The 71,865-nt window shown below is 44.1% G+C and overlaps 2 protein-coding genes and 2 long non-coding RNA genes across 47 annotated transcripts; 2 read left to right on the plus strand and 2 right to left on the minus strand.

Moving 5' to 3' along the window:
* Positions 1-8,580: 8,580 nt before the first annotated feature.
* Positions 8,581-9,444, plus strand: LOC120975329 (uncharacterized). The gene is made up of 2 exons (XR_005771113.2): positions 8,581-8,722; positions 9,121-9,444. It is a non-coding gene; the product is annotated as an uncharacterized lncRNA (long non-coding RNA).
* Positions 9,445-21,034: 11,590 nt separating this feature from the next.
* LOC109769420 (uncharacterized) lies at positions 21,035-25,600 on the plus strand. 25 transcript variants are annotated; one of them, XR_012204164.1, is made up of 10 exons: positions 21,035-21,570; positions 21,668-21,813; positions 22,083-22,319; positions 22,941-23,009; positions 23,314-23,549; positions 23,839-23,926; positions 24,070-24,154; positions 24,571-24,643; positions 24,747-24,875; positions 25,457-25,600. XR_012204164.1 is itself a non-coding variant. In XM_073509972.1 (10 exons), the coding sequence occupies exons 3-7, from the start codon at positions 22,178-22,180 to the stop codon at positions 24,076-24,078; spliced, it is 372 nt and encodes a 123-aa protein (XP_073366073.1). In that variant the 5' UTR covers positions 21,322-21,570; positions 21,668-21,813; positions 22,083-22,177; the 3' UTR covers positions 24,079-24,154; positions 24,543-24,643; positions 24,739-24,875; positions 25,457-25,600. The 25 variants fall into 25 exon arrangements, 7 of the variants coding, with proteins under 7 accessions (XP_073366073.1, XP_073366075.1, XP_073366070.1 ...); XR_002234309.4 differs by having other exon boundaries at positions 21,071-21,570; positions 22,867-23,009; positions 24,739-24,875; XR_012204165.1 differs by having other exon boundaries at positions 21,071-21,570; positions 22,867-23,009; positions 23,486-23,549.
* A 2,011-nt stretch (positions 25,601-27,611) lies between these two features.
* On the minus strand, positions 27,612-32,739 carry LOC109769421 (uncharacterized). Of its 20 annotated transcripts, none has more exons than XR_012204172.1 (11): positions 32,549-32,739; positions 31,570-31,701; positions 31,231-31,384; positions 30,496-30,685; positions 29,967-30,173; positions 29,712-29,786; positions 29,232-29,299; positions 29,052-29,144; positions 28,437-28,517; positions 28,132-28,226; positions 27,612-28,014 (listed from the first exon to the last, which is right to left on the minus strand). It is a non-coding gene; the product is annotated as an uncharacterized lncRNA (long non-coding RNA). The 20 variants fall into 20 exon arrangements; XR_012204166.1 differs by having other exon boundaries at positions 28,132-28,235; XR_012204169.1 differs by having other exon boundaries at positions 28,132-28,235; positions 29,608-29,786.
* A 2,949-nt stretch (positions 32,740-35,688) lies between these two features.
* LOC109769424 (receptor like protein kinase S.2-like) lies at positions 35,689-48,543 on the minus strand. The gene is made up of 21 exons (XM_045234627.2): positions 48,404-48,543; positions 47,952-48,081; positions 45,427-45,688; positions 45,085-45,313; positions 44,028-44,178; positions 43,719-43,925; positions 40,581-40,662; positions 40,329-40,444; positions 39,957-40,212; positions 39,616-39,841; positions 39,354-39,504; positions 38,547-39,260; positions 38,295-38,315; positions 38,128-38,189; positions 37,999-38,053; positions 37,828-37,867; positions 37,372-37,703; positions 37,132-37,266; positions 36,853-37,001; positions 36,648-36,716; positions 35,689-36,079 (listed from the first exon to the last, which is right to left on the minus strand). Exons 2-21 carry the CDS (start codon positions 48,078-48,080, stop codon positions 36,025-36,027), a joined length of 3,441 nt encoding a protein of 1,146 aa, XP_045090562.1. The 5' UTR covers position 48,081; positions 48,404-48,543; the 3' UTR covers positions 35,689-36,024.
* Positions 48,544-71,865: the final 23,322 nt, after the last annotated feature.

Raw genomic sequence — 71,865 nt, forward strand, 5'->3', positions numbered from 1 at the left:
CATCACAACATGCCCTGCAAAAACAAGTTAGACGTCCTCTACTTTATTGTTGCAAGTTTTACGTGGCTGCTACGGGCTGAGCAAGAACCGTTCTTACCTATGCATCAAAACCACAACGATATTTCGTCAAGTATGTGCTGTTTTAACCTTCACAAGGACCGGGCGTAGCCACACTCGATTCAACTAAAGTTGAAGAAACTGATACCCGCCAGCCACCTGTGTGCGAAGCACGTCGGTAGAACCAGTCTCGCGTAAGCGTACACGTAATGTCGGTCCGGGCCGCTTCATCCAACAATACCGCCGAATCAAAGTATGACATGTTGGTAAGCAGTATGACTTGTATCGCCCACAACTCACTTGTGTTCTACTCGTTCATATAACATCTATGCATAAACCTGGCTCTAATACCACTGTTGGGGAACGTAGTAATTTCAAAAAAAATCCTAAGCACACGCAAGATCATGGTGATCCATAGCAACGAGAGGGGAGAGTGTGTCCACGTACCCTCGTAGACCGAAAGCGGAAGCGTTAGCACAACGCGGTTGATGTAGTCATACGTCTTCACGATCCGACCGATCAAGTACCGAACGCACGACACCTCCGAGTTCAGCACACGTTCAACTCGATGACGTCCCTCGAACTTCGATCCAGCCGAGCTTTGAGGGAGAGTTCTGTCAGCACGACGGCGTGGTGACGATGATGATGTTGCTACCGACGCAGGGCTTCGCCTAAGCACCGCTACGATATTATCGAGGTGGATTATGGTGGAGGAGGGCACCGCACACGGCTAAGAGATCCAAGAGATCAATTGTTGTGTCTATCTGGTGCCCCCTCCTCCGTATATAAAGGGGGGAGGAGGAGAGGGCCGGCCTAGGGGAGAGGCGCGCCCAAGGGGGGCAATCCTACTCCAAGTAGGTTTGTCCCCCCCTTTCCTATTCCAAGTAGGAGAAGGGGGAAGGAGGAGGTGGAGGGGGTATAATCTTTTTAGCTAGGTTTGAGGGTGAATTGGTCACTGCAATAGAGTGGTTTCATTTAGATATATGAATTACATCATACAATATATTCTTTTGTTTCTTCGAGGATGTTACAGTAAGTTTGTGTCTAGAAATAAGTTTGTGTCTAGAAAGAATTTGATTATGCAAAATTCGCACACCATAGCATATATGCCATTGAGTAAGATAACCCTCTATTTAGTGTCATGATGTCACTAGTTTACAAAGTGTGCCTCCAGCCCTGCCATCCATTCTGAACCTATATGCTTATGTTTGGATTCTTCATAATATGCTACTGCAATTTCCTATGTTGTTGTCGACTCGTTTGGGGGAGCCACCTGTCAGCACCATGTCAAGTAGCAGCTGTTCGGTTTAGTCTGAAAAATCTTAATTAGACATGGCTAAGATCTTGAGGGGCAGGTTAATTCAAAGAGGTGAGGGTCTTCTGAACGATGTTTCCTTGTCGCTAAAGACAGGTGTATGACTGAGGAATGTGGGTAGGCTGGCCAAGTCGCCGAGCTTGAGAGGGAGAGCCTATCAACTTTTCTGATTAATGTTGTTTCTATTTAGAGCCGGTCCTACAACCATATACGCCTAAAAGGAAAGCATCCTAATCTAATGTTATCTCACCTAAAAGAAAAGCATCCTAATCTAATGTTATCTCTCATTTCTTCTGTGAATGTTATTGTTCATAGTTCCCAAGTTTGTGTAAGGTCTTTGTTTTATTGGTGTCCATCGGGGGTATTCTTATGGTATGATTGCTTCTTCGGACTGCAAATGAAATTGGTGCACTCTGGGAGGCAAAGAATAAACTTGAGAGGAAGTTGGATGATCTTACTTTAAGACTTACTCTGGAAAGGAGAATGCAGGTATGTTTTTCTCTGCTTTAATTGCTTTTGTGTGTAATGTGATCCCTTTATTTTTGCATGTTCTACCCTGCATGTCATAGATTTGAGACAGTTATGCTTCTTCCTGCCAGTATAATGACAAATATTTTTCGCACTTGCAAATTCGTTGTTTTTCTGAACATTTCTGCTATATATATGGTTGTTATCCTGCATTTGATGCTCTATGAATGTAAATGAATCAGTAGGTGTGACAACGTTTGGTTATAGTCTCCCTTTATTTTGGTTTTGATTATAGTGTATTTTTGCTCCTTGGCGCATGGATTTTCAGATGCAGGTTGCCGGTGAGGGAACAAAGTTGGTGGAGATATCAAAGCGGGACAAAATAATAGAAAAATTAAGCATGGAGTGTGCTGCAGCTAAATTATCTGCCCAAAGTGAACATGACAAAAATCTGATTCTCCAAAGGCAATTGGATGATTCTTTGAGAGAGATATCTATGTTGTGCAGTAACAAGATTCTGAAACCATCAGAAGAAAAAGAGAACTCCAATCTAAAGGTTTGAGGTCTCCTCTATTTTTAATATTTTATCATAAATATGTTTTTTTGCCTACATTTTCAGTTTGCTTCTTAGGTGCTCTTTTCTTTCTTTAGTCTTTTAGATGGAGCGTATATTTTTCTGATGTCAGATTTGTTTACTAACTAGGTACTTCACGCATTCTTGTGGTAAATTCCAGGTTTCTTATACTTTAGTCGGTGTGCATGATCTTAACTCATAATTTTTCCCATATATATCATGGTTCATTGTAAGGCTTATTCATGGAATTACTATTGTTTTATGCATGATGTTTAGTTTTTTTTGTTAAATGTTCTATATGCTATTCCATTTCGTCTTTTAAATATGAATTATAATGATTTTTTGGAACTGGTTGACCGATGCTATCATTGACGCTTCTGCTGATTCTTACTTTGTTACTTTCGCTGAAGCGGATTTCTCGTATTTACACATGACATAGTTGAATCATTATCAAAGAAAAATTCGTTATTGGAAAATGAACTTAGATTAGCTTGTAAAAATAGTGACGATACGATGGAGAAACTGAAAGATGTGGAGGGAAAATGGTCTGCCTCTCTTGTTTTGACTTATGCATTGTTTATTATTCCATTATTGATCATTGTATACTGATCATCTTATATTGGATGGGCAAGTAGGAGGTTTTTCTCATCTTAGCCCTGTAACTTCGTTTGTCTGCTCTCTTGTCATTTACACACTTCCTTTTATGCCACATTGGGGAATATTCAAGTTTTTCATAGAGCTGACATTGAACTTTAGTGTACTACAGGAGATTGCTTTTGTGAATGAAAGGCGTTGTGTTACCATGTTCCCAAGAATTCTTTCGTTAACGTGGCCCAAGAAAAGGTGACTGAAATTACACACTTTGACACCTTTTGTCTAATAGTTGAACCTTTGCTTTATTCATTTAACTATCTTTTGTAGGGAAAAAAGTAGGTTAAAAACCCACTGCAAATTTATTAGAAGCAAAATAGTCACAAGGATTACATGTATGCAATTTACATGGGGCTATCTAACGTTAGAGATCCAGGCCTCTAATTATTTGTATTTGTTTGTTCTAGCTCTATGGATACCAAGAGCATTAGTTCTTTTAAAGTTCTGGATTTGTATAGGCTGCCATGGGCCTCTTGAAGGCTGCCGTGTTCCTGCTCTTCTATACTACCACGGGAGCTCCTGCAGAGGAGCGACCAAAGCATGTCACACATGTTCCCATGTGCTTGCACCAGCAACATCTACACCAGCAACACATCAAGAAGAGCGAGAGCTATGGGAAACCAATCAACATGAGAGGTAGATTCTCTTCAGTGCTAGGCCACCGTTACACTGCGAGAGGTGGAGAAACACTCATGTCACTATTGTTGTTAATTAAAGTATCATTTTTGTTGATATTTGTACCAACTAACGAGTGCATATCCATTTTTTATCCTACAGTCCCAGGGATCAAAAAGCATACAATTAGAAAGGAGATGACAAGCCTGAAAATGTAAGAATTGAAGCATTATATCTCCTTTCTTGTATCTATTTGACTCTTTTGAATTATCCCAATGGTTTTGCAATGTAGTTTTTTGTAAATCTAATATTGTAATACTCCTTAGACTTTAGTAATGCATAGGTGTAGTATGCTGATACAGCAATTTTAAAGGATTTGTCTTTCTTGTATATCTTCCATCTTTTTGTGTAGTATTTTTGTCAGTTACAAATTTTACACCAAGAAGTGTGGTCTCTCAGGAAAGTATCCTTGTTTTTATGCTTTTTATTCTTTGGGATTTCTCTAAGAATCAATAGTTGGCTTGTAGAATGGAGTATTTGGGTGATGTTTTGCTACTGCACCACTACTATAGCAATGAGTTGTGTTCCTTGTGTACATTAGTAATGGTCAAAGTACTATCGGCTAAATCTGTTTTCACTAAATTATTAGATTTGTGTGTATCACTTTGCACAGCAGAATATTTAGAGTAATATGCATGCCGCTACAAGTAATATTTAGAGTACTCCCTCCGTTCCCAAATATAAGTCTTTCTAGAGGTTTCAACAGGTGACTACATACGGACCAAAATGAATGAATCTACCCTCTAAAATATGTCTACATACATCCGTATGTTGTAGTTTATTTGAAATGTCTAAAAAGACTTATATTTAGGAACGGAGGGAGTAATATGCATGCCACAACAGACATATACTTAGTCAATCAAGTACTATGCACTAGAAGCTGTGAATACAATTTGTCAGCAAACTTAAGTAGTAACCTTATATTTGTATGCATATTACAAAAAATATTACAATTTTTATCTCGAAGCTGTAAATAATTTTAGCTACATCCAGTTTCATTATAATCACACATTGATAGCACCAAAAATTCTTCGTTATTGGTTATTGCAGGTTTGACTTGACTCTCCACTTCTGTAGGCATGAGTTAAATACATGGTCAAACTACCGCCTTGAGATTTGCGGCATGGGTGGTCAAATCATCGCCTCAGATTTGCAATGGCCTGATTTTTGTATTGCGATTTCCTGTGGTGCCTACGGCACTAGATAACTCTCATAATGTGTGATATGTATGTAACGAGTAGTATAACGTTTGTAAGTTTCCATAAGTGTGAGCTCTGTTCTACTTATGGTATTTTCATTTTTGTATCGAGGCAAGTATAAACTCTTTGATTCCTGATACTAATTACCCTATTGGATTTAATGTGTGATAATCAATATATGTTTGTTACAATATCTTTGTTCCACTATCCTTTTTTTGTGTGCTTCATGCATATTCAAATGCCATGTTGCTAGCATTCTATGACAAGTTTCGTTGTTGCATCATATTATTATAGGACATATTTGATACTTTAGAATTTACCAATAGTTGGAGCAGATTTTTCAAGTATATAAGACCACACCTATAAAAGAATCCTTAAGTTGAAGCACTATAAATGAATCCTCTGAGTTGACGGAGATTCTAGAGTTGGAGAAGACAACATAGTAGCATCAGAGCTATGCTGAATGAAGCACGACAACTGTGCACCAAACATTTATGTAGAGAGTTGAGTGTAGAGGAGAAAAACATCTTTGACACTTAACATTCGTAGCTTTGTTTCCCGTGACCACGATTCTAGAACTGCCATCTCAAGATCATCACAAAACTCTTGGCCAACTGGCTGCAAAAACTAATCCTGGAGATTGTTCATCGAATACATCCACCAGTGCTAAGCTTTCGGGGAAATGTCCTTCATCCTAAATCTAGATTTCTCCAAGGCATTTGACACCATTGAGCACACTGTGATGATCGAGATTATGAGTGCTATGGGCTTCGCTGAAAGATGGCTGAACTGGATAAATAATCATTTGTCCTGCCGAACACTGTGATGGGTAGTCAATTTCACCATCGATGAGGAGTTCGACACGGAAACCCCCTATCACCACTCATTTTTGTTCTCGTCGCGGATTTACTCCAAGCTTCAATCAACAATGCTATGAAAATATTGTAACATGTAGCCCTGACATTCTGATCATTTTAATACATGCAAGACTGTAGGAAACTCTGCTACAATCATTCACAGTTAAAAAAATTGTATCTAAAAATATCAACTAATTATAAATGCCATTTACGATCACCTTTTAAACGATCTTACCAATTTCGTGGCATTCAAAGAGAAAATATCCTCGAAGTTGAGCATATCTGGAGGGGCCTCAATCCTTTTGAGCCAAGAAAAGTAGATGGGGTATGTCCCAGATGTTTTGCATTATATTTATATATGAAATCATTTCATTTTTTGAAGAGCCTGTAGCAACGCACGGGCATTCTACTAGTGTGCATAGGAGGTGAGCTAGAGCAACACACACCTCTCCCACAGCCAGCCAAAAAAACAGAGCAGTGGCTCTGTTCACGGGCAGGGGCACGGGTATATATAGGGAACTCTTTAGTCCCGGTTGGTGGCTAAAATAGGGACTAAAGAACAACCTTGGTCCCGGTTCCAGCCACCAACCGGGACTAAAGGTGCTGGGCCAGGAGCGAGGCCCATTGGTCCTGGTTCGTGTCCGAAACCAGGACCAAAAGTCTCAGGCGAACCGGGACCAATGGCCCCCGAGGCCCGGCCAGCGCCCTGGCCTTAGAACCGGGACTGATGCCCCCTTTGGTCCCGGTTCGGGAGTGAACCGGGATTAATGCCCTTACCAGGCCTCAACCAAAGCCCTGTTTTCTACTAGTGGTGCTTGATTAAATGGTGTTAATGTACGACCTGATATACTATCTTTTGCCGATTGAAGGATGACCAATATTGACAATAAAACTTGTACTACTATATTCTTATGGAATATACTTTCATATGTTTAATTATTTTAATTTGATGGGAAAACATTTTTAGTACAAATCGCAAGTATAGAACTGGAGGACGGAATTGGATGAACACAAGATCGTAGTTCTAGTGGCCTTTTCTTATCTATTATATGTAGAACAATAGAAGATATGGTTTTCCTAAATGAATTGTCCATCGTCCAGCTGTTTTTCCCGAATGGTTCAACATGCAGTGGGAACAAAAGCAATTGGAAAGTTTTCGATCATCAACAAATAGAAGGCAATACCGTTAGCATGGTCAATCAGTACATCCAACATGTAATATAAATGGCCAGTACTAGGCGCCGGTCGACCGGCCCAAATTTGGGCCAGTCGCCGCGCAGCCGCCCGATGCACGTGTCTTGGACCACAGAATTGCCTCGCGCAAGTTCCTTCTCTTCTCGCGAGTGACGCCAGTCGCGCATGTCCCCTGCTTGCTAGTTGTTCCCCCCGCGGCCTCCCGCCCCTGGCTCCATGGCGCCGGTCGTCGGCTCGCAGTCACCGCTCGTCGGCGCAGCTCGCCGGACCCCCTCGCCGGCTCTATGGTCGCATCGCTCATGCCCCGCGTGTGTCTGCCCCCATGTAGCAAAACACGCAGTCGGTTCCAGCAAAAAAGGCTGCAGGTTGAAACATCCTCGCTAGTTCGTTGCTCCAACCGTAGCCGTCGCCATGGCCAATCCCAGCAAAATTGGGTGCCGATTCCAGCAAAATTGTGTGCCGGTTCTAGCTTTGCCAATTTCGTTGCTCCCCTGGCACATCTTACGTGAGGGAAGGAAAGCGGCCGCCATGGCCGTGCTATTGAAGAAGCCAGTTCCAGCAGAATAATTTGCTGCTCCCAGCAAAATACTTCGTTGGTTCCAGCAAAAAGATGAATCCAACAGAAAAACAAAAAGAAAGGCCGGTAACAAAAATCAAATACGGTAGCAGCAAAAACAAAGGGCGGTGGTAGCAAAAATTTGAAACTCGTTTTAGCAAAATCAAAGACGGGCAGTAGCAAAATCATATATGGTAGCAGCAAAAAAGCCAAAAACACCCCCAATTACAAATCCTTGCAAAAAAATTCACTAATTCCAGCAAAACAAAATCCTAGTTGTAGCAAAAATTGACGCTGATAGTAGCTCTCGCCGAATCCGGTTGAAGCACCGCTCTTCGCCGGTGGTAGCACTCCGCCTCGCCGGTTCCAGCATGCCCCCGCACCTCGGCACGCCGGTCCTAGCTCTAGGCACAGCGTGGTTGTGGCACTCCGGCACCTCCGTTGTCGCCCCGCATCACACCTCGCCCTCGTGTCTCCCTTGGCTCCGGCCAGCTTTCGTCGGGACCCCCGGCAGCCGCAGCACCAGATTCGACAGCAAAACCACCGCCCAAAAAACACAGCACCTCCCTCCCCCCGGAGTCCTCGCAGCAGCACCTGCCTCCTCTCGATTTACAGCAGCGATTGGTGGCCATTGTGCGCAGCGATGGCTGTGATTTGTGAGGAAAAGTTGCGGCATCTTGGTCAAATCGATAAGAGAAAGGGGAACGGCGACACGTGATGAGGTATGTGGCGAGAGAAGAGCACCCGTGGGCCCAGTACATGTGCGCGAGCGACCGGCGGAACAGGTAGCCGGTCGACCGGCTGCAAACGTTTTCCAATATAAATCTGTAATTTAAGTAGTTTTTTACTTTCCTGAATTGCATTAATCTGTATTAAACTTACATGCAAGACACAGATACCTGAGGGAGTATTAATGGCAGGCAATAAAATAAATTAATCCATTCAGTAAATGCATATCTTTTTTGGCGTAAACAACAACTGGCTGCCATCTTGCGCCATATCATGTATGTGTATATATTCCCATTCTCTATACCTTAGCCATTCACAACACAAAACACACAAACCCCAAAGTGAATTCTTCTTCTTTCTTATAAGATATACTGATGGCAAAATCTTCGCAGATGTTTGTCACCCTCATGTGCCTTCTGCTTCTGTGCACCAGCGATCAAGTCCATGGTATGTTTATCCTATTCATACCAATCTTATCATTCCATATAAATCTTGTGGATAAACTGATTTGTTTGCATAAATAATCAAATTGGGTGCTGTCGTATTGATCAATCAGTTTAGGTGTTTTTGACTTAATAGTACATATTTCTTAGTTTGTTCCTTAGGGCCTTGTGGTGTGTTTGGGTCGACGGAATTCTTGCCCTCACCCTTGTACATATTTCTTTCTTATTGAAATGATACGCAGCTCTCCTGCGTGTTTGAGAAAAAAAAGAATTTTAATTTCTCCTACTATACGTACAAAGAGATGTCAGCGAGATGATGTAGTGTGTGTGCACACTTAGTTTATCAGGTTAATTTTCACCCAGAAGAAATATAATTATGAATGTATGCTACATGATGAACAGGAGAGGACGCTAACATCACAAGCAGCATCCCAGTACAGCCAGCCAGAAGGTTTCTACCAGCAACATATTTTCCTCAGACAACCGTATCAAGACAGTGCGACCTATGTCACTGCAGCCATGATCACGAGAAAACTTATTATACAACAATATGCTGCCAGGAGATAACTTGCAATGATCCAGCGCAGCCGAAAGGCAGTTGTACACTTCGTAGAGTCTCATGCGGCTGTGACGTGAATACATGCAAGTAGTACATGCAACTGAAAGTTTTCGTTGTGTGTTTTTCTTTAATAAAGGGGCCATTGGTGCCAAAACATGCTTGACTCATCTATGGCCTTGCTCATTGTGTCTGTGTGCAATCTGAATCTTCTGTTTTGTTTTTGGGTGAAATTTGCCGGAACTGAAAACGATTACCAGCTGACCAAGTCATCGGTTTCAGAAACTACAGAAGTGACTTTGGTTGTGATTCCTGTAATTGTCAAGGAATTGTCAAGCTGATTTATATGTTGGGTGAACGACTCCATCCAATATACCCCTGCTTTTCTATGTGCTTGCTTTAACGGTGTTAATATGCAACCTGGTATACTATCTTTTTCCGCTTGAAGGATGAGAAATTTTGACAATATTAAAATTGTACAACTATATTCTTATGGAATATATTTTCATATGTATAATTGTTTTAATTTGAAAAGGAATTTTTAATACAAATCATGAAGTATAGAACAGGAAGACTGAATTGGATGAACACAATATCGGAGGTCTAGTGGGGAAATACATTGGAGCACCAAGAAATATCTGAAAATTTCAAAAAAAACTGAATTTTTGGGATATGAAACATGGGTGCCCGTTGTACACCCATGTTCATTTTCGCGTGGAATGGGTGCATGTGGTATCCGTGGTCCTGGAATTTTTTTTTTAGAAAAGGAGGATGACCCCCGACCTCTGCATCTGGGAGATGCATACGGCCATTTTATTGATTATTCTCAAGGACCTTACAAAGTCAACATATGCCCGAATCCGCCATCTTGGCAACATCTGCCGCTACTCCAATCCATATGATGAAGGGGTGCAAGCTGGGCCAAATACCCAGACCTCTCACCTATGCCTAACATCTAAAGCCGGAGGCCCCGACCGAGCCACATATCGGGTCCGGGGCACAAACCGGTCTGACGCACTCACATGTGTCGTCGCCGCCATCTTCCACTAGTCCATCTTCAGAGCAGATTGAGGTGCCAACCTTGGTAGGTGCCTCCGCCATCGACGCCACCTTGACGCCAAACGATGACCTCCACCTACGTGAGTCCATCTCCAAGCAACGGACGCAGATCCATGCTAGGATAGGGCCGCACCACCGCCGTCGTCCACCACCCACAAGCGCCACCCAGCCCCAAGGTTCCCAAAGCGGCGCCTTCAAGAAGGGAACGGCGTCGTGAGCGCCGTCGCCGCCCAACAAAGTTAGGGCTTTCGCCTGGGAGACCTAGGGGAAGGGGAAGTGAGGGGATCAGTGTTGGAAATATGCCCTAGAGGCAATAATAAATAGGTTATTATTATATTTCCTTGTTCATGATAATCGTTTATTATCCATGCTAGAATTGTATTGATAGGAAACTCAGATACATGTGTGGATACATAGACAACACCATGTCCCTAGTAAGCCTCTAGTTGACTGGCTCGTTGATCAATAGATGGTTACGGTTTCCTGACCATGGACATTGGATGTCGTTGATAACGGGATCACATCATTAGGAGAATGATGTGATGGACAAGACCCAATCCTAAGCCTAGCACAAGATCGTGTAGTTCGTTTGCTCAGAGCTTTTCTAATGTCAAGTATCAGTTCCTTAGACCATGAGATTGTGCAACTCCCGGATACCGTAGGAATGCTTTGGGTGTACCAAACGTCACAACGTAACTGGGTGGCTATAAAGGTGCACTACAGGTATCTCCGAAAGTGTCTGTTGGGTTGGCACGAATCGAGACTGGGATTTGTCACTCCGTGTAAACGGAGAGGTATCTCTGGGCCCACTCGGTAGGACATCATCATAATGTGCACAATGTGACCAAGGAGTTGATCATGGGATGATGTGAGTTACGGAACGAGTAAAGAGACTTGCCGGTAACGAGATTGAACAAGGTATTGGGATACCGACGATCGAATCTCGGGCAAGTAACATACCGATAGACAAAGGGAATTGTATACGGGATTGATTGAATCCCCGACATCGTGGTTCATCCGATGAGATCATCGTGGAACATGTGGGAGCCAACATGGGTATCCAGATCCCGCTGTTGGTTATTGACCGGAGAACGTCTCGGTCATGTCTGCATGGTTCCCGAACCCGTAGGGTCTACACACTTAAGGTTCGATGACGCTAGGGTTATAGGGAAAGTTTGTATGTGGTTACCGAATGTTGTTCGGAGTCCCGGATGAGATCCCGGATGTCACGAGGAGTTCCGGAATGGTCCGGAGGTAAAGATTTATATATGGGAAGTCCTGTTTTGGTCACCGGAAAAGTTTCGGGTGATATCGGTAATGTACCGGGACCACCGGGAGGGTCCCGGGGGTCCACCAAGTGGGGCCACCAGCCTTAGAAGGCTGCGTGGGCCAAGTGTGGGAGGGGACCAGCCCCAAGTGGGCTGGTGCGCCCCCCCACCAAGGCCCAAGGCGCATGGGAGAGTGGGAGGGAGCAAACCCTAGGTCCAGATGGGCCTTAGGGCCCATCTAGTGGGGCGCCCCCCCTCTTCTCCCCTTGGCCGCCCCCCTTGATGGGATCTAGGGCTGGCCGCCTCCTCTTGGGGTGGGAACCCTAGAGGGGGGCGCAGCCCCCCCCCCCCTATATATAGTTGAGGTTTGGGCTGCCCAAGACACACGAGAACGTCTCTCTTTCGGTGCAGCCCTACTCCTCTCCCTCCTCCTCCTCTCCCGCGGTGCTTGGCGAAGCCCTGCGGGATTGCCACGCTCCTCCATCACCATCACGCCGTCGTGCTGCTGCTGGATGGAATCTTCCCCAACCTCTCCCTCTCTCCTTGCTGGATCAAGGCGTGGGAGACGTCACCGGGCTGCACGTGTGTTGAACGCGGAGGCACCGTTCTTCGGTGCTTAGATCGGAATCAACCGCGATCTGAATCGCTACGAGTACGACTCCCTCATCCGCGTTCTTGCAACGCTTCCGCATCGCGATCTACAAGGGTATGTAGATGCACTCCCCTTCCCCTCGTTGCTAGATTACTCCATAGATTGATCTTGGTGATGGGTAGAAAATTTTGAATTTCTGCTACGTTCCCCTACAGTGGCATCATGAGCTAGGTCTATGCGTAGTTTCTATGCACGAGTAGAACACAAAGTAGTTGTGGGTGTCGATTTTGTCAATTCTTCTTGCCGCTACTAGTCTTATCTTGTTTCGGCGGCATTGTGGGATGAAGCGGCCCGGACCGACCTTACACGTATGCTTACGTGAGACAGGTTCCACCGACTGACATGCACTAGTTGCATAAGGTGGCTAGCGGGTGTCTGTCTCTCCCACTTTAGTCGGAACGGATTCGATGAAAAGGGTCCTTATGAAGGGTAAATAGAAATTGGCATATCACGTTGTGGTTTTACGTAGGTAAGAAACGTTCTTGCTAGAAACCTATACAAGCCACGTAAAAACTTGCAACAACAATTAGAGGACGTCTAACTTATTTTTGCAGCATGTGCTATGTGATGTGATATGGCCAGAAGATATGATGAATGATATATGTGATGTATGAGATTGATCATATTCTTGTAATAGGAATCACGACTTGCATGTCGATGAGTATGACAACCGGCAGGAGCCATAGGAGTTGTCTTTATTTTGTATGACCTGCGTGTCATTGAATAACACCATGTAAATTACTTTACTTTATTGCTAAGCGCGTTAGCCATAGAAGTAGAAGTAATCGTTGGCGTGACAAATTCATGAAGACACAATGATGGAGATCATGGTGTCATGCCGGTGACAAAGATGATCATGGTGCCCCGAAGATGGAGATCAAAGGAGCAAAATGATATTGGCCATATCATGTCACTATTTGATTGCATGTGATGTTTATCATGTTATGCATCTTATTTGCTTAGAACGACGGTAGTAAGTAAGATGATCCCTCACTAAAATTTCAAGAGACGTGTTCCCCCTAACTGTGCACCGTTGCGAAGGTTCGTTGTTTCGAAGCACCACGTGATGATCGGGTGTGATAGATTCTAACGTTCGAATACAACGGGTGTTGACGAGCCTAGCATGTACAGACATGGCCTCGGAACACATGCAAAACACTTAGGTTGACTTGACGAGCCTAGCATGTACAGACATGGCCTCGGAACACAAGAGACCGAAAGGTCGAGCATGAGTCGTATAGAAGATACGATCAACATGGAGATGTTCACCGATGATGACTAGTCCGTCTCACGTGATGATCGGACACGGCCTAGTTTGACTCGGATCATGTATCACTTAGATGACTAGAGGGATGTCTATCTGAGTGGGAGTTCAATAATCAGATGAACTTCATTATCATGAACATAGTCAAAAGGTCTTTGCAAATTATGTCATAGCTTGCGCTTTAGTTCTACTGTTTAAGATATGTTCCTAGAGAAAATTTAGTTGAAATTTAATAGTAGCAATTATGCGGACTGGGTCCGTAAACTGAGGATTGTCCTCATTGCTGCACAGAAGGCTTATGTCCTTAATGCACCGCTCGGTGTGCTGAACCTCAGCGTCGTCTGTAGATGTTGCGAAACATCTGACATACACGTTTTGATGACTACGTGATAGTTCAGTGAGTAATGCTAACGGTTTAGAATTGTGGCACCAAAGACGTTTTGAAACGTCGCAGAACATATGAGATGTTCCGAAGACTGAAATTGGGATTTCAGACTAGTGCCCACGTTAAGAGGTATGAGACCTCTCACAAGTTTCTTAAGCCTGCAAACTAAGGGAGAAAAGCTCAATCGTTGAGCATGTGCTCAGATTGTCTGAGTACCACAATCGCTTGAATCAAGTGGGAGTTAATCTCCCAGATGAGATAGTGATAGTTCTCCATAGTCACTGCCACCAAGCTAGTAGAGCTTCGTGATGAACTATAACATACCAGGGATAGTTATGATGATCCTTTAGCTATTCGCGATGTTTGACACCGCGAGAGTAGAAATCAAGAAGGAGCATCAATTGTTGATGGTTAGTAAAACCACTAGTTTAAGAAGGGCAAGGGCAAAAGGGATACTTCATGAAACAGCAAGTCGTTTGCTGCTCTAGTGAAGAATCCCAAGGTTGAACCCAAACCCGAGACTAAGTGCTTCTGTAATGAGAGGAACGGTCACTGAAGCAGTACTACCCTAGATACTTGGTAGATGAGAAGGCAGGCAAGATCGACAGAAGTATATTGGATATACATTATATGAATGTGTACTTTACTAGTACTCCTAGCAGCACCAGGGTATTAGATACCGGTTCGGTTGCTAAGTGTTAGTAACTCGAAATAAAAGCTGCGGAATAAATGGAGACTAGCTAAAGGTGAGATGACGATGTATGTTGGAAGTGTTTCCAAGGTTGATGTGATCAAGCATCGCATGCTCCCTCTACCATCGAGATTGGTGTTAAACCTAAATAATTGTTATTTGGTGTTGAGCATAAACATGATTGGATTATGTTTGTCGCAATACGGTTATTCATTTAAGGAGAATAATGGTTACTCTGTTTATTTGAATAATACCTTCAATGGTCTTGCACCTAAAATGAATCTCGATCGTAGTGATACACATGTTCATGCCAAAAGATATAAGATAGTAATGATAGTACCACATACTTGTGGCACTGCCACTTGAGTCATATTGGTATAGAACGCATGAAGAAGCTCCATGTAGATGGATCTTTGGACTCAGTCGTTTTTGAAAAGATTGAGGCATGCGAACCATGTCTATTGGTATATATGCATGAAGAAACTCCATGCAGATGGATCGTTTGGACTCACTTGATTTTGAATCACTTGAGACATGCAAATCATACCACATGGGCAAGATGACTGAAAGGCCTCGTTTTCAGTAAGATGGAACAAGAGAGCAACTTATTGGAAGTAATACATTTTGATGTATGCAGTCCAATGAGTGCTGAGGCATGAAGTGGATATCGTTATGTTCTTACTTCACAGATGGTTTGAGTAGATGCTGAGTGTATTTACTTGATGAAACACAAGTCTGAATTATTGAGAGGTTCAAGTAATTTCAGAGTGAAGTTGAAGATCGTCGTGACAAGAGGATAAAATGTCTGTGATATGATCATAGAGATGAGTATCTGAGTTACGAGTTTGGCACAAAATTAAGACATTGTGGAAAGTGTTTCACAATTAATACCGCCTGGAACACCATAGTGTGATGGTGTGTCCGAACATCATAACTGCACCCTGTTGGATATGGTGCATACCATGATGTTTCTTATCGAATTACCACTATCGTTTATGGGTTAGGCATTAGAGACAACCGCGTTCACTTTAAAAGGGGCACCACGCAATTCCGTTGAGACGACACCGTTTAGAGAAACCTAAGTTGTCGTTTCTTAAAAGTTTTGGGCTGCGATGCTTATGTGAAAAAGTTTCAGGCTGATAAGCTCGAACCCAAAGCGGATAAATGCATCTTCATAGACAGTTGGGTGTACCTCCTATTTCAGATCTGGAAGCAAAAGTAATTGCTTCTAGAAACGAGTCCTTTCTCGAGGAAAAGTTTCTCTCGAAAGAATTGAGTGGGAGGATGGTGGAGACTTGATAAGGTTATTGAACCGTCACTTCAACTAGTGTGTAGCAGGGCACAGGAAGTTGTTCCTGTGGCACCTATACCAATTGAAGTGGAAGCTTATGATAGTGATCATGAAACTTCGGATCAAGTCACCACCAAACCTCGTAGGACGACGAGGATGCGTGCTACTTCAGAGTGGTACGTGATCCTGTCTGAGATATCATGTTGTTGGACAATACTGAACCTACGAGCTATGGAGAAGCGATGGTGGGCCCATATTCCGACAAATGGTTAGAAGCCATGAAATCCGAGATAAATGGATCTTTGAGAAGAAGACGGACGTGGACGGTAATGTTACCGTCTATGAAGCTCGACTTGTGGCAAAGAGTATTTCCACAAGTTCAAGGAGTTGACTACGATGAGATTTTCTCATCCGTAGCGATGCTAAAGTCCGTCGGAATCATGTTAGCATTAGCTGCATTTATGAAATCTGGCAGATGGATGTCAAAACAAGTTTCCTTACTAGTTTTCGTAAGGAAAGGTTGTATGTGATACAATCAGAAATGTTTTGTCGATCCTAAGGATGCTAAAAGGTATGCTAGCTCCAGATCCTTCCATGGACTAGAGCAAGCATCTCGGAGTCAGAATATACGCTTTGATGGAGTGATCAAAGTTTTTGGGTTTATACAAAGTTTGTTAGAAACTTGTATTTACAATAAAGTGAGTGGGAGCGCTACAACATTTCTGATAAGTATATGTGAATGACATATTGTTGATCTGAAATGATGTAAAATTTCTGGAAAGCGTAAAGGGTTGTTTGAAAGGAGTTTTTCAAAGGAAGACCTGGATAAAGCTGCTTACATATTGGGCATCAAGATCTATAGAGATAGATCAAGACGCCCGATGATACTTTCAAAGAATGCACACCTTGACATGATTTTGAAAGAGTTCAAAATAGGTCAGCAAAGAAGGAGTTCTTGGTTGTGTTACAAGGTGTGAATATTGAGTAAGACTCAAGACCTGACCACAGCAGAAGAGAGAGAAAGGACGAAAGTCGTCCCCTATGCTTTAGACGTAGGCTCTACAGTATGCTATGTTGTGTACCACACATGAAGTGTGCCTTGCCATGAGTTGGTCAAGGGGTACAATAGTGATCCGGTGATGGATCACATGACAGCAGTCGAACTTATCCTTAGTATCTAGTGGACTAAGGAATTTTCTCGATTATGGAGGTGAAAAGGAGTTCGTCGTAAAGAGTTACGTCGATGCGAACTTTGACACTAATCCGGATGACTCTGACTAGTAAACCGGATTCGTATAGTTGAGCAGTTATTTGAAATGGCTCCAAATAGCGCGTGGTAGCATCCACAAGATGACATAGATATTCGTAAAGCACACACGGATCTGAAAGGTTCAGACCCGTTGACTAATAACCTCTCTCACAAGCATAACATGATCAAACCAGAACTCATTGAGTGTTAATCACATAGTGATGTGAACTAGATTGTTGACTCTAGTGAACTCGTTGGATGTTGGTCACATGGTGATGTGACCTATGAGTGTTAATCACATGGTGATGTGGACTAGATTATTGACTCTAGTGCAAGTGGGAGACTGTTGGAAATATGCCCTAGAGGCAATAATAAATAGGTTATTATTATATTTCCTTGTTCATGACAATCGTTTATTATCCATGCTAGAATTGTATTGATAGGAAACTCAGATACATGTGTGGATACATAGACAACACCATGTCCCTAGTAAGCCTCTAGTTGACTGGCTCGTTGATCAATAGATGGTTACGGTTTCCTGACCATGGACATTGGATGTCGTTGATAACGGGATCACATCATTATGAGAATGATGTGATGGACAAGACCCAATCCTAAGCCTAGCACAAGATCGTGTAGTTCGTTTGCTCAGAGCTTTTCTAATGTCAAGTATCAGTTCCTTAGACCATGAGATTGTGCAACTCCCGGATACCGTAGGAATGCTTTGGGTGTACCAAACGTCACAACGTAACTGGGTGGCTATAAAGGTGCACTACAGGTATCTCCGAAAGTGTCTGTTGGGTTGGCACGAATCGAGACTGGGATTTGTCACTCCGTGTAAACGGAGAGGTATCTCTGGGCCCACTCGGTGGGACATCATCATAATGTGCACAATGTGACCAAGGAGTTGATCACGGGATGATGTGAGTTACGGAACGAGTAAAGAGACTTGCCGGTAACGAGATTGAACAAGGTATCGGGATACCGACGATCGAATCTCGGGCAAGTAACATACCGATAGACAAAGGGAATTGTATACGGGATTGATTGAATCCCCGACATCGTGGTTCATCCGATGAGATCATCGTGGAACATGTGGGAGCCAACATGGGTATCCAGATCCCGCTGTTGGTTATTGACCGGAGAACGTCTCGGTCATGTCTGCATGGTTCCCGAACCCGTAGGGTCTACACACTTAAGGTTCGATGACGCTAGGGTTATAGGGAAAGTTTGTACGTGGTTACCGAATGTTGTTCGGAGTCCCGGATGAGATCCCGGACGTCACGAGGAGTTCCGGAATGGTCCGGAGGTAAAGATTTATATATGGGAAGTCCTGTTTTGGTCACCGGAAAAGTTTCGGGTGATATCGATAATGTACCGGGACCACCGGGCGGGTCCCGGGGGGTCCACCAAGTGGGGCCACCAGCCCCAGAAGGCTGCGTGGGCCAAGTGTGGGAGGGGACCAGCCCCAAGTGGGCTGGTGCGCCCCCCCCACCAAGGCCCAAGGCGCATGGGAGAGTGGGAGGGGGCAAACCCTAGGTCCATCCAGCAGCAGCACGACGGCGTGATGGTGATGGAGGAGCCCCCCCTCTCCTCCCCTTGGCCGCCCCCTTGATGGGATCTAGGGCTGGCCGCCTCCTCTTGGGGTGGGAACCCTAGAGGGGGGCGCAGCCCCCTCCCCCCTATATATAGTTGAGGTTTGGGCTGCCCAAGACACACGAGAACGTCTCTCTTTCGGTGCAGCCCTACTCCTCTCCCTCCTCCTCCTCTCCCGCGGTGCTTGGCGAAGCCCTGCGGGATTGCCACGCTCCTCCATCACCATCACGCCGTCGTGCTGCTACTGGATGGAATCTTCCCCAACCTCTCTCTCTCTCCTTGCTGGATCAAGGCGTGGGAGACGTCACCGGGCTGCACGTGTGTTGAACGCGGAGGCACCGTTCTTCGGTGCTTAGATCGGAATCAACCGCGATCTGAATCGCTACGAGTACGACTCCCTCATCCGCGTTCTTGCAACGCTTCCGCATCGTGATCTACAAGGGTATGTAGATGCACTCCCCTTCCCCTCGTTGCTAGATTACTCCATAGATTGATCTTGGTGATGCGTAGAAAATTTTGAATTTCTGCTACGTTCCCCTACAATCAGTCCATACTGACGCCTCCAAGGAGGGGAACGACGCCCTCAGGCGTCGCCGTCGACGCGGCCGGCGATGGCCGACCAGGGGTTTCTCCCGAACTAGATCCCCGCCACCAGCAGCGCCTCCTGTACAGAACCGGCGACCCAAGGAAGCGTGGCCCTGGAATTATGGTGCGACATAAGATACATCTATTTTTTCCCATACATACAATGTTTTTCTTTTTTACAGACATTACCACGGGCAGCCCTTCCCCACCCATTGAACATATAAATCAAGCTATGCAACCCGCCGATCTAACGCCTTCGAGCGCGCACTATGTATTTTAACCGCACGATCGAGTTACTGGTGTAGCGACAGTGTTATTTTTGGCCGCTGGCGTCTGGCCAGCCGTTGGTTTTTTTTCACATCCATGGCCGCTTCAGCAGAGATGGCGAGTGGGGTCATGAGACCGTGGGGGCCAGCGACCAGAGGCTGGGTTTCTCTCGACGCTACGTGATGGTTCACCGCACGAGGAAAAAGAGTCAGGATTGGGCAGCCCTCTCTCTCGCGTGAAAATATCTCGGGAAACATTTCACGCCGGGGCGCCGGCCGAACGACGCGCCGGTCGAGTCGCCACGCAAGCGTTCGCGAAACGTCACGAGTTAGCCACGTACGCGCTTGCAGCCTATCTTATCCATATCCCTTTCGTCTCCAGAGAGCCCGAACCACATGTTTTCTTCTTCCTCTCCCTTAGATCGAAATCTCCACACAGGCCCGCACAATCACCGTAACCAAGCTACGCGGCCGCATGCTGTAGGGGGGTGCGGCCACTAACGCTGCAAGGTGCGAAGCCAAGGGGCGCTCCTCGCATGGCCGCGCGTCCACCTTCCTTTTCTCACCTCCCACAGCGCCGTGACGACCATGGCCATGGGCGGGTCTGGGAGCTTGGTGGAGCAGCAACATCAGTTGTGGAATATTGGTTGTAGCAAATTCAATCACCGATGGTAGCAAAAATCTACTACGGTTGCAGCAAAACGGCGTCATCGCCATCGCGGGTCGCAGCTGAGATAAGAAGCTTGAAGCTTTTTTCAATGCGGTTGTAACTTTTATAACTGTCGGTTGCAACTTTTCGTTTTTCGTCCATGGCTTCGTTTCCACGATCGAAACTTTTTTTATAGTCGGATGAAGCTTTTTTCGTCGCTAGATGAAGCTTTTTTTGTCACCGGTTTGTAACTTTTCTTAGTCATCCATACCTCCAGTCGTATACTGGTTGAAGCTTTTTTCATAGCCGGTTGAAGCTTTTCCTATCGCTAGTTGTAGCTTTTTGCGTTGTTGGTTGTAGCACTGGGCATCTCCCCCGGTGCTCGATTTTTTGTTGCAAGCTGCACACCGGGGATGAGCAGCGGCGAGCATGCCGGCGAGCTTCAGTCGTCGCAACCGGAGCTACAATGGTCTTAACAAGAGCTTCAACCGCGGGGTGCGGCTGTTGCACGGGGTAAAGCAACAAGGACGGACGGCGGTGGTTGGGGCTGGTGACTGGGATGGTGGCCGGCGGGGACGAGGGCGGACGGCTGCGACGAGGACGGTGGCCGGCGGGACGAGGGCGGACAGCTGCGACGAGGACGGCAGCCTCGTGGACGAGGGCGGCCGGCGAGCTAGCTGGCATATGGGAGATCACGGGGCAGTGGGGATGAACAGACGGCATGACTTTTTTTACCAGCGCAGCAATTGGAAAAGATGTAATCGTGCGGCTATTATGAAACGTATCGTATGTCTACGGCACGACCGGCCGAATTATTCGGCCGGCGCACCGGCGCAGATCAGTGCCCAAATATCTCTCCCTTTCCCCTCGCTCACTTCCTCCTCCCTCACCCGCAAAACCCTAGCCACCTTCTCCCGCAGCACCTCAGCCGCCCCCTCCCTGACGGCCTCCGCCTTCTCCCTCTCGTCCAGAGCAGGGCGCCCCCCCCCCCCCCCCCCCCCCCGACGCTGGTGCCGTCCGCCCGAGCACCTCCCCGTCCGCCCGCGCCTCGAGCCACCGCCGGTGCTCCTCCTGTCGCCCAGAGCAGGGCGACCGGCGCGCCCCCCCTCTTCTCCCCACCCAACGCTGGTGCCGGTTGGTTGCTCCTTCATCGTCGAGGGACGTTCGGGGAAGGACCGGAGGTGAGGCGCCGGCGGCAGGGAGCTAGGTGAGGCGGATGGTCCCGTCTCCGGCGACGAAGCCATGGATGTTCAACCAGAACATCATGTTCGCGTTGACCTCTGTGGGCTGCTGCTTCTCCAACATCGTCTGCAAGAAGTGGTACATCGACATCAACAATAGGTGAGAAAATCCTTCTCCGTTCTCATCAGATCTCGTCGTAGTGGGTGGGTTGGGTGTGGTGCTGATCCGTGCTCTTGTGTTCCATGGGGGAGTGCAGGGCTGGAGAGTTCAAGGAGCCGGACTGGTTCTTGAACAGAAAGAAGGGCGGCATGTTCCTGACCAGGAAGGACTACAACTTTATTTGGTTCCCAAATTTTTCATAAGAATCTGCAACCGTATGAGTAGCAAGTAAATTTGGCATAGGTAAACTGAAATACTTCATGTTCTGTAAACATGTGTGCTGCTATAGTGAACCATATCGGATGTTTGAAGCAGGATTTAGTTAATTAGTTTGTGCAAAGACGCAGTATGTGGTGCAGTAAATACATCTGCTCTACTAGAATTTATTCACCTCATATTTTGAAGTCGGTTTCATATAAATGCTTTGAGATTTACAGTTCTGGTTGTCGAATGGACAAGCCATCACACTGAATTCCACTCTAAGCATCTCCAATTGGATTTTGCTTTTGCAGCTATTCAATTCAGCGCATCTTGCAGTACAGTACTGCGGTGCACGGAGGAGCGGCGCAACCTGTGGCGCGAGCTGCTGTACAGGAGCGGCGGAGGGATGGACCTTTTTGTTGTTCCCCGCTCACGAGCTGTTCTGGGTACGCGCAGTTCTTGGTGCAGTTTAGCTCATGGGGAAAATAAGCAGATGTTTCTTCAAGTAATTTGGGTAGGCGTTCGCGGAGCTTTGGATGTAAATCTGGGTAGGCGTTCGTTGAGCTTTGGATTTAGATTGATGTTTCCCCATCCAAGTTCATGTGTTCTGTTCTTGTTCGCAGTTTTCCTTTTTATGGGAGTGACGGGGATAGATTCAGAACAAAAGATTTACTCCCTTTCGTTTTTTGATTTCTTTTTCTTGGAAATCTAAGTGAACGAAGCCATCCATTTCTTGAAATCAACTAACTATTACTGAGTGGTTAATTAGTATTTTAAGATTCAATTTAATTGAGCCATGGGAGTTGGTGTGTGTGGATTTCCTTTTTTTATTAGTAGTTCTCAGGTTGTCTCAAGCTATTACTTTCTCAAAAAATTACCAGGGTTAGGAGATGATTTCCTGTTTTGATTAGGAATGTTCTAGGGTTTGGAAATAGGATAGTTGGTTCCCAAATACAGTGATATTACTTATAGATGCTGGTTCTTTCCAGTAATGCCGCAATTTGGGTGTAGTATGGTATTTGAAATGATGCGATGAGCTATTGTTTGGCACATTTTTTCTATTCTCTGACTTCATACACATCCTCTCTTACACAGGATTTGGTCTTTAAGCTACGATTCCACACCAAGATTATGTTCTCTGGAGCTAACCGTGCTGCTGTGCTGGACAGGCAGACGAGGGCCGGCCTGCTGCCGATACAAGCCGTCGAGGTGGACGGCCAGCGCTAAATCATTTGCAGGTGCACGATGATGGCCACATCTGTTTTGTTAGCACGCTCCTATTAGTTTTTAATCAGCAGGCTAGGAATGGTTTCCCCATCCAACTAAGCTATCATTATAGTAGTGGTGAAACTATTACTTGATAATGCGCAGAGTAAAAAAACAATGATACACATTTTGTTGTTCCCCATCTCAAATGCCGATTTTGTTTAATGATGCTGAGATTATTCAACTTTGGAGATTTTGACACAGTTTCTATACTCAATGAATTTTCTGAATGGATAGTACATATTTTGTTGACCGGTGATATTTCTTGCTGTGCAGGTATCTAGAGTTACATTCCGGTGGCTGAGATGCATATAGTTGTTGGCTGTAGTTCCTTCCATTTGTCCGCTCGACGCGGAGATTGACCCTCTATGTAGCATGCAACACTCAGCTGGGAAATGCACTTATAGGAACTAATCACGTACTTTGCTGAACTCAGTCTGTTGTCCAGTTTCTGCAGACATTTGTCAGCTGGCAAGAAGGTTGAAGGCACATCGACTTGCTTCGATTAATTGGTACTTAATCTGTCAGTTAATCTTGCTTGCATTTTAGTGTCTGCATACGTTTGATTATCTTCCTTGTATCAAGCATGAAGATTTCGATGCTGGATTTCTGCCTATGTTCCTTTATGTCCCATTTTGTGGGTGCTTTTTTTTTTGTTGAATTTGTACCTCGGTATTTAGACTCTTAGTTATGTGTTCTGACTATTGAATGTTGATAACCATAAGTAGCCTGATTGAGTTGGGAAGAAACACCTGTAAATATTTAGAAGGAGTTGTGTTTTCTAAATATTTCTAATTTCAGGTGGAGCGGGCTGGACGACGCTGAAGTAGTCATCTTCGTCGGCCCCGTCACTGCGTACGCATACTCCTTCAATTTTTCCCTCCTACTGGTACATATTCTTCCCAAGTTCCACTCCATTGCTAATTCTGAAATTTTGTTTGCTTAATTCGAATCTGAATTTATTTTTCCTTGATTGGATATCTAACATTGCATTCTAATTATTTCATGTTGCTGCTTGCATCACTTTTTCAGGTGTTGTGATCTGGAGAAGCTCAAGTAGTCATCTTCGTCCATCACGTCACTGCATACGCATACGCCTCTGATTTTTTGACTCCTGGTACATACTCTTCCCAAGTTCCCCTTGGTGGCTAATTCTGTATTTTTTTTGCTTAATTCAAATCTGAATTAATAATTCAGATTTTTTGTTTCCTTGATTGAAATCTGAATTAAATTTTGCTTCATTGCTATGTAACACTGCCTTCTAATCCGAAAAATCTGACAGATATCACAACACTCATATGCTTATAAAGCACATGTTTCATAATAACTAGATGAACTACATACATGCTCTCCTTTTTATTGATTAGTTGGTTTAGCCCCTAAACTATCTTATATTATCTAAAAGAAGGCAGGCATAATTAGTTTTCCTGCAATTTTTGTTAGTTCTCTGTATTGTTTTTGTTGATTTTTTATCTATTCTTCTATATCCACTCATACAGTAGCAGTACGTATGTACAATATTTTGGAATGCAGCTCAAAGGAATAGGAACGTTTCCCGCAAAAAAAAGGAATAGGACTGTGCTCCTCCCAAAAGACAAAAGCAAGAGTAAGTATTGCTTCTCACATCCTATAGAAAAAATAATCTCACAAATCACTTTTTCCCTTGAAATATTTACGGTAGCAAATATTCATCTAATGCAGCAATGCAGACAATAAAAATCCAGCACCAACAATGAATAGCCGGAGTAAACAAAACAAGCAGACCAAATCGTGTCGGCCCTCTAGGAAGGGTTGCAGTGTCGAGGAGCAGCAGGCATGTAAATCTGACTGCAATTCATGTATGTCTCTTCCTATTTATCTGTTGTTCAACTGTGTTATTTGTGTACTACGACAGATTTGAGTAATTGTCGGTCATGTAGCTAATGTAGGCGCAGCTTCATGAACGTCTGCCAAGGTTCTTAGTGAGGGCTTCCTCTAAGATGCTTTCAGATTTTTGATTATCTAGCATATATATGCAGTGAAGATGTCTCTGAATAGGATACATGGTGTTCATGTTCTGTTAGATAATTTTATTCTTGTGTAGTTTGATTTAAAAGATGATAGGTCAGAATGGCAGAATGTGATTAGTTTTGCTTTTGCTGCTGCTACACATGATTTTACTTTTATTGTTGATTGTTTCTTCTTCAGTTTCTTAAGGCTAGAACACTACAGTGATTGATTATGCACCTGAAGGATTAATGAAGCTGCTTGGACTGAATTTCTCTTTAAAATACATGGTGCTTGTTTGGGATGATTGGGCAAAAATAGTTGGGAATTGGTTTTTTATTATATGCAAAGCTTCAAGCCTTGGGGTCTTGCTGACATTAGTTGTTTCAAGTTCAGACCTTTTTCACCGCTGACTATACTCTCTCAAGTTCAGGTCACGGTGGATGGTTTGAGAGGAGGGAGGCAGAGCAGAGACAAACGGCGCATTCCGTCATGCATGTGTGTGGATTTGTATCATCCTACTACTGTGTTGCTTTGTTTTACAGTAATAAATAAAGAGATGGATCAGATTTTCTTTGGTTCGTTAGCAAAATTTTACACATCAAGTATTTGATCTCAGATCTTCTATTTCGGTTTGGTATATGAGCCTTTTGCCCATAGACTAACATGTCCCTTAACCTGTCTGCTTGGTGATACTTTTCTGTATCAGCAAGTAGTTACTGATTGAACAACCAGTTACTGATTATGCCTTATCTCAATGGATACTAACTTTCTATGAGTACCTGGTTTGCTGCAGCCCTTTGCGCCATTGGCGCAACTGGTCATCTAGTGAAACTAAACACGGCAGGGATTCCTTGACAATTCTAGGAATACTCGCCTCTGCACACGCACGTATTTCCTCCTTTTCCTTTTGGACCCGCAGCCACATGAGGGCGAGAAGACCGATGTATGGTGTAGTGTGGATCATCAGTTTCGTCGAGGGCCTGATTGATGGGTTCTTGTGTTGCTGCCTTAGCTTGCTTTGTATTCACAAGTGTTGCCGGCTCTTAGCTTGTGTGACTGAAGAAGGACAGACGTGGTGAAGCCCGAGGCCATCACGACTTCACGAGCGTTGGAGCCGTTCTTGTCGAGATTAGTTAGTTTGTCTTATTTTCTCAGAGTTGTGAATAACAAATGGATGATAGCTTGTTTGTTGTGTTGATTTTTGTAGTGGAACATGTTGCTTACAACACGCTTTGGTAGGATGCATTGTGAGTAGTAGCTCTTAGAAATTATCCTGGTATGTTGTTGCTGGTGTAGGAGGAGGCAAAACACACAAGTTTGCAATTCACTTGTTGTATTTCTGCTCTCATATGTGATATCTCATTTATACCATTGGTATTCTTCTCAAATTTCTCGCCTCATGGATCAAGGAAATGCTTTTTTTGTTTGCCTGATGAGATGGATCATACATGTATCAATGACCAACAGCCGTGTATGTATGTAAAAGAGATGGCATAGTGGCTGGCTTTTAGAAAGAAAAGAAAGAAAATCTTCCAGTTGTATATTTGGTATTGATGGGGAAAACAAGTCAAAGTCGGTTAGATACAAAGGTACTCCCTCTGTTTGGAAATACTTGATGTGGTTTTGAACTAAAATCATGTCAAATATATTTCCGAATGGAGGGAGTATTATATTTCTGCTCTCACTTATTTAGATTTGTGTATGACGGATTGTTCATCATACTCATTATTTGTCCCTTGCGAAATAATATAACTATTTTATTACCGTTAATGTATGGATGAAACAATTTACTGCTTCATCACTCAATGTTGTAGTCTAGCAAAAACAGTCATCATCAGTTCATCCAGAATAGATAGAAACAAACAAACTGGCTGTTATCTACCGGCAGCGACGATGACCCTGTCTAGGGTCTTGGTTGTATTTTCTTCTTTGTGCAAGGTCTTCTCGCTTTCTGTGGGACAGCTGTACTTGTTCTTGACGGCTGCTGGTTGTTCTAATAAAATTCATAAGTTATTTGCAAAAAAAAAAGAACATAAGTTAAATGCTGACCATAAAGAATAGAGTAATTAGGAAATACTCCCTCCGTCCCATAATGTAAGACGTTTTTTCACACTAGTGTAGTGTCAAAAAACGTCTTACATTATGGGACGAAGGGAGTAAATTATAATTGGGGTGAAAATTCCATCCCACGTATTCCCTCCTTCTATATATATAAGGCCTAATACATTTTTCGAGATTGTCTTTGACTGTTGATAAGATTAATAATATATGAGATGTATAATGTGAAAATTATATCATTACAAGCTCCTTCCACATACGAATTCGATGATGTGCTTTGTGTAACTTGCATGTCATATATTATTGCTCTAACATGTGGTTAAAGTTAGTTTCGAAAAACGCATTAGGGCGTATATACATGAAAGGAGGGAGTACTCCCAGTACCCCGAATAGATGGATCCTTCAACTAGTAGTTGGGGCGCGCCCGTGGCGCGCCTCTTGAGGGGCATCTGGGCGGTGCCAGGTAGATGAACGCCCTTTTTACTTCCCTTTTTGGATCAGGATAGCAACACATGTACATGCAGTTCTTGATGGAACTTATTATATTGGAATATCACCTGAGGAAGAAACTGAAATGCCACGCCCACAACGATATAGCATTGACAGGAGCATGTTGTTGTTTGGCAACATAAGATACATTAATAGAAATTACACGCACGTCGGCCCCGGCAGCGGTGGCAGGCCCTTGATGCCTCCCTCTAACCATGCGGCTGACAAAGCTGCGGCAGTAGCTCGTCGTCGCGGACGGCGACGACCCTCCAGGACACGGTGTTGATGGAGGCACTCAACAGTTTTCTGTTGAGGTCTATCCCGTAGAGGTAGTCAAATTGGGATGTTGAGCTTGGTTTAGAGGTCCCTGATGGCAGCCCTAGTCCTCTCGATGGCAAACTGCTCCGCACCGTTGGGGTCTTGGTTCCTCAACTTCCTTGCCTGCAAATGAGTTCCACTTCATATCTTTGGCATGACTGGTTCTGAGCTTCTAATGATTATATGAATTCTGAGAGAAGCGAGTGTGCTCGTTCAAACATACACTGACTTCCGGCTCACCTTGTGGCTCTGAAAGAGCTGGAATGGCTCCGGTGAAGGTTTACAGATGCCGACTTGCTCGTGAAGATAGATAACCTGCTTCCAGTTCTTCTTTTCTGCAAGGACTTTTCCTCAGCAAACATTTGTAACACTGGTTATATTTATTTCAGTTCTTAAAAAAGCATGGTACAAATAGGAGAAAATAGAGGAATATCAAGGTAAGATCCTAGGAAAGGATGCCTCAAATTAATTGAATGCCCACTGAAATGAGTCAGACATATCATGTAATATGAAATAACATTTGTCAAATTGTGCAAAGGAACTACCTTTGTTGTCCCATTGGCTCGATAGACATCAAAGTAGTGTGAACTGATTCAGTCTCCGTCTATCTACAACGTTATTATATCCTGCCAAGAAAAAGCAAAACTAATTATACCACCATAAGTTTTATACAAACCACATCAGACAGATATTAGATCAAAACGGACAAGAAAGCATCAACGAAGTTTAAAGATTCCACCCTCTAGATTAACATTGGACTGTACACTTGACAGCGAAATCAGTTATTTGCAGCTTCTTTCCACAAAGTTTGCAAAAGTTACACAAAATACCCATTTTTTTAACATTGCCACTTTTTTAGCAGAACACAAATAACCTTGTTGTTCAAATATGAGAAAAGTTATAGCTTAATGATTAACCAAAGTTCGTTTTCTTGAAAAGTGTATCAAACTTTTACGAGAAGGCCTGTGCGCATTTATCTTGTCTCGGCACATTCGGCTGCCATGTTTCGTCATTAGTCTAACTCATGTACATCAATATGGGCATATGCTATAACATTATGATCTAATAGTAGACCATCGATCAAACATACGATACTATATTATTAGAGTTCAGAACCATCATAGGCATTGGTACATCTAACGAGGATATGTACGACTCACCCTGGAGCATGGATGGGTACAATGCATTGTAGTTAATCCAAAAGCGAATACAAGCTAACATGAAGTGCTTTCAGTTTGGCTGAAAAAAGGGGCCTAATGAGGCCATGACTTGGCTTTGTCAGAAGCCTGTTGTACGCAATCGCAAGAAACGGCCAGCAGTAGTGCAATCCGGATACTCACGCCTGCAATGATTTTGTAGCATTGCCACTAGACCTCTTACGCTTATATTCACATAAATCCGAGTGAAGCTGCATCAAGAAATATATTTTAGACATGAGAAGCAACAACAGTAGCTTAAGAAAAAAAACATGTTACATATAGTAATATTTCCTTACAGCCTAATGGTACGAACAAATCAAAGTTGCTGGATTTGGTAGCGTAGCTAAAAGACAGAAAATGCAAGTTGACTATGATGTCACTGCTAAAGAAGCATAAATAGCATCTATGTCTAGTGAAAAAACAGAACAAAAGGAATTATCTTCATGTTAATCCATCTATATCTAGCATAATAAGTCATGTCGACATAGTATAAGAAATCAATAAAAAAGGATCATACATCATGTACACCAAACCGGGTTGATCTCCCTTCTTAGACATGACAATCACTTCCAAATTAAAGACCAATGCTTGCCTATAATTCTAGTTGGAAAGTAACCTCACTTCTAAGAAATCTGAAGGTTCTAATTTCCAAATAAGCCACTCCTTGAATGTTCTCTCATGATTCTTGAAAGAAACCTTTGAGTTGGACAAGAACAGTAGCAAAAGTAAGTAAACATGAAAGAACAGATCAACTCAAGGTGTAGATGGGTAAAGCAAGATCATTCGGTAAAACTGAAATATTTATCAATCAAATGCTAATAGCCATATGACACAACCAGCAAGGCAAGAAATCAATCGGGGCATGGAGGAACTCACCCAGAGTTTAGGCCCGTCAATCTGGCCGTATGGACCCTAGATGTAGAGAGAAAGCATGCATGCTCTTCTTGCTCCCACAACACCACAGCAGAGTAGGGGTTGGAGATCAACTAATAAACATGGAGAGATCCATATATGCCAATCAACTAATAAAACACCACCGGAGCAGCACATGCATACGTGGAATATGAACATAAATAAAAGCACCTGCTAATGACAAAAAGAAATGACTTAATATTCAAACATTACGCCATCGATAGGTAGAATACAGAAAGTGTATCTGTAACAGTAGATGTTCCCATTGACAAAATGAATCGTGTTCCCATCTTCAATTTTCCTGCAATTTCACCTATTTTTCATGCCTCATTAATCATCTAGGGAATGAGACTATGATGAACAGCCGAGCACTAAAGTTTAATGCTAACAGCCTTCCACAAAGCAGATAACACCAGTAGCCAGCTTTTCAAGATCAATTAGCATAGCTTGTCTGTCAGAAATAAATTGCATCACGAAAGCATTCCAAGACTACCTGGCTGTCAGAAATAAATTGCAGCAAATAACACCAGTAGCCAGCTTTTTAAGATCAATTAGCATAATTTGAAGAAAGCTTAGCATGAATATTGTATTCATCACTCTGCTAGAGCAAATTTTGGTTGGTTGCGGCAACAGCAGGTTGATGAATTTCATGTACTATCAGTACTGTGCAGGTGCATCCAAATCTGTATGATACCATAAGAATAATATAAGCAAGAAAACAGAGTACTTCCATGCAAAGAACCATAAAGAAAGGTATAAAATAGGAGTTTAAAGAGAATCTTTGATGAAAAACCTCACAAAAAGTGACCAGAAACTAAATCTTAGAACAGAGATAGATCTTGTGTCAGCATAATAAAAATGAAACGGCTATTTGACTAATTGAACGACCAATTAGATAGAGCATAGGCATTTCAAAACCTAATGTGGATAATAGCTAGTCATCTGAACGGATTAGAAGGCATGAGGGAAATTACATATGAAGCGAAGCAGTACACCTAATTATCAAGATTTTAATCCCCAAATAAACATTCGAAAAGAACATGAGAATATCTCGTGGTCGCCTTCAATTGACAATCTGAGAACAAGATTTGCAAGAACATTTAGTATGCAATTTCCTTGGGAGTTGGGTAAAGTAACTCTTGTTATATATAAGTGAACATAATTACGTATAGTCCAATCAGTAACTAACAAGGTATGCAAGTGAAGTGTCCAGGCTGTGCAAACTTACAGCCTGAGATGGTTTCTCACGTAGAAAATGCAACAAAAGCGACCCTTGCAAACACCAAATCATTTTGGCACCGCTGATTATTGCGTGCGTCGGGAGGGTTGAGGTGTGTCTGTTGCAACGACGTGCGCACGCCAATGCTTGCCATCGTCCAGGCCTGCGTGTGCCGTAGCAAACAGAAGAATCTTGCGCATCAGGACCCGCAATCCAGGAAATGGGAACAGAAAACTGAGATGCAGTTGAGTTTACCGACGAAGATAAAAGATTAGAAATATCATCAATAGAAGCTAAGCAAATAAGAGTTCAGAAGGAAAGTAAACAAATAAAGTCAGTGTGGGTTACCTTTCAGTATCTGAATTAACAAACGCCAGCCTTTCACCCAAGACAAGATCAATGATTAGCTGCATAGGTACTCAGCTAGTGTTGAGGTCCACAGTACATAGCTAACAGATGACCAATCTTGATCCCCTTAGTCTGAACTATAACAATCTAATTAGAGTTGCGGTGGCAAAATAGAACCTTTCAGATGGTAACTGGGCAGTGGAATGAACAGGTAGAATTTTAATTCAGCAGCGCACTTGTCGTTTTACACAAATTCATGGACCATGATTCAGCTACCGAGTCAACTTCAAAACCCTAGCTGTTTAGTTCTATCTTGTTTCTACTACATGGTTGACGTAATAAAGAGAATCATCCTCTCTCTCTCTCTCCTCTCTCCTCTCTCCTCTCTCTCTCTCTCTCTCTCTCTCTCTCTCTGTGTGTGTGTGTGTGTGTGTGTGTGTGTGTTAGATGTTGATGCCCAATTCATTCCATCCCCGAAACAAGCAAAATCATGAGTGCTGCAACCCACTTCTCAAACCAAACCCCCAAACAATGTACGAAGGAGAGAAGGCACATCTAATCATCAGTTTAATTCGCTGGAAGTGTGAGAAATTGTGTGAGTACTGTATAAACTACTTGGTTGGTCTTCCCATAATCAGTTCGTCCATTCACCCCAAAGGGAAATACCGCTATTTGCCTTGATTCCTGAACTAATGTGTAGCAACAGTGTTGTGAGTTTTGGGTGCCCAATCACCTAAAACCAAATAGATTTGAAGCAATGGAAACCTATGAGTGCCACTGCCTACCGACCATCTCAGCACCAGCTTCTACTATTCTAGAACTGGGTTTAATTTCGAGCTCAAAAAACTTCCCCAACCCAATTTCCACTTCCTCAGAGTTCAGAGTGGTGAGAAGGGCAGAAGGCACACCCTATGGATGGCGTGGGATGGTAATCACGATGAAATGATAAAAACTGGGGCGATGGATAGGCGTGTTGGACCTGAGCAAGGTGGCGACGTCAGAGGAGGAGGACGAAGCCGGAGTCGTCGACCTCGAGCTCCTTCGTGCCCAGCTCCAGGATCTGGTCCATCTGCCTCCAGATCCAGGCCGGCACCGCCAGGCCGCGGGCTGTTTGATCCCAGTGTACGGGAAGGAAGGAGATGGCGCCCGAACCTGCGACCACCTCGATCCCTGTTTTTGTCCCAGTGATCTGTTTTGTCTTCCACGCTGTGATGACGTGGCTATCGCGAGGAGGCACCCGGCATTTTAACCAAGACCGAATTACCGAACGGAGAAAACCGGGACCGAAGCCGAATGAACGGAAACCGGAAAAAATGATACTAAATTCGGTCAGCAACTCTGTAAAACCGAAATTACATCGGTCGCTTCGGTTTTAACCATCGAGTACCCGAAGTACCGAAGTAACCGAGAAAAATTAGTAACAGGCCAACTCCATGCATTAGGCCCATAGCCCACTCTCGTACATGTGTCCATTTAAGCCTTCACGAGGGTGCCTTCAGCTTCAGCGTGCCCTCACCACTAAAAACGGGCTGCCCTCACCGCACCTTATCCACATCTAAGACGCCGCAAGATCTGAGCCGCCAACCAGCCGATGCTCCACCGCTCCTGTTGATCTCGCTGGCTGGCGCCGGGCTGCCGGCGCCGCAACATCTCTTCCCTCCTCCTCGTATTTCTCTCCAACAGCGACCACACCTCCCAAGTCCCAACTCAAATTCCACAAGCGCTCCTACAGGCTAACTGAACATGTCTGCCGAGCTGCTCCTACAGGCTACAGCTGCATCTCCTCTCCCGTTTCTTGTCATAATGTATTTTTTGATTATTTTTTTGGTTCATTCCATTGGCGACCACTGCTTGAGTTCTTCCCTATGGTGTTTGACTTTTTCTTTGGTCTCTTCGGTCTGAAACCGACGACCGAACCGAAGTATCGGTCCACCAAATTCTCGGTTAGTAGAATTTTATAAGACCGATCGGTCATCAATTTCGCAAAACCGAAATTCTTATTAAACCAAAGAAATCGGTTCGGGTTAACCGAATGCCCAGGCCTACCCTTGATGCGCAGCTGAATGGTTTTAATTAATTCTCCCTACACACTATAATTGAGTACCTACCAACTGCGTTGTTTGAAGGAGCACTACCAGTAATTCCTATGTACATGTGTCTATATGACAATGAGTTAATGAAGAGAGAGGTAGTTTTAGTAACTTAGCTAGTTACTGTAACATCACACATACCAAAGCAAGATGAGTCTATAGCATAATAAATGAAGTATTGCATGTTACCACACATATGTTACTTCCCACTATAGAGGTAGTAACATGCCCATGTTACTACTCTATGTTACTACCCATTGTGGCTAGTCTGAATGATCTCCCAAACCAACGCAACGCTGCCTCTGAGCATGGTTAATAATGTAGCCGGCTACCGGCTACAAAGAGATGCCATGTCATCTATAGTCTTTACAAAAGCTCACTCATATAATAAGTTGGCTATACTAATTACTGTAACATTTAATGTCTGCATATGAAAGGAGACATGTGATTGGGAGGGAGGTGCTAGCGCAGGCTGCATGCAAACTTTTTCCTCGTTTGTGCTGCTGCAGCCAGGCTGCACATGTAGGGCTCGCTGCCCTCTCTCTCCTCCTTTCTCTTTCCTCCACCTAGGATTTTAATGACATGGCATCTGCTATAGCCTGCTGAATAGACCTTACTATACTTGCTCTCCCTCTCGTTTCCATCCATCACGCGGATCGACCCCCCCCTCCCATCGGATGCCTCCCCGCATTGCTTGCCCGCTCCTCTCCTCTCCATGATATGGTGGCTGGCACCCCGTGCCCCCGCCCCCCATTGCTAGCTCCTCTTTTCTCCTTAGTCCAACACTTCACATGCTCATGTACAACATCGTCGACCTGCCCCTACCATGATGCATCTCCGGTCGGCTTGCCTGTTTGTTTCGCCCTCTCTATTCGATGTAAGACTGCGCGTTGCTTTCTCCATCTAATCTCCTTCTTGAAGGAAATCAGTCAATCTTGGCACTCAGCGAGCGCTGCCGGGCCTTGCCCGTGTGGTGCTAGCGGCTGCGGGCCTGCCCTTCCCCGCGCGCGCCCCTCCTGCTCGGGCGGTGGTGGTTGGCGGCGGTGCCCTTCAGCCGGCGTCGGTTTGGCCTGGCGGCGGTGGTGCCATGACGGTGGCTCTCGACGCGACGGTGCGGTTGGCTGTGGGGCGGCGCTAGTGGCTACGGCGCCCGCCCAGCCCAGATGTGGGCCCATTTGGGCCCCATCTAGGTTGGGCGGGCTGGTGGTTCGGCGTTTGGTGGCGTCGCTCCCTGGTGGTGGTGAGGTGACGGCGGTCTGCTGGCGGTGAGGACTTCGTCGGTCGATGAGTTGCAGCGTGGTGACAGCGGTCGGCTCCGCTGCGGCGGTGGAGGCTGTCCCCTCCCTCCGATCGAGTTGTGGTCGCTCCCGTGGTCGATGTCTCCTTTCCCTCTCCAGGTTTCGTGTTGGCAGCTCCAGAGAGGTGGCGAGGGTGGTCTGGTACCCGTGGTTGCACATGCTGATGGGGTGGTGCATTTCGTAGTACCTGGGGTGGTGGTGGTTGCGGATCGGGAGAAATCCCTATCGGCTTGTCCGGTACCGACGTGGTAAGTCCTGCGGGCGCCGTCGGACCTTCCTGAGGGGCGTCGGGTATATCCCTTCCCCGCTATCCCCCGCGCACCAGGGGAAACCCTAGAACTTGTTCGGGCAACAGCGACGGCGTCGTCGCATCCCTTCTTGAAGGTGTTGCTTGGTGCGCGGCGCTTCGGGATGCTGGGAGCGTGGTGGTACTTCTTCGGAGGGTGCAGCGGTCGCCGGTCTTCTTTCTTTGTTGATTTGCCGGTGTCGGCATTTATTTCTCTTGCTTTTTCTTGTTTTTCCTTTTGGGCTTGTCTGTGCTGCGGCCCCAGTGAGCTGGATGTATTGGATGTTTGCTTTATAATATAAAGCGGGGGAAACCCTTTATTGGAAACAACAGACAATCTCTTCGTTCACTGTAAGTTTGCTGGCCATATTTATGCCCTGACATCAGTTTGGGAAGTAACACCATAGATAATATCCAAACTCTAAAGCAAGCAACCGACAAGCCATTTTCCATGAAAATCATCACTCTTGCCTCATGGATCACCATAATTTATCATATCTTCAAAGAAATTACAGATGTAGGAAAGCTTTCAAAGATGAACCGAAGCTAATCTTCCACAGAGCAAAAAGAGAATCTTACTCTGAATTCCATATCTGAATTGGTAGCTTCATGTACCCCGCGGGGGTAAAAGCTTGTATACATTTTCTTTAATATGTTTGCAGTGTTAACTCACTTATTGTTTTCACTTAGAAAGAGAAAAAATATAATTCAGATTATTTAACAAAGATCCAACACTCTTTAAATGTGTGTGTTCCACTTCTAATATTTACCAACATAATCTTCAAGGTGAAGAAAGTTCCATCGTTGCTATTCCTTGGTGACACCCAGCCACAATCCTACACAAATCAATCAGTATGTCCTTCAGTTACACTCAATTAATTTAAATATCTTGGCATATACTTAAGAAAATATGATATATTGAGTATGGCACAAACTCGTGAAGAAGTATCTGACAGTTTATTACAAGATGAGCAAAGTTGTTAAGATCATCAAACATGATTAATATGAAACACGTACCACATGGGAAGGTAGTTGTATCAACACATACTCCCTCCGTTCGGAATTACTTGTCTCGGAAATGGATGTATCTAGAATTAAAATACGTCTAGATACATCCATTTCTGCGACAAGTAATTCCGAACGGAGGGAGTAGGTGTTAAGTTCAGATGCGTCAGGATATATGGAAAACAGAAATCTGTAGCAGACATATATTGCAAAATAGAAAAGGGAGTAATGATGCATGCCTAGCTACTTGTTAAGTTTTGTAGATTGAACTTAAAAAAGTTACCCAGTTTAGTCTGTTTCTCTTTTCACTGACACCTTTCAGAAAACATACATACCACATCACCCATCAATTCCTAATTAGTAACATAGATAAAGGACAAGAACTTCACTGCCTCTTACCTTCTTGAGCCCTTTATACATCCAACAGCATAAACTGCACCGAGATTGAAACCAATTATGTTCTCAAGCCTGTAATGTTAAGGAGGCCATGCACTACTAATTAGTAAGAAACTCAAAAATACTAGCAAGAGATCGTCTTACACGTGGAAAATAGAGCTATATACATCTATGCAACTAAAGGGAGAAGAATTGAAGTAGTACGTACTTGTAGGTAGTGGAGTTCCATATGCGTACGGTCCCATCAAGTGAACCTGTAATTAACATTGGAAGCTCAGGGTGCAAATTGGCGGCACTGACATGGTCCACATGCCCTTCTAGCTTATCAACACATTGACCCATTCCCAGTTTCCAGATCTGATTCAACAACAGGGGAAAAGAGAGAGGAAAGGCATTGAACAATCGTACATGGTTTATGGCAGTTAGGATTAATTGAGTGTGTTCTTCTGTTAAGAGTGCACATATGTGGCTAGGAAAAAGAAGGCACCTGTGCGATCCTGTCCTTACAGCCCACAATCAGATGCTGCTTCTTATTGCGTGTAAAGTAATCAATACAAAGAAGGTTTTCCACACACCCATCCAATTTCAACGTGACGATTTCATCAGAACTTATACTCCAGATCTGTCAATTATCAATGCCACTTACTGTGAGTGCATATAAAAATAAAGGCACCGACAAATTTAATTAAAGGAAACATTAATATAAATAATAAGAATCATATCCAACCTTGACCGTGCCATCCCTAGAAGCACTAGCGAAACTGTCCTTGTCCTCTGGGTTAAACTTTACTTGCATCACTCTGTCAATGTGCCCCTGAAATGTCCGTGTGCATTCCCAATCCTTGCTCCAATCCCAAAGCTTAATCAAGTGATCATCATCATCAGATGATGACAGCACAAATGAATCTGTTGGATGCACAGCCAAGGTTGTGATGCAACTATCGTGAGCATCAAAGCTCGCTACGTCTTTGCTTTCAACGTAGTTGTACACATGAATACCCCCGTTGCAATCACCGACGACGAGCCAGCTCTCCCGTGCAATAAATTTAGCCACATGAACTGCATATACGAATGATCTAATTAAGCATGGTGATGCATGTGCAAGCAACGAATTATACCATGCGTGGGTAAGCCATCAATCTTGTTTGAACCGGATTAATTAATTAATTAAGCAAATCCATGCCTGGTTCATCTGTGACATCTTGAATCGAGTTCAACGTTGCCTGCGCATGGGATGGGATACATAATACATGAATCAGTACGTAACATTGAGAATGAATATCTGATCGACCACTGCTAGTTCTAGCTATTGCGCGCGTACTGCATATATGATTGAGTCACCCCATGTACGTACCATTGTCTTGTAGTTCCAAGAACGAAGGCTCCCCACATTATTGGTCGTAATAATCCTGCACATTAATTATATTTCGTGAGCAAATGGCTGACAGATGAAATTACAAGAGATTAAGTAGCTAGCACTCACCATGGCTCGGTTGGGTGCACATCTATGGAGGAAACTTGCTGAGCATCAGACGTGGTTATGACCTGAAATTAACATTCAAGTCCACCAGAAAACCCATTCAATTTACATATGGAACACAAAAACCCCAACACAAGACCGATCAAAAGGCCGGAAAAGAAAATCCCTACCTCAGTTGTCGGCCGAGTGGGCTGCCAGCCACATCAATCACAGATCACGCGCAAGCCAAGGAAAGAAAACAACAAAAATTAATGGAAAATGAAATAAACAATGACAGACGGACCACAGATGCACGTACAGGATCCAGCTTTCACAGGTAATAGTAGTATCATGCGCGTGTATCAACCTAGACAGACTAGAGTAGTACAACATCAATCTATAAAAAGACTTATATTTAGGAACGGAGGGAGTAGATAAATTACCTCAGATGATGATGTCACATGATCATCTTCTTGATGTTGACAACAGAGAACCTTCAACGTCATCTCTTGCACTACCTCTTGGTCAGCACCAGCTTTCTCTTTAGTTTTCTCAAAGAAGTTGTTGTACTTGACGGAGATCGAATCTTTCTCAACATCCTCGTCCTGGAGGTCATATTCATTCACCGCAAGGCTATACAGTGTGAAGAACTCGCCGTCAATGCCCGATGGAAGTGGCTGCTGCTTGAGCATTGTGAGAGTGAGGGTGTAGGTGGATCCTGGAGGCACAATGCCACATAGTGGCTTCTTTGTCAAGTACCTCTTGGGGCTTTTTGCCACAAGCATGAACGCAACGCGGTCATCTCCCTTGTTATTTAACTGCACTGAGCAGGAGGAGATCATGGCCACCTTCTTTCTTGGTACTTCTACCGATGACATGGCTGGGAGAAAGTAGAGCTCTGAGGGATGAACATGAAGAAGCTGATCAGAGTCTTCTGAATCAAGCAGCTCCGAGTCCAAGATAATTTCCACTTGCGGAATCAAGGTTTCTGTTTCGTTCAGTGTATGTACGATATCCCCGATGGTAGGCCTTCTGCGTCTGTTACTCGCCAGACAGGTCAACGCTATATCCAAGCATTTCTTAACTTGTTCACAATATCCTTCAATTAATGTAGCATCCACTGTTTTCTGCAGCCTCTCCCTCCAATTTTCAAGCGTCTACAAAATGCCATGGAATTGATGCAACAACATAATTGACACATTTAATGTTGATCGGCAGAAGAAATGTCTATGTACACAACATATACTTACCAGCTCAATAAACTTCTCGGAAGACATATCGTAACATTTCAAATACATTTTCACCCCTGTCATCAGCTTTATGATTATAACGCCTAAGCTGTATATGTCATGCTTTTTTGATATTACTTGTTTTTCAATGAATTCCGGCGGCATGTATTCACTGTGTAGCCAGATAAGAAATATTACAGTTATTGTCAGTGACTCAGTGTAAAGCAAAATTTATTGACCATTTAAATAGAGTTCACAACTTAGGCCAGGCCATTTAGCTCACCGTGCTCCACTCATATCCATTGTCCTGTCGCTCTTTCCTGCACCGAATCTTGCTAGACCAAAATCGCCTATTTTAGGTGTCAGTTTCTCATCCATCAATATATTGCTAGGTTTTAGGTTCATGTGAATAACAGGACTCTCCAAACCCTCATGGAGGTATCTTAAACCATCACATAAGCCCTTAATTATTTGGTAGCGCATACACCAGTCCAGTCCGGATTTCACATCTGTAAAAATAAACAGAGATTGCATCCAAAAGAATTTATTTTGTTTCCGTACAGTTGACAGGCAAATCAATCACGAACGCACATTTTGTTTGCATGTTGGCGGTGTCATATATACCTGAGATGTACCGATTAAGGGATCCATTTGGGAAATACTCCAAGCAGATTGCCATGTGTATATCCAAACCAACCACTACATGCTTTCCGTTGAACGGTATAACCACTTCTTCTGTCTCGTAGCAGTAGCCAACTAATTGCGCGACATTTTCATGATGGAACTTCTTGTGGACTTCAATTGCATTCTGGAACTGCTTATTATCTATTCCTTTTAAAGTATAGAGCTTCACAGCAATTTGTCCATCCCCATAGACTCCCTATTAATTAACTCGACAAGTTTAACTTATTAGTACAACTGGGTCTTAATTTGACCAGAGGCGTGACGACATTATCTGGGTATATCTGTTAATGTAAATGATGATCATACTCATACCTTGTAAACACCTCCATAGCCACCCCGGCCAATTAATTCCTCTCGAGAGAAATCGCTTGTAACGACTTTTAGTAAACTGAAAGGCATTGCCCTTGGCTCCGCATACCGAAAGTTGCCTGTGTAAGTGTAGAAAATACTAGCATCACTGTCCCTTGTAATTTCGATAGTTGTAAGTAGAGAATCTACTCGTGTGAAGCTAGTGCAACCGATTGAGTATCCTAGTTAATTAAAGATAGGATAGATAGCACTAACCTGAAGAAGATCTGGACTTGATCGTGATGCTGTTGTTCTTTCTTATAAGAATGGGCGAATTCTCACCACTGTCTTGATAGAACTACAGTATATATCAAGAGAGAATTTTCAGGATCCGTGTCCATGTGAGCTCCCTTTTGCAAACTTGGTGGAAATTATATTTCTAAGTATTGAAAAACTACGAAAATAATCATGTACATAGGAATTCGGTAGAAACTTACTCATGTAAACTTTCATAAAAAGTTATGACTATTTGCGATCTGTGTGAAAAATTAGAAAATGAGAAAGCTACGGTACAAAAGGGGAAACTTAAACGGTCATTTTCTTACTTTCACATAGGTTATATATGGTCATTGGTTTCATGAAATTTACATGGGTAAGTTTCTACTCAAAACTTACTTTTTGCGAAGTTTCAAAAAGTGAGTTTACATGGGCCTAGGTTATATTGAGCATTTTCCTATATATCAAGCAAACAAAAGAGCCAAAAATTTAAGGGTAGGAAATGCTCCATACAGGTACGTGGCCACAATACATGTGTGGTCCATATATATTTGACCGACCAACTAGGCTGGCTAATGGCTTGGTCTGAAACAGGCTGGGTGAGCTGTGTTCGGGTTGTGGGTGTCAATTGGATTGGTTCAAATGGGCAAATGGTTTGATGGTGAAATAGGTTGGCAATTTGGTTTGGGTTGAGTATTTCAGTTATCAAGCAGGCCAATAGAACCTTCCCCACCTCTGCCCGCACCCAATAACAGCAAGCAATACAGATCCCGTTTCTTCTGGCAAAGCGACGAGGCCAAGAAGAAATATAGATTGGCTAGATGGGATATTATGTGTAAACCCAAAGACCAGGGCGGGTTAGGGATCGAGAAATTAGAGGTAAAGAATAGATGTTTGCTTAGCAAATTGTTATACAGATTATCGACGGAGACCGAAGGCATGTGGGTACAAATCTTGCGGAATAAATACCTACATACTAAGACTTTGGCTCAGGTGAATGCAAGATCAACAGACTCACCCTTTTGGAAAGGGTTAACAAAGACAAAAGTAACTTTCTTCCGGCGGGTGAAGTTCCTAATTGGTAGTGGTACTTCTACTAGGTTCTGGGAGGACACTTGGCTAGGGGAGACGCCCCTGCCTTACAATACCCCTCTCTATATAATATTGTGCAACGTAAGGAAGATTATGTCGTCACAGTATTAAACTCAGTACCACTTAATATCCAATTTAGGAGATCTCTTGTAGGGGAACATTGGAATGCTTGGTTACACCTGGTATGTAGGTTGATGGATGTTCAACTTTCAGATCAACCGGATACAATTAGTTGGAAGTTAACTACGAATGGAGTATTCTCTGTCAAATCCATGCATTTGGCCTTAATTGGTTCCGGGCCATTGTCGAGGTCGTTGCACATATGAAAGATTAAAGTTTCACTCCGCATCAAGATCTTTATGTGGTTTGTTCACAAAGGAGTCATCTTGGCCAAAGATAATCTGATGAAAAGGAATTGGGTCGGTCAATTTAGATGTTTTTTGATCAAAACGAGACAATTAAACACCTTTTTTTCGAATGTCCACTTGCAAAACTGTTATGGCGATCCATTCATATAGCTTTTAACATTAATCCTCCAATGAGTATAAACACGTTATTTGGGACATGGCTTAATGAAGTAGACATACACACAGCTAAACATATTCGGATAGGGATATGTGCACTATTATGGGCTATATGGAACACTCGAAATGATATGACTTTTAATGGGACAAAATTCACTAATTTTTTGCAGGTTATCTACAGAGCTACAACCTGGATCCATATGTGGTCGTTACTCACTCATACGGACTACAGGAAGATTATGGTTATTGGGTGCAGCCGATGGAAGACGATAGCACGGGCTACCCTCAGCCGATTTGGATGGCGAGCTAATAATAGGCTAGGTGTATAAGCATCGTAGCCTGTTTTTTAAGCCGGATGTGGCACTTTCTCACACGGTGTGACGTTTTACAGATTTGTTTATCTTTCTTGCTCAGACTTTGAGTTTTCATGGAACTTAAGACATTGTTTTGATTTTAATAATATGACTGCATGCATCGATTGATGCAAAGGCCGGAGGTAAGCCTCTTTTTTTTTAAAAAAATATCCCAATTCGAGTGGTGGGGCGCCCTCGAAGTGCTTCCTCTTCGAGGCCAAGACCAAGGCAAGGCCGTCGAGCCCATAACACCATCCGCACTAAGCGGTCCGGTGATAAGTCGAGGAAGTACAATAAAGAACTACTTCAACTTCATTTGAACTTCGAAAATGGTAAATCCCGTCTTCAATTGTTCAGTGCATCTCCATGTTCACCTCATAAGCATCAGGACCATTTTAACTGTTGTGGTATTGTTATTGAGGTTGCGCTGGTTTGTTAGCATATACTATCGCACTCGCGCTGGCGGTTTTCCCCGTCAATGCAAAGTCACATTTGTTGCTATTTGTCAGCAAATTTTGACATCAACGTCTCAAACAACACGGCGTGATGAATGTAGAGGTTGAGATGTGACCCTTCTATCATCGAAAATGATTCCCTCCAATCTACTCTCAAACCCCACCACCAAAACTGACTCTTCGCCTTCTACTCTGTTAATCTATTTCTCTGTCTGTGGTCGTGTCTCCGGCATGTCTGTTAAGTAAACATTTCCTTAGCAATGTCCACACTAGAAAATAGGATGATGTGTTGCCAGCACGGCAGACACATTCGCAATCCTAACTCCAAATGTACAACTAGGTTCTGATAGTTTGGAGATCTCTCGTTATTAATTTCTGCTTCTATTTGGTTCGTACTTACATGGAACAAAGGCGTTGGAACTGGGAAGCTACGAATTGGGGATTAATTTGTGCAAAACGCGTGCATCTTTCGGATGGACCTAACTAGATGGGAAAATATATACCAGATTCAAATGACATTTTTTCCAACTTAAGTGGTGAACAAAAAAAATCAGCTATTCTTTGGGGCACCTCTCATATATTACCAAAAGGTAACTATTTAAGGAGCTTCAATTACTAACTCATACCCATTACACTATGAGTTGTAGAAACCTAGTAATATATAAGGTAATTTCTGACAAACCGAAATGTCATATGTGTCGTGAGTGATGGCACCTGTTCATTCTGCATCCATTGGTCACCTATCATTGTTTCGGTCTCGTTCAAACTAGAAACAATATCCTGTATAGTAGGCCTTTCTTGTCGGTTTGGCTTCAAGCAATGTAATGCTATCTCAATGCATCTTTTCACCTGGTTGCAGTATACTTCGAGTGACGTGGGACTCACTGTTTCACGTAGCTTCTTCTTCCAACTTTCTTGTACCTGCAACATTGGAACTAAAGTTAGAATGACAAAGCACGCAATGGTTCACATAACACACTGTTGATGTTGTAGTTGACATATACAAAGAACATGCATTCTTACCAGCGTAACAGATTTCCGGGTCATCATCTCAACAGTAGAATTGTAGCCTTGATGTCCGGTCATTATCTTTACAATGATAACGCCCAAACTAAATATGTCAAACTCGCCTGATATTATTTGACACTTTATGTATTCCGGTGGCCAATATCCGCTGCATGCCAAGTATGGTAAAAAGTGTTGCTTACTGGGTAGAAACACAAAATAGATACCAAGATTTCATGCATTGCGATGGAAACACATAATGAAGCGTGGCAAATGGGATAATGTACCATGGGATCAATTCTTCTCTTTTAGAAAAGCATTTCTGAATTCTAAAGCAAATATATAAAGTAAATCAAACTGGAGATCATATTCATGCATTGCGATGGAAACACACACACACACACACACACACACACACACACACACACACACACACACACATATATATATATATATATATAAAATAGGTGGAGGAAATAGTTTTTGTTTATATGTTAATTTTGACCTCACTTATACAATATTTATTGTTTTATTATATGAAAGGAATCATTTTTTGCAAACTAGCGAGGAAGGAGAAAGGTGGTGAGACAAGGGCTTATGGGCAGGTCTTAAGTTTTCTATACTGTGAGATTGTGCTGCACGGGGCATCCATGACTCCCTGTGGCTTAGGCCTTGTACAATGCTAGGTGCTTAGAAAAATAAATCATGTTTTTCTGAAGCACCGGTGCCTATTTCTATAGGAGAGACGCCTAATTCAGGATCTGTCCTGTACAAATAAGCACATGTGCTTAGAAAAAGCCTGATTTATTTCTATAAGCACCTCCCTTATACACTTTGCATTATACAAGGCCTTAAAAGATGGGTCAAACAATAAAGCTTCCCAAGTTGTGAAATCGGATGATACAAAAAGATGGATTCATGTTGAAAATTAAACTCATATAGTTATTTGAAAATTGAAATGTCGATATTTTTCATAATATGACTAAACCTTCTCAGAGTAAAAGAACTGAAACACACCAAGCTCAGGTCAAACTTCTACAATGACCTAGACCCAACTGCCAAATAGAATACTTACAGTGTACCGACAGCACTCATCGCCCTTGTTGTGTTTTCTTCACCGAAGAGCTTTGACAAGCCAAAATCAGCGATTTTGGGCATCATTTTATTATCTAGCAATATATTATCCGGTTTCAAGTCAAAGTGCATTACAGGATACCCCAGTCCCTCACGAAGATATTTTAGACCCTCACATATCCCTTTGATTATTCTGTAACGTGTGTGCCAGTTAAGTCCCGTTTTTTGATCTGCAACAAAGCAAGGAAAAAAATATGCTCAAAAAATGCAAATCGAAAACATAGACGTTCATGAGCTAAAAAAAATTTAATTCTCCTGCGATAGAGTGGGCCAACTTAATTACCAGAGATATACTTGTGAAGGCTACCATTGGATACATACTCGAAGCAAAGCGCCGTACGCAGACTTACAGCAGTAACTTGTTTCCCTTCGAACATAGCAGGTCCTTCCACTGATTCATTACAGAAGCCCACTAACTCCACAATATTTTGATGCTTAAGCCCCCTAAGATTGTTGAACTCTTTGAGAAACTTTGTATCATCTAATCCAACTGGAATGTTATTTAGTATCTTCACGGCAATCTCTCCGCCATTTTCATACACACCCTGTCCGACATCTCTTGTTAATATTCAGCATCATTGTTGTGCTAGTAGTGGACACAATTATTTTGTTAGATATTAATTAGGTTATCTTGAGCATAGTACTACATCTTTTTGACATTAAGACAAAAGCGTTGGCAGCAGTACAACACCCCCCCCCCCCCCACACACACCTGCGTCGCTCCCAGGGCGGCTCGGTCAGAAACCCTACCCGCAGCCGCAGCCGCCCCCCTCCCCTCCTCCCCCCTCGCCGCCGCCGCCGCCGCACGTCTCCGGGCAAAGCCCGTGGGCGGTCGGCGGCGGTGGGATCTGGTTCGCGCGCGTGCGTGGCGCAGGGGCGTGGCCCTCTCGGTGGTTGCGTGTGGCGGAGTTGCTCACCGCGGTGGCCGGCCTTGGCTCGTGGGCTGACCTTAGGTGCTGCTCCGGCGGGTGCTGAGGCGACTTGGCATGGCTGCGTGCGGCGGCGCGTGCTTGCATGTGGCGTGCTTCGTCTGTCGGCGAGGCCGTCCCCTATGATGGCGAGGTGGTCCAGTGCTTCGTGGTGGCTCCTCCGCGACCCGGGCGGTGGCTGCTGGACTTGGCGACCTTGGGTCGTCCCAGGCTCGTTCCAGATCCGGTGTGGTGATGGGGACTCCACGCATCTGCGGTGGAGGGCTACAGTTGCCGGGCGGCGGCCCGGATCTGGTGGTGGCAGCTTCGGCCAGGGGGGCGGTGCGTGCCTGGGCGTGGCGGATCGAGGGATCCCGCGACTAGCTTGGCGTCGGCTTCAGCAACAGGGGTGGGCGCGGTCGGGAGGTGCTCCCCCTTGGTGCTCTGCGGTGGTTGGTGGGTGATGGTTTGCAGCCAACCGGTACGGGGAGTTGTTGGTAGGGCGTCACTGGGAGAAATCCTTTCTTCGGCCTTGCTGGATCCGGCGACGGCGACGACCGCGGGCATCGTGCTCTTCCTTGGAAGCGTCACTGTTGTGTGGTGCCCCTCCCCTCTCGCTGCGGCCTTGGCTCCGGAGGGAAACCTTAGATCCGCGGGATCGGGCGATGAAGGCGAGGCGATGAAGGCGACCTCACGTCTTCTTCCTCCTTGGAGGCATCGTCTCGGAGCCGGCTACAACCTGAAGACTGGTGGATGGCGGCATCTTCGCCGCATGGTTTGCTGAGACGACCGTTTTTAGGGGCGCTAATTTCTGTTTGGCAACGATGATGGTGGCGGGTGGAGCTCGGGCTTCGGTAGTCGGATCTTCCCGGCGTGTCCGAGGTGCTTTTATGTGGTTGCTTGGTTGCTTTGAAGTCGGAGCTGCGTGGAACGAGTCTAGGTGGTGAGTTGTGACGATGACAGGCTTTCAGTGGTCGTTTGCGGAGGGCACGGTCGGCGCAAGTCCTGCATATTCCCCTTGCGAAGCTCATCGTCGAGTCGGAGCTGTCGGTGGTTCGCGTGTGTGGCCATCTGTTGGCATGTTAGCCAGGTTGGTCGGCGGCGCCCATTTTATGGGTTGGGTTGTATCGGTTTTAGCCCGGTTTTCCGTTAATAAATCGTGCAATTCTCACTTCTTCTTAATCAATGAAATGGGAAGTCTTTTGCCTGGTTTAAAAAAAAAACGTTGGCAGTGGAGACGTCCCGATTCTGAAAAGGCACTCACGTAGCTCTCCACGGCGAGCGAACGCAGCAGCCGCCGCCGCCCCGTCCCTTCCCTTCTCTCTCCGACCCTGGCCGCTGCTGGATGAGGCCGGCAGGGCGGACGGCAGCGGCAGGACGAGCTCCTTCTGGAGTTCTGCTGTGTCGCGTCGCCCTGGCCGGCGCGGCATACTTATGGGACGGCAGCGGAAGCCAGGGCGACGGCCCCGGGCGGTGGATCTGGTGGCGACGCGACAGGGAGATCCAGCACGACGGTTCAAGGGGCGGTCCGACGCACGAGGGATTCGTGCTCAGTGCCTCGATCTGGCGCTCATGTCGGCAGTTCGTCGTGCTCATGGGGACGGCGGCCATCCGGCGCGGCGGTGGGCGCTCGGCTGCTGGGCTGTAGCGCCCTTAATCGGGGTGGCGGCCCCTGTCTGGTGGTCGACTGGTCGGCATATTGGGCCATGAGGCGGTTCCGACCGGCCGTGAGGCTCTCTGCTGTGAGGTGGATCGCGGCGGCGTGGTGCTGGACTTCCGCGAGGGCGGTGCCCGGACGGCGGCGCTATGATCCACTCCTTGTGGTGGTGATCTAGATCTAGTTTAATGACAGTGCGCAGCCATGAAAAGCTGAGAGAAGAAAACATGGTTTTATCCATACCTTGTAAACTGTTCCGTATGAACCACTCCCAAGTATTCGTTCCTTATCGAAATCATTTGTAATCTGCTTTAGCAACTGGTACGGTATTTTACTTGGCTCGTCACCAGTGCATTGTAGCTTGGCCTCCATGCTACCAGGAAGCAAAAAACTCCTGCATGAGAACAGGTATATATTTTCTCTTGTCTCGAAAAAGTAAGACTTGCAAACTATGCTGCGGCTGGATCTTTTGCAACTGTAGGTGGACAAAAGTTGTTGCTCATAAAAAGGGAAACGCATGGTACTTTGTGAAGAAACCACTATACTACTATAGATGAAGCAAGTTGCTAATAAGCAATGAATATTTGTGCCAATTGAACACAAGTGAATAGACTCTTTTTCAGATATTCTACCATCTGCAACTTATCAGACCTGAAAATGGCTAACGGTTGCATTGCAAAGGCGAAGGCACTTACCTGAGAGCTGGAGAAAGAGAACAGCAAGGGGTATGCAGATGAAGCTACCGGCTGGCTGGAATGAGACGGGATACGAGTGATTGAGCAGCTTGGGCTTGGCCAACCCTTTAACAAGGGGCAGAAGAGTTGAGCCAAACGGCAAGTGGCAAGACCGCCGTTTCTTTCTTTAACCAAACGGCCAGATCCCTTTGCTACTTTAAAGTCTATGGTCCTTTTTCCTCTTATCTATAGAATACATTGCACATTGTTCCGCGTTCTCATGCTCCAGCGAAGAGGTATCAAGTTAGAATAGTTGACTAAGAGCTAGAAATCGATTGCTAAGCTTCCTGATGCTACTTGCGTACTCCCTCCGTCCGAAAAAAACTTGTCCCAAACTTTTTTCTCAAATGGGTGTATCTAGCAGGACAAACTTTTTCGAACGGAGGGAGTATTACATATGACATTTTAATACTTGAAGCATCTTTAGCTACTCCATCCTAAGCTAGATACAGATGGTGCAAAGTCCATATGATGGGTTTCTGACAATGCCAATTGAAAAGCAAGACCCCATATACCAGTCAAGTCTTCGAGTATATATTTACGTTAGTTGCTAGCTGCCCATCGAAGCAACAGAACCTTTCAAAAATTTCCACTTGTCTAACTGGAGTACAGTCAGATGACATGTGATAAGATTCTAATCTACATGTCTTGTGTGGTAGAGATGGCAAGAGATATAATAAAAGAGTATGTGTGTGCTGCCCATCAAAGCAGCAAAACCTTATAAAAACTTCCAAAAGCAGGTCAATATGAAAAGGTTTTGGTGTGTAATTTGTGTTCGCAATCGTTAATCTGAACTCAGGTAGTGTGGTAGAGATGGCAAGAGACAATGAAATAGTATGTGTGTGGTGTAGATTTGAGGCACCAAAATAAATAACGAATTTCATGCACCAGCTATAAAAGCTTGTTCAGGACCCAAACCCTTCAACACCAAACTGTTATAGTACTCGATCTACTAGTTTTCTCACTCAATGAACGAGCAGCAAGGAATTCGAATTCAGTGGCGATACAATTTTGGATACAAGAATGGGGAATTGCAGGGAGGAAGAACTGGTAGGTGGGTGAGCCGGTGCCGTGCCGTTTTGCCTGATCCACTCGACGACCATCCTTTCGATGCGTCTCTATTAAGTAGCTGGCCGCTACCGGGTCCACTCGTCAGCGTGTTGGGTTTGCGCTGGCGAGTGGGGCGTGTTGCTTCTGTTGGTGGAGCCTGCATGTCAGGGACTCTGACATCCCCTCCTTGCGAGGAGGCTTGCCCCCAAGCCTCGGCGTTGGGAAAACGAGCTTGAAGTTCTGCTCGATCTTCCCATGTGTCTGCTACGGCGTTGCGGTTAGACCACCAGACCAGGACTTGCTTGATCATTTTCCCTCGCCGCTTGAGCCATCGATGCTGTAAGACTGTCGCAGGAACTACAGGAACATCAGTACTGATGGGTAATTTCGTGGAAGCTTGTGTACCTTGAAGTAGAGCACAACGCAGCTGGGAAACATGGAAAACGGGATGGACTTGTGAAGTGACTGGCAGCTGCAATTCATAGGCCACCTCGTTGATGCGGCGAACAATCTTGTACGAACCAAAGAAGCGAAAAGCTAGCTTGTGGCTGAAGGAAATATGCCCTAGAGGTAATAATATAGTTATAATTTATTTCCTTATTTCATGATAAATGTTTATTATTCATGCTAGAATTGTATTAACCGAAAACTTGATACATATGTGAATACATAGACAAACATAGTGTCACTAATATGCCTCTACTTGACTAGCTCGTTAATCAAAGATGATTGAGTTTCCTAGCCATAGACATGAGTTGTCATTTGATTAAAGGGATCACATCATTAGGAGAATGATATGATTGACTTGACCCATTCCGTTAGCTTAGCACTTGATCGTTTAGTATGTTGCTACTACTTTCTTCATGACTTATACATGTTCCTATGACTATGAGATTATGCAACTCCCGTTTACCGGAGGAACACTTTGTGTGCTACCAAACGTCACAACGTAACTGAGTGATTATAAAGGTGCTCTACAGGTGTCTCCGAAGATACTTGTTGGGTTGGCGTATTTCGAGATTAGGATTTGTCACTCCGATTGTCGGAGAGGTATCTCTGGGCCCTCTCGGTAATGCACATCACTATAAGCCTTGCAAGCATTGTAACTAATGAGTCAGTTGCGGGATGATGTATTACGGAACACGTAAAGAGACTTGCCGGTAACGAGATTGAACTAGGTATTGAGATACCGACGATCGAATCTCGGGCAAGTAACATACCGATGACAAAGGGAACAACGTATGTTGTTATGCGGTCTGACCGATAAAGATCTTCGTAGAATATGTGGGAGCCAATATGAGCATCCAGGTTCCGCTATTGGTTATTGACCGGAGACGTGTCTCGGTCATGTCTACATAGTTCTCGAACCCGTAGGGTCCGCACGCTTAAAGTTCGATAACGGTTATATTATGAGTTTATGTGTTTTGATGTACCGAAGGTAGTTCGGAGTCCCGGATGAGATCGGGGACATGACGAGGAGTCTCGAAATTGCCGAGACGTAAAGATCGATATATTGGACGACTATATTCGGACTTCGGAAAGGTTCCGAGTGATTCGGGTATTTATCGGAGTATCGGAGAGTTACGGGAATTCGCCGGGGAGAAGTATTGGGCCTTATTGGGCCATACGGGAATAGAGGAGAGAGGCCAAAAGGAAGGAGGCGCGCACCCCCCTCTGGTCCGAATTGGACAAGGGGTGCAGCCCCCTTTTCCTTCTCCCTCTCCCCCTCTTTCCTTCTCTCCTACTCCAACAAGGAAAGGAGGAGTCCTACTCCCGGTGGGAGTAGGACTCCCCCCTTGGCGCGCCCTCCTCCTTGGCCGGCCGCCTCCCCCTTGCTCCTTTATATACGGGGGCAGGGGGCACCCCATAGACACAACAATTGATCGCTTGATCTTTTAACCGTGTGCGGTGCCCCCCTCCACCATAGTTCACCTCGATAATACTGTAGCGGTGCTTAGGCGAAGCCCTGCGTCGGTAGAACATCATCATCGTCACCACGCCGTCGTGCTGACGAAACTCTCCCTCAACACTCAGCTGGATCGGAGTTCGAGGGACGTCATCAGGCTGAACGTGTGCTAAACTCGGAGGTGCCGTGTGTTCGGTACTTGATCGGTCGGATCGTGAAGACGTACGACTACATCAACCGTGTTGTGCTAACGCTTCCGCTTTCGGTCTACGAGGGTACGTGGACACACTCTCCCCTCTCGTTGCTATGCATCACCATGATCTTGCGTGTGCGTAGGATTTTTTTTGAAATTACTACGTTCCCAACAGTGGCATCCGAGCCTGGTTTTATGCGTAGATGTCATATGCACGAGTAGAACACAAGTGAGTTGTGGGCGATATAAGTCATACTGCTTACCAGCATGTCATACTTTGGTTCGGTGGTATTGTTGGATGAAGCGGCCCGGACCGACATTACGCGTACGCTTACGCGAGACTGGTTCTACCGACGTGCTTTGCACACAGGTGGCTGGCGGGTGTCAGTTTCTCCAACTTTAGTTGAACCGAGTGTGGCTACGCCCGGTCCTTGCGAAGGTGAAAACAACACCAACTTGACAAACTATCATTGTGGTTTTGATGCGTAGGTGAGAACGGTTCTTGCTAAGCCCTTAGCAGCCACATAAAACTTGCAACAACAAAGTAGAGGACGTCTAACTTGTTTTTGCGGGGCATGTTGTGATGTGATACGGTCAAGACATGATGCTAAATTTTATTGTATGAGATGATCATGTTTTGTAACCGAGTTATCGGCAACTGGCAGGAGCCATATGGTTGTCGCTTTATTGTATGCAATGCAATCGCCCTGTAATGCTTTACTTTATCACTAAGCGGCAGCGATAGTCGTAGAAGCATAAGATTGGTGAGACGACAACGATGCTACGATGAAGATCAAGGTGTCGCGCCGGTGATGATGGTTATCATGACGGTGCTTCGGAGATGGAGATCACGAGCACAAGATGATGATGGCCATATCATATCACTTATATTGATTGCATGTGATGTTTATCTTTTATGCATCTTATCTTGCTTTGATTGACGGTAGCATTATAAGATGATCCCTCACTAAATTATCAAGGTATAAGTGTTCTCCCTGAGTATGCACCGTTGTGAAAGTTCTTCGTGCTGAGACACCACGTGATGATCGGGTGTGATAGGCTCTACGTTCAAATACAACGGGTGCAAAACAGTTGCACACGCGGAATACTCAGGTTAAGCTTGACGAGCCTAGCATATAACAGATATGGCCTCAGAACACGGAGACCGAAAGGTCGAGCGTGAATCATATAGTAGATATGATCAACATAGTGATGTTCACCGTTGAAACTACTCCATCTCACGTGATGATCGAACATGGTTTAGTTGATATGGATCACGTGATCACTTAGAGGAATAGAGGGATGTCTATCTAAGTGGGAGTTCTTAAGTAATATGATTAACTGAACTTAAATTTATCATGAACTTAGTCCTGATAGTATTTTGCAAATTATGTTGTAGATCAATAGCTCGCGTTGTTGCTTCCCTGTGTTTATTTTTTGATATGTTCCTAGAGAAAAATTATGTTGAAAGATGTTAGTAGCAAAGATGCGGATTGGATCCGTGATCTGAGGATTATCCTCATTGCTGCACAGAAGAATTATGTTCTTGATGCACCGCTAGGTGACAGACCTATTGCAGGAGCAAATGCAGACGTTTTGAACGTTTGGCTAGCTCAATATGATGACTACTTGATAGTTTAGTGCACCATGCTTAACGGCTTAGAATCGGGACTTCAAAGACGTTTTGAACGTCATGGACCATATGAGATGTTCCAGGAGTTGAAGTTAATATTTCAAGCAAATACCCGAGTTGAGAGATATGAAGTCTCCAACAAGTTCTATAGCTAAAAGATGGAGGAGAATAGCTCAAGCAGTAAGCTTGTGCTCAGATTGTCTGGGTACTACAATCGCTTGAATCAAGTGGGAGTTAATCTTCCAGATAAGATAGTGATTGGCAGAATTCTCTAGTCACCATCACCAAGTTAGTAGAACTTCGTGATGAACTATAATATGCAAGGGATAACGGAAACAATTCCCAAGATCTTCGTGATGCTGAAATCGACGAAGGTAGAAATCAAGAAAAACATCAAGTGTTGATGGTTGACGAGACCACTAGTTTCAAGAAAACGGCAAAGGGAAGAAGGGGAACTTCAAGAAGAATGGCAAGCAAGTTGCTGCTCAAGTGAAGAAGCCCAAGTCTGGTCCTAAGCCTGAGACTAAGTGCTTCTACTGCAAAGGGACTGGTCACTGGAAGCGGAACTGCCCCAAGTATTTGGCGGATAAGAAGGATGGCAAAGTGAACAAAGGTATATTTGATATACAGATTATTGATGTGTATTTTACTAGTGTTCGTAGCAACCCCTCGGTATTTGATATTGGTTCAGTTACTAAGAGTAGTAACTCGAAACAGGAGTTGCAGAATGAACAGTGACTAGTTAAGGGTGAAGTGACGATGTGTGTTGGAAGTGGTTCCAAGATTGATATGATCATCATCGCACGCTCCCTACACTTTCGGGATTAGTGTTGAACCTAAATAAGTGTTATTTGGTGTTTGCGTTGAGCATGAATATGATTTGATCATGTTTATTGCAATACAGTTATTCATTTAAGTTAGAGAATAATTGTTGTTCTGTTTACATGAATAAAACCTTCTATGGTCATACACCCAATGAAAATGGTTCGTTGGATCTCGATCGTAATGATACACATATTTATAATATTGAAGCCAAAAAAATGCAAAGTTAATAATGATAGTGCAACTTATTTGTGGCACTGCCGTTTAGGTCATATTGGTGTAAAGCGCATGAAGAAACTCCATGCTGATGGGATTTTGGAATCACTTGATTATAAATCACTTGATGCTTGCGAACCATGCCTCTTGGGCAAGATGACTAAAACGCCGTTCTCTGAAACAATGGAGCAAGCAACAGATTTGTTGGAAATCATACATACTGATGTATGTGGTCCGATGAATATTGAGGCTCGTAGCGGGTATCATTATTTTCTGACCTTCACAGATGATTTGAGCAGATATGGGTATATCTACTTAATGAAACAAAAGTCTGAAACATTTGAAAAGTTCATATAATTTCAGAATGAAGTGGAAAATCATCGTAACAAGAAAATAAAGTTTCTACGATCTGATCGTGGAGAAGAGTATTTGAGTTACGAGTTTGGTCTTCAGTTAAAATAATGTGAAATAGTTTCACTGCTCACGCCACCTGGAACACCACAGTGTAATGGTGTGTCCGAACATCGTAACCGTACTTTATTAGATATGGTGCAATCTATGATGTCTCTTACCGATTTACCACTATCGTTCTGGGGTTATGCATTAGAGACAGCTGCATTCACATTAAATAGGGCACCATCTAAATCCGTTGAGACGACGCCTTATGAACTGTGGTTTGGCAAGAAACCAAAGTTGTCGTTTCTTAAAGTTTGGGGTTGCGATGCTTATGTGAAAAAGTTTCATCCTGATAAGCTCAAACCCAAATCAGAAAAATGTGTCTTCATAGGATACCCAAAGGAGACTGTTGGGTACACCTTCTATCACAGATCCGAAGGGCAAGACATTCGTTGCTAAGAATGGATCCTTTCTAGAGAAGGAGTTTCTCTCGAAAGAAGTGAGTGGGAGGAAAGTAGAACTTGATGAGGTAACTGTACCTGCTCCCGAATTGGAGAATAGTTCATCACAGAAATCAGTTCCAGTGATGCGTACACCAATTAGTGAGGAAGTTAATGATGATGATCATAAAACTTCGGATCAAGTTACTACAGAACTTCGTAGATCAACCAGAGCACGATCTGCACCAGAGTGGTACGGTAATCATGTACTGGAAGTCATGTTACTAGACCATGATAAACCTATGAACTATGAGGAAGCGATGATGAGCCCAGATTCCGCGAAATGGCTTGAGGCCATGAAATCTGAGATGAGATCCATGTATGAGAACAAAGTATGGACTTTGATTGATTGCCCAATGATCGGTGAGCCATTGAGATTAAATGGATCTTCAAGAGGAAGATGGACGCTGATAGTAGTGTTACTATCTACAAAGCTAGATTTGTCGCAAAATGTTTTCGACAAGTTTAAGATGTTGACTACGATGAGAGTTTTCTCACTCGTATCTATGCTTAAGTCTGTCCGAATCATGTTAGCAATTGCCGCATTTTATGAAATCTAGCAAATGGATAAACAAAACTGCATTCCTTAATGGATTTATTAAAGAAGAGTTGTATATGATGCAACCAGAAGGTTTTGTCGATCCTAAAGGTGTTAACAAAATGTGCAAGCTCCAGCGATCCATCTATGGACTGGTGCAAGCATCTCGGAGTTGGAATATACGCTTTGATAAGTTGATCAAAGCATATAGTTTTATACAGACTTGTGGTGAAGCCTGTATTTACAAGAAAGTGAGTGGGAGCACTACAACATTTCTGGTAAGTATATGTGAATGACATATTGTTGATCAGAAATAATGTAGAATTATTCTGCAAAGCATAAAGGAGTGTTTGAAAGGAGTTTTTCAAAGAAGGACCTCGGTGAAGCTGCTTACATATTGAGCATCAAGATCTATAGAGATAGATCAAGACGCTTGATAAGTTTTTTCAATGAGTACATACCTTGACAAGATTTTGAAGTAGTTCAAAATGGAACAGTCAAAGAAAGAGTTCTTGCCTGCGTTACAAGGTGTGAAATTGAGTAAGACTCAAAGCCCGACCACGGCAGAAGATAGAAAGAGAATGAAAGTCATTCCCTATGCCTCGGCCATAGGTTCTATAAAGTATGCCATGCTGTGTACCAGATCTATTGTATACCCTACACTGATTTTGGCAAGGGAGTACAATAGTGATCTAGGAGTAGATCACTGGACAACGGTCAAAATTATCCTTAGTGGAATAAGGATATGTTTCTTGATTATAGAAGTGACAAAAGGTTCGTCGTGAAGGGTTACGTCGATGCAAGTTTTGACACTAATCTAGATGACTCTAAGTCTTGGTCTAGATACATATTAAAAGTGGGAGCAATTAGCTAGAGTAGCTCCGTGCAGAGCATTGTAGACATAGAAATTTGCAAAATACTTACGGATCTGAATGTGACAGACCCGTTGGCTCAAATTATCTCACAAGCAAAACATGATCACACCTTAGTACTCTTTGGGTGTTAATCACATAGCGATGTGAACTAGATTATTGACTCTAGTAAACCCTTTGCGTGTTGGTCACATGACGATGTGAACTGTGGGTGTTAATCACATGGTGATGTGAACTATTGATGTTAAATCACATGGCGATGTGAACTAGATTATTGACTCTAGTGCAAGTCGGAGACTGAAGGAAATATGCCCTAGAGGCAATAATAAAGTTATTATTTATTTCCTTATTTCATGATAAATGTTTATTATTCATGCTAGAATTGTATTAACCGGAAACTTGATACATGTGTGAATACATAGACAAACATAGTGTCACTAGTATGCCTCTACTTGACTAGCTCGTTAATCAAAGATGGTTGAGTTTCCTAGCCATAGACATGAGTTGTCATTTGATTAAAGGGATCACATCATTAGGAGAATGATATGATTGACTTGACCCATTCCGTTAGCTTAGCACTTGATCGTTTAGTTTGTTGCTATTGCTTTCTTCATGACTTATACATGTTCCTATGACTATGAGATTATGCAACTCCTGTTTACCGGAGGAACACTTTGTGTGCTACCAAACATCACAACGTAACTGGGTGATTATAAAGGTGCTCTACAGGTGTCTCCGAAGGTACTTGTTGGGTTCGCGTATTTCGAGATTAGGATTTGTCACTCCGATTGTCGGAGAGGTATCTCTGGGCCCTCTCGGTAATGCACATCACTATAAGCCTTGCAAGCATAGCAACTAATGAGTTAGTTGCGGGATGATGTATTACGGAACACGTAAAGAGACTTGCCGGTAACGGGATTGAACTAGGTATTGAGATACCGACGATCGAATCTCGGGCAAGTAACATACCGATGACAAAGGGAACAACGTATGTTGTTATGCGGTCTGACCGATAAAGATCTTCGTAGAATACGTGGGAGCCAATATGAGCATCCAGGTTCCGCTATTGGTTATTGACCGGAGACGTGTCTCGGTCATGTCTACCTAGTTCTCGAACCCGTAGGGTCCGCACGCTTAAAGTTCGATAACGGTTATATTATGAGTTTATGTGTTTTGATGTACCGAAGGTAGTTCGGAGTCCCGGATGAGATCGGGGACATGACGAGGAGTCTCGAAATGGCCGAGACGTAAAGATCGATATATTGGACGACTATATTCGGACTTCGGAAAGGTTCCGAGTGATTCGGGTATTTATCGGAGTATCGGAGAGTTACGGGAATTCGCCGGGGAGAAGTATTGGGCCTTATTGGGCCATACGGGAATAGAGCAGAGAGGCCAAAAGGAAGGAGGCGCGCACCCCCCTCTGGTCCGAATTGGACAAGGGGTGCAGCCCCCTTTTCCTTCTCCCTCTCCCCCTCTTTCCTTCTCTCCTACTCCAACAAGGAAAGGAGGAGTCCTACTCCCGGTGGGAGTAGGACTCCCCCCTTGGCGCGCCCTCCTCCTTGGCCGGCCGCCTCCCCCTTGCTCCTTTATATACGGGGGCAGGGGGGCACCCCATAGACACAACAATTGATCGCTTGATCTTTTAACCGTGTGCGGTGCCCCCCTCCACCATAGTTCACCTCGATAATACTGTAGCGGTGCTTAGGCGAAGCCCTGCGTCGGTAGAACATCATCATCGTCACCACGCCGTCGTGCTGACGAAACTCTCCCTCAACACTCAGCTGGATCGGAGTTCGAGGGACGTCATCGGGCTGAACGTGTGCTAAACTCGGAGGTGCCGTGTGTTCGGTACTTGATCGGTCGGATCGTGAAGACGTACGACTACATCAACCGTGTTGTGCTAACGCTTCCGCTTTCGGTCTACGAGGGTACGTGGACAACACTCTCCCCTCTCGTTGCTATGCATCACCATGATCTTGCGTGTGCGTAGGATTTTTTTTGAAATTACTACGTTCCCAACAGTGACACGCTCGCGTGGCCACGGAGGTTTGCACATAAGGTTGCAGCTTCAAAAAGACCTAATCTCCCACAGCAAAAACCCTGTGGGTGCGCTTCTTATCAGCTTGACTCTTCATGTACTATTGGGCGAGGTTAAGCTGCTGTTGCAGTGCCTGCTGAACCACTTCCCTCTCGTCGAGCCAAGTGTGTAGGGACGAAGCTGACACAGAGTTGGTAGGAGTGATGCCCCAGTGGCATGGCTCTCTACCGTACATAGCCTTGAAAGGTGACATGCTGATAGCAGGATGGGGAGCTGCATTATACCAGAACTATGCCAGGGGTAACCAGTAGCTCCATCTTTACGGGCAGGTCTGAGTGAAGTACCGGAGGTAGGTTTCCAGACACTGATTCACACGCTCGGTTTGACCATCCGTCCGCGGGTGATTTGCTGAGCTCATGCGCAATTCTGATCCTGCATAAGCAAAGAGCTCTTTTCAAAAATGACTTGTGAGGACTGGGTCACGGTCAGAGATGATTGCTCCTGGAAACCCATGCAACTTGTAAATGTGTCTCATGTAGATGAGAGCAAGCTTGGCTGCTGTGTATGGATGAGCCACGTGTTGGAAATATGCCCTAGAAGCAATAATAAAGTTGTTATTATTATATTTCTTTAATCATGAAAAAGGTTTATTATTCATGCTAGAATTGTATTGACCGAAAACTTAAATACATGTGTGGATACATAAACAAACACAGTCTCCCTAGTGAGCCTCTACTAGACTAGCTCGTTGATCAAAAGGTGGTTAAGGTTTCCTAACCATAGACATGAGTTGTCATTTGATAACGGGACCACATCATTAGAAGAATGATGTGATGGACAAGACCCATCCGTTAGCTTAGCTTATGATCGTTCAGTTTATTGCTACTGCTTTCTTAATGTCAAATACATATTCCTTCGACCATGAGATCATGCAATTCCCGGATACCGGAGGAATACCTTGTGTGCTATCAAACGTCACAACGTAACTGGGTGATCATAAAGGTGCTCTACAAGTATCTCTGAAGGTGTATATTGAGTTGGCATGAATCAAGATTGGGATTTGTCACTTCGTATGACGGAGAGGTATCTCTGGGCCGTCTCGGTAATACAACATCACAAGAAGCTTGCAAGCAAAGTGACTAAGGAGTTAGTTACGAGATGATGTATTACAGAACGAGTAAAGAGACTTGCTGGTAACGAGATTGAACTAGGTATGGAGATACCACGATCGAATCTGGGGCAAGTAACATACCGACAGACAAAGGGAACTACGTATGTTGTCATAAATGTTCGACCGATAAAGATCTTCGTAGAATATGAAGGAACCAATATGGGCATATATTACGCCCATTTTGCATCATGTTTTCTTACTATTATTCATAATGTTTTTATCCATAATAATGCTTTTGGGAGCAATTCTAATGCCTTTTCTCTCATAATTTGCAAGGTACACATAAAGAGGGAGAATTCCGGCAGCTAGAAATCTGGACCTGAAAAAGCTACGTCAGGCTACCTATTCTGCACAACTCCAAACAAGCTGAAACTTTACGGAGATTTTTTATGGAATATATAAGAATTATTGGAGCAAATAACTACCATAGGGGGCCCACCAGGTGGGCACAACCCACCTGGGCGCGCCAGGGAGCCCAAGCACGCCCTGGTGTGTTGTGCCCACCTCCGGTGCCCATCTTCTGGTATATAAGTCATTTTTACCTAGAAAAAATAAGGAGAAGACTTTTGGGGCGGAGCGCCTCCGTCTCGAGGCGGAACTTGGGCAGGAGCACTTTTGCGCTCCGGCGGAGCGATTCCGCCGGGGGAACTTCCCTCCCGGAGGGGGAAATCATCATCATCATCATCACCAACAACTCTCCCATCTTAGGGAGGGCAATCTCCATCAACATCTTCAACAGCACCATCTCATCTCAAACCCTAGTTCATCTCTTGTGTTCAATCTTGTTACCGGAACTATAGATTGGTGCTTGTGGGTGACTAGTAGTGTTGATTACATCTTGTAGTTGATTACTATATGGTTTATTTGGTGGAAGATTATATGTTCAGATCCATTATGCTATTTAATACTCCTCTGATCATGAGCATGTTTATCATTTGTGAGTAGTTACTTTTGTTCTTGAGGTCACGGGAGAAATCATGTTGCAAGTAATCATGTGAATTTGATATGTGTTCGATATTTTGATAGTATGTATGTTGTGATTCCCTTAGTGGTGTCATGTGAACGTCGACTACATGAAACTTCACCATACTTGGGCCTAAGGGAATGCATTGTGGAGTAGAAATTAGATGATGGGTTGCGAGAGTGATAGAAGCTTAAACCCTAGTTTATGCGCTATTCCATAAGGGACCGATTGGATCCAAAAGTTTAATGCTATGGTTAGAATTTACTCTTAATACTTTTCTCGTAGTTGTGGATGCTTGCGGGAGGGTTAATCATAAGTAGGAGGTTTTTTCAAGTAAGAACAACACCTAGGCACCGGTCCACCCACATATCAAATTATCAAAGTAGCGAACACGAATTAAACCAACATGATGAAAGTGACTAGATGAAATTCCTGTGTACCCTAAAGAACGCTTTGCTTATCATAAGAGACCATTTTGGCATGTCATTTGCCTCAAAAGGATTGGGCTACCTTGCTGCACTTTTGTTAGTACTATCGTTACTTGCTCATTACAAATTATCTTGCTATCAAACTACTCCACTACTTACAATTTCAGCACTTACAGACATTACCTTACTGAAAACTACTTGTCATTTCCTTCTGCTCCTCGTTGGGTTCGACACTCTTACTCATCGAAAAGAGCTACAATTGATCCCCCATACTTGGGGGTCATCAAGGCTATTGAAAGATCGAGGATGTCGCCTAGAGGGGGGGTGAATAGGCGCTTTAAAATAATTACGGTTTAGGCTTGAACAAATGCGGAATAAACCTAGCGGTTAATTTGTCAAGAACAAAACCTACAACAACTAGGCTCACCTATGTTCACCAACAGCTTATGCTAAGCAAGATAAACAACTAAGTGATAGCAAGATATATGACAAGAAACAATATGGCTATCACAAAGTAAAGTGCATAAGTAAAGGGCTCGGGTAAGAGATAACCGAGGCACGCGGAGACGACGATGTATCCCGAAGTTCACACCCTTGCGGATGCTAATCTCCGTTTGGAGCGGTGTGGAGGCACAATGCTCCCCAAGAAGCCACTAGGGCCACCGTAATCTCCTCACGCCCTCGCACAATGCAAGATGCCATGATTCCACTAAGGGACCCTTGAGGGCGGTCACCGAACCCGTACAAATGGCAACCCTTGGGGGCGGTCACCGAACCCGTACACTTTGGCAACCCTTGGGGGCGGTCACCGGTAACCGTCAAATTGCTCGGGGCAATCTCCACAACCTAATTGGAGACCCCGACGCTTGCCCGGAGCTTTACCACAATGATTGAGCTCCGAACACCACCAACCGTCTAGGGCGCCCAAGCACCCAAGAGGAACAAGCTCAAGGGTACCAAGAACCCAAGAGTAATAAGCTTCTCAACTTATAACTTCCACGTATCACCGTGGAGAACTCAAACCGCTGCACCAAATGCAATGGCAAGGGCACATGGAGTGCCCAAGTCCTTCTCTCCCATATCCCACCAAAGCAACTAATGCTAGGGAGGAAAATGAGAGGAAGAACAAGAAGGAGAACACCAAGAACTCCAAGATCTAGATCCAAGGGGTTCCCCTCACATAGAGGAGAAAGTGATTGGTGGAAATGTGGATCTAGATCTCCTCTCTCTTTCCCCCCAAAAACTAGCAAGAAACCATGGAGGGATTGAGAGATAGCAAGCTCCAAGAGGTCAACAATGATGGGGGAAAAAGCTTGCAAGAGGAATAGGGTTGAAGGTGGAAGAAGGGGGTATAAGTACCCCCAAGAAAAATGTGGCCGTTGCACACAGCCGCCACCCCAGGCACCCGGACAAAAGGGATCCGGGCACCCGGACCGAACAGAGAAAAATGCCATACAACCCCGGGCACCCGGGGGCAAAACCCCGGGCACCTGGACACGCATGGAAAGAAACAGGGCAGGGGGCCGGGCACCCGGAGGGGGCCGAGAGGAGGTGACAGAGGAGCCCGGGCACCCGGGGGTCCAAGACCCCGGGCACCCGGGGCGGTCAGAGGAGGTTCGGGAGCAGCCCCGGAAGACCCCGGGCACCCGGACCGGCCAGAGAGGTCACTAAGGAGGGGCTCGGATGACCCCGGGCACCCGGGGGTCAAGGACCCCGGGCACCCGCACTAGGCACAGAGATGCGGGAACCGGTAAAATTGAAACGACCACAACTTTTGCAAACGAACTCCGAATTCGATGAAACCAAGTTTGTTGGAAAGCTAAGGACAAGGGCTAACAAAATATTGATAGAAATATCAAAAAATAGCAAGTTAGAAAAAACCCAAAATAAAATGGTGAGAACCCTTTCTCAAATAAGACCGGTAAAACCTCCAACACCGAAAATGCGATAGAAGAAGCAGGTGAACTCCGTTTTCGATGAACTCGAGCTTGTCATAAAGATGACCATAAGCTCCAAAACTCACAAAGAGAACCAAACAAGTACCAAGAAAGATGATGCAAGGATGCAATGGTTTGAGCTCTCTACTAATGATACGATAAAGCTACTCATCGAGAGCCCCCCTTGATAGTTCGACAATCAATCCTAAAACCCGGTCTCCCAACTACCACCATGAGACTGGTAAAATAGAAAACCTATCAAGGGCAAACCTTTGCCTTGCACATGGTCCACTTGAGCTAGATGATGACGAACTTGTCCTCCTCAAGATGGACCACCTTTCTTGATTGCGTTGAGTCGATGAAGACTAGATGATTGCTCCCCCATACTCCACTATGGGTGAGCCACTCTTCGGCACATCTTCACCAGTCCATTGACACCAAAATGGACGGCAAGCTTCAAGCATTTGATCTCTTCATGATGCTCCACTTCAACTTGCACACGACAATCTTGATGACCATCACTACTTGATGTTTCCTCTCCATGGGTTGAGTGATATCTTCCTCTTGACGCAAGCCCATGAACACGTACCTAACCCCACATAGAACTCTCACATAGACCATGGGTTAGTACACAAAGCACAATGGACAATACTTACCATACCATGGGATCACTTGATCCCTCTCGGTACATCTTCTACGCTTTGTGAGTCGATCAACTTGATTCACTCTTGACTTAGTCTTGATCAACCTTGAATCTTTCCAACTCTCTTCATTTGGATGATGTCTTGAAGGTAAACATGAATGATCACACAATCTTCTTCTTCAAGACATGTTTGCAATAAGCACAACACTCACATAACCAATCTTTGGATAATTCCTTAATAGCACCTTGGTCAACACTTAAACTCCTTGAAACCAACACATGGACTTCAAGAAGAGCCTATGGAAAAATCCTTCAAATATAACTCAATGCAACCATTAGTCCATAGAGAGTGTCATCAATTACCAAAACCACACATGGGGGCACCGCATGTCCTTTCAATCTCCCCCATTTTGGTAATTGATGACAATCACTTTCAAGAGAGTTTATATAAGGAATTATGCTTCACTATGCAATTCAACAACTAACAGTGCATGCGTATGAGATGAAAATGCTAAGGAACAAAACCAAAGCAAGAGGAGATAACTCTCTAAACTTCCCCACAAAACTCTCTGAAACTTCTCCCCCATTGGCATCGATTGCCAAAATGGGTGAAAAGCTAAGAAGGCCAATATAAATTGTGGTCCTCCATAGATTGTGTATTTCTCCACAAGAGAGTGGAATGCAATACACATATCCAACGGTAAATACTTGGAGGAACACAAACTATATTGAGGCACAAAGATTGCTAAAGAAAGATATGCCACGAAGACATAACAAAGAGAGACACAAGCAATCAAAAGATATCAATTGAACCAACTAGACCAATGATCCTACGAGCCACATGAAAAAGATATTATGATATGAGCAGAGGAGTGTTCTAAAGAAACTAGAGAAGCTCCCCATGATTTGTGCACAAATAAGAGTATTTGTATTGGATACAGAGTGCACAAAATAGGATCATAGCTCCCCCAAAATCAATAGAAACTTACAAAATTTTTAAGTGAGCATATAGGAAACAAAGCCTAGCACTTGCAACAGACAAATGATTGAGCAATCATGAAAAATAGGCAACTAAGAATAGGCTCAACCAAAATGATGTGTGTGAGTCATGGCAAAGCACTTGAGAAGACTAAAATAAGGATGAGCATTAAGCATCAATATAGTCTTGGATAAATGAGATACACAGTGCATGACATGATGACCCCACACACACCCAACAAGCAAATGGGTTCACAAGCTCACTAAAATGTGAGTTAACAACAAGGCTTGCGACAACCCATGGTGAAGAAAGAAAAGGAAAGCCTCATCAAGACAAGGGATACCAATTAGATGGCAAAAGCCTCGTAAAGATAAGTAGAGGAAAATAAACTTCACCACACAAGAGTGCATCAAGATGCAACGATATAAGACACGCACTCAAAGGAAAAGCTTTCACGGAGCCACCAAAGAAATAACATAAGAAAGACAAGGTGGACGTGAAAGAAAGGATATCATCTAGAGATGTAAATTCTCTCGGGTGTATAAGGTTCTAGGTAGACGAAATCATGATGAAATATATCTACAAGAAGGATGTAGACCCGACATAGTTACAACACAAAGGAACAAGATATCCAAAAGGAAGTCATACATATACCAATAAGATATTTTCTTGGAAGCATAGCACATGGCTAGATATGGTCTTATCGTATATAAATGAATTCCTACCACAGAACCATCAAAGACATCACAACTAGCAACAAGAGATCATTGTCGAGATGCTTTGAGAAGGGAAACAAGTACCACAAGAACTAATCAAGAAATTCATGCCATGATGCAACCTACACAAGGTTGAATGTAAGAGGTGTATGCATGAGTAGATACTTGTTACCGAGATAGCATTGGAAGGATGTAGTAGATACCAATTAAAGGCAGATAGTTGATCATTGATCATCCTAGCTTGACTCCAATAAGCACATGGTGACACCACCTTCCTTGTGAGTGAGCCGAGCATCCAATGCATCTCCAATTGTTCCTAGAACAACAACACAAACAAAATGGTACCCAAACTCATTGGGACCAAAGAGTTAGAGAACCAACAATACATAGGACAAACTCCACATAAATATGTGCATATAGATATGAAAATTAATTTCATGCACATCTCATCCAATTTGAGACTTGGTGGAGTTTCCCCTATATATTGGGACAAAGAAAGAAAGCATGCCAAAGAGACTACAAGAAGTTAATATGCATGCTCAATACTTTCAAGAACCGAAACCAAACAACAAAGAAATACCAAGTGAATAAAAGATACCAAATGAATAAATCATCACTTGGAGGATACCCATAATTGATACATCGAGGAATGAGATATCCGTTGATACACACTAAATGAAAGATATCAAACTCCCAAAAGAGAGGATGGTTCCAAACAAACCAAGCTCTCTACAAAGTTTCATGATGGCACAAAGTACCAAAAAGAAAACGGCTTGCCTTCCACCAACACACACTTGATAAGGATCGCAAGATGAGTGTTTTACACAAAATAGGATAGCTCCCCCAAGACTAGTGCATTATAGAGAATTTGCATTTGAATACAAAATGCACAAGGTGGGATCACCACTTTCACTATATCTGGAAAACACTAGACAAGATCAAGAAATTAACAAGATCGACAAGTGGTATGGAAGACAAAGGGAGTTGACACGAACCTTGGCAAGAGATAAGGCAAATAAAAGCAAAGGCCAATGTAAAGATGATCAATTATTTCTACCGCATATAAGTGAGTACCAATTGTCATAAGACAAGAAGTATTTCAAAATAATTACCTTTGGTAGATAGCAAGGATATCCAACATCATCTTCACACCACACACAAGCAAATTGCAACTTGTAGAGCTAACATGCCACCTAGGAACAAGATAATTTACAATATCAATTCTAGGTGACAATATCTCAAATGCACACATTTTCTAGGCTTGTAATATGCACATAGCATATTACTCCCCCATAATGTGATACCAATAAAAACTTAACAAGAGGCAATAAGGGGATCCAACAAGAGATACTTAATGGACTATTTAGAATTTGAATTTCTCATGAGAAGACATACCACATAGCGACTAGATAATCTTGTAATATCAATACTAGATGGTATTCCTCACGTACACACATTTATAGGATTGTGAGGTGCACAAAGCACATCACTCCCCCACAACGGGATATTCCATTAATCTCTCACAAGAGCCAACTAAGATACAAACAAGATGCATAAAGGCTCAACACACAAATCACACGTACATGAAGTGCAAAACAACATACACATACTTGATTACTCAAGATAAGCAAATTGGAAGCACACATATACAAAACACATGCAAGGTAGAAAACCAAAACATGCAAAGGGGCAAGTAACTTTCAATGTAAACAATTTAAGTACAAGTTATTGCAAGGAGGCACATTGGATATGAGATAGAAACTTGATAATCCGAATGACTTGGCTTGAGGCAATATGAATGATGAAGACCCCTTAATTCTTCATAATGTAGCCAAGTCTCCAATGCCCTCCAACAACACCTATTGATCAAGTTTGAGCTTGTTGGTCCCCAACCAAGTTGGTCCTAAGAGATTAGTCACAATAGGCTTGGCTACCCAAATGGTTCTTTTCTTGACACCACTTTGAGTACCAACAACTTTGGCAAACACATTGCCAACCTTATCCTTCCCAAGAGAATAGATGTCATCAATAATAATTGGGTTGGATAAGTTACCACTAGTGCATGAAGAAGCGAGGTGACCTTTCCCACGACATAGGTAGCAACGTCTACTCTTAACTTTCTTCTCACTTGATTTCTCAACTTGAGAAGCATTAGCTTGAGTCTTCTTGGGAAGAGGCCTTTCTTCAACTTGAGGTTGAGCATGAGAATGCACTTGTAGCTGCTTCCCTTTTTGCTTGTCACTAATGGCCTTCTTCTTCAATGGGCAAGATCTAACATGATGCCCTACAAATTTGCACTTGAAGCAAATTATCTTGGCCGAATTCTTGACTTGTTCTTGGCCCTTCTTCTTGTTCATCTTGTACTTCTTCTTCTTGTTGGAGTTGAATCCAAGTACACCTTTGTTATTGGGGGATTTTTGCACACTCAAGATATTGTTGAGTGTGGATTTCCCTTCATGACTCTTTTCCAAGTCTTTCTTCAAAGAAGTGACTTGGGCCTTGAGCTCTTTGATTTCCTCTACATGGTTAGTTTCAACACAAGTACTAGAGGAAGTATAAGCTTCATCATTAGAGAAACAAGGCAAGGAAAGCAATTCATCACAAGATGTACCAATGTTATGCATAGAAGAATTACGAGGACTAGCACAAGGCAATATAGCATTTTGACTAAAAGTAGTGCTAATGTCCACATGAGGCTCACTAGATGTTACCTTAGCAATCATAGCCTCATGAGCTATTTTTAGCACATTATGGGATACAAGAAGATCATCATGAGAGCTAGAAAGATTTTCATGACTTTCTTCCAATTTCCCATAATTGATAGATAGCAACTCAAGTTGAGCCCTTAGCTCAACATTCTCCTTTAAAATGGATGCTTCACTAGAAATAGAGTTAGTAGCATAGGAATCATCATTAACAACAAGAGGAGGAGGCAACTTGGCAAGCTCTTTTAAATAAGAAGCTTCAAGTTGAGCATGAGACTCGGTGAGTTTGATGAGCTCACCCTTGATGACCCTTGAGCCATTTTCGAGGTGCTCAAAATCCTCAAGGAGTCTAGCATGAGCAACTTCAAGCTTAGCATTTTTAGTTTCAAAATCATTGGCCACCTCAAGAGCTCTATCATGAGATTCCTTCACCCTAGATAATTCTAGAGCAAAAGTATCCTCAAGAGATTCCTTGGTGGTTTGTTCAAGTTCAAGAGCTTGGGAGAGGTCTGCAATCTCATTAGCGTAATCGCGCTCATGACCTTCCATTTATCAATGGTGACCTCATGCTCCTCGAGATGAGATTCCAACTCCTCAATGTATTTCTTGCCCTCGATGGCAATAGACATGATTTCCATGAAGTTGGAACGAGCAATTTTATTGTTATGAAGAGCTTTAAAAATCATTTCTCCCTTAATTTTTAAGGAAGCAACATTATCATTATCTTCATCATTATCCTCATCATCATTAGCATTAACATCATCATTAAGAGACATATTGGGGTTCAAAGTAGGAGATACCTTTGAAGCCTTAGCCATAAGGCAAAGAGCAATAGATGATGATGTAGGATCCCTTGAAGCACCATTCAAGACCACATCTTGTTCCATGGAGTGTTGGATTTCCTCTACATTGTTAGCACAGCAACTCGAGGAAATAGATACATTTTTATCATGGCAACAAGACATAGCAAGCATATCATCATGAGATTTGAGCAAGAAATTTCTACATGATATGCAAGGACTATCAACACAAGCATGTGAAACATGTAAGGTGCTCGAAGTGTTAAAGTCCAAAGAAAGACCATTGCAATAAGATAATGATGAAGGGTCACCAAGAACAAGCACACTATCATCATTGCAATGACCAACACTACTCACCATAGCATTACCTTGTGGCAATCCACATGTAGGTGAAGTAGAAGAAGTTGAGAAGGCAACACGGCCGGAGGTGGAGGGAGAGCAATCATCCCCACAAATCTTGGACACACCATATTTATCTTGAACCTTTGTCCACAACTCATGAGCATCTCGGAATGGCATGAGTTGAAATATAACTACATTGCTCAAAGCATCGAAAAGCACATCAGAAGCTTGAGAATTGAGATAAGAATTTTTCTCATCCTCTAAAGATAATCTTTGGGGATACTTTGGAGGAGAAAAACCCATATCTACAATTTGCTCTAAATTTGGGTCCATGACCCTAAAGAGATTAAGCATGCGAATAACCCAAACATCAAAATTTGTGCCATCGAAACTAAGAGTGCCAGAGAATCCTAATCCCCTAGTCGACATCTTTACTCTCTAGGCGGTTAAGCCTAATAAAGAGAGACGAGGCTCTGATACCAATTGAAAGATCGAGGATGTCGCCTAGAGGGGGGGGGGTGAATAGGCGCTTTAAAATAATTACGGTTTAGGCTTGAACAAATGCGGAATAAACCTAGCGGTTAATTTGTCAAGAACAAAACCTACAACAACTAGGCTCACCTATGTGCACCAACAACTTATGCTAAGCAAGATAAACAACTAAGTGATAGCAAGATATATGACAAGAAACAATATGGCTACCACAAAGTAAAGTGCATAAGTAAAGGGCTCGGGTAAGAGATAACCGAGGCACGCGGAGACGACGATGTATCCCGAAGTTCACACCCTTGCGGCTGCTAATCTCCGTTTGGAGCAGTGTGGAGGCCCAATGCTCCCCAAGAAGCCACTAGGGCCACCGTAATCTCCTCACGCCCTCGCACAATGCAAGATGCCGTGATTCCACTAAGGGACCCTTGAGGGCGGTCACCGAACCCGTACAAATGGCAACCCTTGGGGGCGGTCACCGAACCCATACACTTTGGCAACCCTTGGGGGCGGTCACCGGTACCCGTCAAATTGCTCGGGGCGATCTCCACAACCTAATTGGAGATCCCGACGCTTGCCCGGAGCTTTACACCACAATGATTGAGCTCCGAACGCCACCAACCGTCTAGGGCGCCCAAGCACCCAAGAGGAACAAGCTCAAGGGTACCAAGAACCCAAGAGTAATAAGCTTCTCAACTTGTAACTTCCACGTATCACCGTGGAGAACTCAAACCGATGCACCAAATGCAATGGCAAGGGCACACGGAGTGCCCAAGTCCTTCTCTCCCATATCCCACCAAAGCAACTAATGCTAGGGAGGAAAATGAGAGGAAGAACAAGAAGGAGAACACCAAGAACTCCAAGATCTAGATCCAAGGGGTTCCCCTCACATAGAGGAGAAAGTGATTGGTGGAAATGTGGATCTAGATCTCCTCTCTCTTTTCCCCCAAAAACTAGCAAGAAACCATGGAGGGATTGAGAGATAGCAAGCTCCAAGAGGTCAACAATGGTGGGGGAAAAAGCTTGCAAGAGGAATAGGGTTGAAGGTGGAAGAAGGGGGTATAAATACCCCCAAGAAAAATGTGGCCGTTGCACACAACCGCCACGCCGGGCACCCGGACAAAAGGGGTCCGGGCACCCGGACCGAATAGAGAAAAATGCCATACAACCCCGGGCACCCGGGGGCAAAACCCCGGGCACCCGGACACACATGGAAAGAAACAGGGCAGGGGGGCCGGGCACCCGGGGGTCTCAACCCCGGGCACCCGGAGGGGGCCGAGAGGAGGTGACAGAGGAGCCCGGGCACCCGGGGGTCCAAGACCCCGGGCTCCCGGGGTGGTCAGAGGAGGTTCGGGAGCAGCCCCGGAAGACCCCGGGCACCCGGACCGGCTAGAGAGGTCACTAAGGAGGGGCTCGGGTGACCCCGGGCACCCGCACTAGGCAAAGAGATGCGAGAACCGGTAAAATTGAAACGACCAAAACTTTTGCAAACGAACTCCGAATTCGATGAAACCAAGTTTGTTGGAAAGCTAAGGACAAGGGCTAACAAAATCTTGATAGAAATATCAAGAAATAGCAAGTGAGAAAAAACCCAAAATAAAATGGTGAGAACCCTTTCTCAAATAAGACCGGTAAAACCTCCAACACCGAAAATGCGATAGAAGAAGCAGGTGAACTCCGTTTTCGATGAACTTGAGCTTGTCATAAAGATGACCATAAGATCCAAAACTCACAAAGAGAACCAAACAAGTACCAAGAAAGATGATGCAAGGATGCAATGGTTTGAGCTCTCTACTAATGATACGATAAAGCTACTCATCGAGAGCCCCCCTTGATAGTACGGTAATCAATCCTAAAACCCGGTCTCCCAACTACCACCATGAGACCGGTAAAATAGAAAACCTATCAAGGGCAAACCTTTGCCTTGCACATGGTCCACTTGAGCTAGATGATGACGAACTTGTCCTCCTCAAGATGGACCACCTTTCTTGATTGCGTTGGGTCGATGAAGACTAGATGATTGCTCCCCCATACTCCACTATGGGTGAGCCACTCTTCGGCACATCTTCACAAGTCCATTGACAC

This window comes from Aegilops tauschii, chromosome 3, assembly GCF_002575655.3.
Source record: "Aegilops tauschii subsp. strangulata cultivar AL8/78 chromosome 3, Aet v6.0, whole genome shotgun sequence".
Taxonomy (NCBI): domain Eukaryota; kingdom Viridiplantae; phylum Streptophyta; class Magnoliopsida; order Poales; family Poaceae; genus Aegilops; species Aegilops tauschii.

Excerpts from the sequence above, each read along its gene's own strand:
- LOC109769424 (XM_045234627.2), bottom strand. The coding sequence starts at position 48,080 with ATGGAGGCCAAGCTACAATGCACTGGTGACGAGCCAAGTAAAATACCG. Across the intron at positions 43,926-44,027 it reads CCCGGAAATCTGTTACGCTG|GTACAAGAAAGTTGGAAGAA; the intron begins GTAAGAATGCAT and ends CCAATGTTGCAG. Across the intron at positions 37,704-37,827 it reads AGATGTCACAGATGAACCAG|TTCATGTGGCTAAATTTATT; the intron begins GCATGGATTTGC and ends TCGTATATGCAG.
- LOC109769420 (XM_073509972.1), top strand. The coding sequence starts at position 22,178 with ATGGACCTTTTTGTTGTTCCCCGCTCACGAGCTGTTCTGGGTACGCGC. Across the intron at positions 22,320-22,940 it reads AGCTTTGGATGTAAATCTGG|GCAGACGAGGGCCGGCCTGC; the intron begins GTAGGCGTTCGT and ends TGTGCTGGACAG. Across the intron at positions 23,010-23,485 it reads CAGCGCTAAATCATTTGCAG|TTTCTGCAGACATTTGTCAG; the intron begins GTGCACGATGAT and ends TCTGTTGTCCAG.